At 40.0% G+C, this 72089-nt stretch overlaps 2 protein-coding genes across 5 annotated transcripts; one reads left to right on the top strand and one right to left on the bottom strand.

Moving 5' to 3' along the window:
* The first annotated feature begins 13706 nt into the window (after positions 1-13706).
* LOC109215024 (serine/threonine-protein phosphatase BSL3) lies at positions 13707-30978 on the top strand. 2 transcript variants are annotated; one of them, XM_019379024.1, is made up of 22 exons: positions 13707-14806; positions 15037-15097; positions 15191-15269; positions 15362-15441; positions 15556-15650; positions 15731-15830; positions 20538-20607; positions 22840-22941; positions 23023-23104; positions 23202-23381; positions 24596-24842; positions 24941-25163; positions 25243-25413; positions 27440-27678; positions 28551-28635; positions 28751-28849; positions 28923-29122; positions 29201-29276; positions 29798-29933; positions 30034-30170; positions 30253-30316; positions 30395-30978. In XM_019379024.1, the coding sequence occupies exons 1-22, from the start codon at positions 14407-14409 to the stop codon at positions 30406-30408; spliced, it is 2940 nt and encodes a 979-aa protein (XP_019234569.1). In that variant the 5' UTR covers positions 13707-14406; the 3' UTR covers positions 30409-30978. The 2 variants fall into 2 exon arrangements, with proteins under 2 accessions (XP_019234569.1, XP_019234568.1); XM_019379023.1 differs by lacking the exon at positions 30395-30978 and having other exon boundaries at positions 30253-30379.
* A 13166-nt stretch (positions 30979-44144) lies between these two features.
* Positions 44145-53120, bottom strand: LOC109215025 (J domain-containing protein spf31). 3 transcript variants are annotated; one of them, XM_019379025.1, is made up of 9 exons: positions 52854-53119; positions 52632-52722; positions 52468-52528; positions 48685-48762; positions 47999-48072; positions 47467-47580; positions 47284-47391; positions 44506-44544; positions 44145-44387 (listed from the first exon to the last, which is right to left on the bottom strand). In XM_019379025.1, exons 1-9 carry the CDS (start codon positions 52982-52984, stop codon positions 44301-44303), a joined length of 783 nt encoding a protein of 260 aa, XP_019234570.1. In that variant the 5' UTR covers positions 52985-53119; the 3' UTR covers positions 44145-44300. The 3 variants fall into 3 exon arrangements, with proteins under 3 accessions (XP_019234570.1, XP_019234571.1, XP_019234573.1); XM_019379026.1 differs by having other exon boundaries at positions 44296-44387; positions 44506-44590; positions 52854-53120; XM_019379028.1 differs by lacking the exons at positions 44145-44387; positions 44506-44544 and adding an exon at positions 46376-46397.
* Between the last annotated feature and the right edge of the window lie 18969 nt (positions 53121-72089).

Consider the following 72089-nt stretch of genomic DNA (forward strand, 5'->3'; position numbering starts at 1 on the left):
TTTCCAGCCTTTGGTACTTCATAAGTTTATATATCATGTATGAAAATTAAAGGAATAAAAAACAGAATAAAGGATGAAAAAGAAGAAAACAACAGAATCTATACTATATTAAAAGCACGAAGACTTTTAGCAAAATGTCGTTCGTTTTTTTTACCCTTTAAAACTAGCTTTCACGTTAAACAAAATAGTAATTTAAGTTATCTTCCTAAATTGTAGGAAATGTCATTTAATTATTTTTCTAATATTTAGAAATAATCACTTAATTATATTCCAACCACTTAGGACTTTGATCTAAAAAACTACGTTATTTAATTGGAGGCCTCATATAAACTCTATTTAGATAGAGGGTATTGAATTCTAAGCACTTCACGAGTACTTTTTTATATTAGGTTTACGAGTATTTTTTTGTTATATTTAGGTTTAGTAGTCCTTTTTGCCTTTTCTTGGTTTAGGAGTCCTTATTTTTTTCTTCCTTTTTCCCCCCAAATTTTGGAGTACTTTCTCAAGGTTTACAAGTATTTCTTTTAAATAATAAAATAGTCATTTAATTACTATTTTTTATTTAGAATTTTAATATCAACTAATTTTCCATATTAAATTATGATTGGGAGTAAGAACAAATATCTAGCAATCACAAACATAGTGATCTCAAAAGCTCGTCATTTTTTTTTAAATCAAGTATCAAGCTTAACTAAGAAAATATTTTAATTTTAAGAATATAAAAGGTGTTGGTAAGATTCAATAACACTAATGGTTGTATAACATAAAAATTCAAAAGTGATATGTCATAGCGAATTTTTTATTACTCTTAATGTAGAATTTTTATTGGATAAACATTATTATTACAGTTAAATATTTAAAAATTTGGGATGAGCAATATTAAGATTTGAATCAACCAAAAAAAAATGTCTTTAACGAAGAGCAAATAATTAAGCTCTTAAATTAATTAGCCGAAAAAGTCTTTAATTTAACTAATTTGCGAAAAATCCAAATCATTCTTTTCGAAATTCATCGTATAATTTGATTATAGTATAGTATTATTAAGGGTAAATTTTCATAAAAATGCACACGTTAAGCAATAAGGACGAAATGTTAGAAGACAAAATTTATTCTAAGTGAGTTATCATTAATTATTTTTCTTTCTTTTAGCATTCATTTAAACAAATGACGACTCCCTGTAGACATATAAAATTTATTGGGTCTAATTCATAAAAAATTTGAATTAAATTCAATTGGGTTAAATAATTAATTTGGACTTTACAAATTAAAGCCCGATTTATCAATTTCAAGCCCAATGTCTATTTCATCTTAAGGCCCAAGCTCATGCCATGTGTCAAGTGACATGGCATGTCCAGTCAACTCAAAGCCAACAAGATGATGCCACGTGTGAAATGATGTGGCAATCCCAGTCTAAAACAATGACCAATCAAGAGTTGCCAAGTGTCTAAAATGACATGTCTTGGCCAATCACAAGCAAGCTTATCACATAGCTTATATGATAAGTTTGATAACTCACATGAACCAATCAGAATCAAGCAAGAGAGTACATATGTAGCTGGACTGTCCATCCTCTACCATTATAAATAGAGGGGTTACATAACACTCAAAGAAAAACATTCAGAGTTAGAGGAGAGCATTCCGCAATTGGTGAAGGCATCCACAAACAGAGAGATCAATCATCAAGTGCTTAGTTCTTCAACAAAGGAGTGATTAACGGAGTTCTTCCCGGAGATCAACCCGTAACAACAAAGTGTTGCTCGACGTTCTTGGCGATTAAATACATCACAAGGAGGTCTGCATCATCCTACATTCGAGAAAGACGATTCTCAAGCCCTCGAATCACGGAGAATTTTAGAGAGGAGAATCAAGGGATACATAGAATTGTACTCACGAATATTTATCAATAAAATCACTTTTTTTCTTCATATTATTTTTGTTGCAGTTTATTTTTCATATTACGAAAATTTGTTGCGAACAAATTTTGGCACGCCCAGTGGGACCTATTCTGCCCTTCATCTCTCCTTGTTGCAAGTTGAAAACTACAAACTCCAGATCTACTGCTACAATGGCCTTCCGCAAGTTTGATGTTTCATGCAAAGATGCTATTGTTGTCGCATCCGCTGAGCTGAGTCATGTTGGCCCAATCACTCGAAGCAAGTTCAAGGCTAGTGGCTTGGATGGATCCGAATACTTCGCCTCCTTGGAGATGACAAAGAAAAACAGATCTCATATGACGTTCGCAACCACAATCTCTGGGGGCAACACCCCATTCTCGATGTTTGACGAACTTTCTCAAACAGCCTCAAACCTTGGCGGATTTGAGGATTTGGTGGATTCTTCAGTTTCAACAAAAGTCAAAGCCTTGATGAGTGACGCAACTAACGTGGACGAAAAGTTTGCCATGATGGAACAAACTATAGAGGTCTTGAAGAAATCCGTTGAAGACAAAGACCTTCAAATCGCTCAACTCAGGAACAAATTGGAGGCCTATGCACCTGGAGAGTCGAGCCATGTCCCTCCTTGTTCGCCTGTCTTCACCTCCCAGAAAACAGTTGTCAAGGAATCATTTGCAAAGTTGAACATTCAAAAGGAAAAGCAATCTACTTCAGTTGCGGTGTTATCTGTCCAACAATTGCAAGACATGATAACGAACACCATCAGAGCTCAGTATGGCAGACCATCGCAAAATTCGTTGTACTACTCTAAGCCCTATACTAAGAGGATTGGTTGTTTAACCATGCCCACCAATTATCAACCACCAAAGCTGCATCAATTTGATGGCAAAGGGAACCCAAGGCAACATATTGCCCACTTTGTCGAGACTTGTAGCAATGCTGGAATGCATGGTGACCTTTTGGTAAAACAATTTGTTCGTTCTCTGAAAGGGAATGCATTTGACTGGTATATTGACTTGGAGCCCGAGTCCATTGATAGCTGGGAGCAACTTGAGAAGGAATTCCTCAATCATTTTTACAGTACCCGAAGAACTGTAAGCATGATAGAGTTGACATGCACCAAGCAAAGAAAAGACGAGCCCGTGGTGGATTACATTAATCATTGGAGGGCGTTAAGTTTGGACTGCAAAGATCGCCTTTCAGAAATATATGCTGTGGAGATGTGCATTCAAGGAATGCACTGGGGCCTTTTGTACATTCTACAAGGGATCAAACCGCGAACTTTTGAAGAACTTGCAACACGAGCGCACGACATGGAGTTAAGCATCGCAAGTCATGAAAAGGCATCTCCATTTGCTGATCAGAAGGAGTTCAAGAAAAATGTTGCATCAAAGCACCAAACCAAAGAATCTATGGCGGTGAAAGCAACTTCCATGAAATTCACAACCAAGCAAAAGGTGAAGGAGGATAAGACCCCAAGTCAATATCCCAAAGAGGAAAAACGTCGTCCCACCTTGAAGGAATTAGAGGCGAAGGTTTATCCATTTCCAGATTTAGATGTACCCACAATCCTTGATGAATTGCTCGCTAAGAAAGTCATCGATCTCCCTGAATCAAAAAGGCCAGAGGAAATTGGTAAAGTTGGCGATCCGAAATACTGCAAGTTTCATCGCGTCATTAGCCACCCTACAGAGAAATGCTTCGTCTTGAAGGAGAAAATCATGACTCTTGTAAGTGAAGGAAAAATCATCATAGACATGGATGAGACTGCAGAAGCAAATCATGCAAGAATCGCGCTCAAAGAAAAGGAGTGTTCAAGGTTGCAGAACGCGTCAAGCACTGCCTACTTACAATTTGGAAATTTCGAGCCCGTTGAAGTTGATCTTCCAAGGAAAACTCTTGAAGGTTCACTAGAGCTGGACACTCAGTCCAAAGACAAAGACGATGAGGGTTGGACTCTAGTCACTCACAAGAAACAAAGACATCAAGAAGTTCTAAGGCTACCACTTCCTAAGCCAAGAGCAAAAATAAATGATGTGGATAGGCTACAACCACCAAGAATTATCAAATCTTCATTAGTAAGAAGATTAATGGTGCCTTATCGCCGAAGTTCTGAAAGCCCATCACATTGCGTGAATTCTTTCCTGGAAAATTCCTTCATAGAGGTCATGTTAGTGCAACTCATGTAGTTTCTAGTAGTGACGAAACAAAGGAAAGCGACGATGAGCCTACTCCAATGAAAACACAAGAACATCATGATAACGGAAAAGTTGTCACATGTTGTGCAACCATTTCATTCGCAGATGATGACTTGCTGCTGGGGTCTAAGATACATAACAGAACTATGTTTGTTGTAGGGTCCATTCGGGAACAACATCTCAATCGCATACTTGTTGATGATGGTTCGGCTGTCAACATCATGCCAAAGATGGTGCTAAAAAAGCTTGGGATCTCTATCGATGAGCTATCCAAAAGTAACCTAACAATCCAAGGTTTCAACCAAGGAGGACAACGAGCCATATGTATGATCCGCGTAGGATTATCCATCAGTGAGATGAATTCAAACACCATTATCCACGTCATAGATGCTAAAACATCATACAACTTGTTGCTTGGACGTCCTTGGATTCATGAGAATGGGGTGGTATCATCTGCTTTGCATCAATGTCTGAAGTACAGAAGAGATGGTGAGATAGTCAAAACTGATGCAGACATCAAGCCTTTCACTGAGACAGAGTCATACTTTGCAGACGCAAAATTCTACCTAGATTCTTGTGAACCGAAAGTGGAGAAACCATCATCAGATGACGAAGCTGATGTCAAGTCATAAGAGGAAAATGAGGCTCAATGGATTGCCACCAAGCTACCTAAGAAGGGAACGGAAGAAGTCTCCATTAAGCTATCATCATTTGAAGGTGGCATACAGACAAAGACTAAGGAGCATCTGGTTTTTCGCTATGTTCCACGTGAGCATCGAAAGAAAGGCAACCTTTGCTATAGGAATGTACTCCAAAGAAGCAAATGAGTCACAAAGATATCCAACATTTGAAGGAGCATATGACTGTCCCAGTTGCACAAATCCCATCCGTGACTTGTGAGTCTGCTAAAGTCAATCTCCAAGCTGATAAAATAAAAGGGCACTATGATCCTAAGGCCTTCATACTGCTTGAAAAGTCTGGTTATGACTTCTCCAATCCATCACAACTAGGAGAACTCAAAGACGAAGTCACTGGTGAAAAGATACATGGGCTCAATTAGTCCCAAATGAAGTTGAGAAAACAAGGGCACTACGTCGCCACTCCAAAGTTTGGGTTGGGGTTCAGTCTGGCAAAGCCTCTTCGAATTTCATCAAAGAGAACAAAGAGATAGCTTCATCACAATACACCTCGGTAGAGGAGATGAAGGAAGTTAAGGGCAAGAAAATAAAACAACGGGCTTCAGTATAGATCGCATTGGAGGCTTAACCCCTTCGGTCTCGGTGTTTGAAAGGCTAAGTCACAAAGGTGAACGTGTATCTTCCAAACATCTAAAAGAAGTTTCCACTACCTCAAAGACCTCTGTCTTTTGTCGCCTAGGGACCACAAGGAAGTCGCCATCTAGAAAGATACTGTCAAAACATAAGGAGCAAGTCCATGAGGAGCGGGATCATTTTGAAGTTGTTGCTGACAAAGAAATCTGTAGTGCTTTCCCATCACGTATGAAGAGGAAGTCTATTTTGTCAATATCCACAGATGGTCCGCTGAAGGTGCAAAGGAAAACCATTGTTTACACTCGCCAGCCTCGTAAAGAAGCAGAGAAAGAGAAAGAAGTCGTGCAGACTATCCAAGGAAGTCAAACAGAAAAGTCAGACTTTGTGGAAACATCCTATCACATAACTGTGGAAGATAGCCCATGCCTTGACGTTGATGATGAAGTACACGAGGCTCCCCCTCAACTAGAAGATGGCGGACAATCGACTGTGGATAAGCTTACGGAACTCAATTTAGGCACTCCGAAAGATCCACGCCCCACCTTCATTAGTACGCTTCTTACGCCTCAGGAGGAGGAGGAATAATCCAAGTTATTGACTGAGTACAAAGATGTCTTCGCTTGGTCATATAAAGAAATGCCTGGTCTTAGTCCTAAGGTAGCCGTTCATCATTTGGGGATCAAAAGTGGAACACGCCCTGTGAAGCAGTCACAACGCATGTTCCGACCTGAGCTAGTACCACAAATTGAAGTCGAAGTCAACAAGCTTATCGAGGCAGGATTTATTCGAGAGGTGAAGTACTCATCATGGATATCGAATATTGTACATGTCAAGAAGAAGAATGATCAAATACGTGTTTGTGTTGACTTTCGAGACCTAAACAAGGCATGTGCGAAAGATGACTTTCCGCTGCCAATTCTTGAACTCATGGTTGATGCTACAACAGGGCATGAAGCTATGTCATTCATGGATGGGTCCTCCGGATACAATCAAATCAGAATGTCTCCAAAGGATGAAGAGTGTACTGCTTTCCGAACTCCAAAAGGGATATATTGCTACAAAGTGATGCCCTTCGGTCTGAAGAATGCTGGTGCCACCTACTAACGCGCGATGCAAAACATCTTTGATGACATGCTTCATAAGAAGGTTGAATGCTACGTCGATGACTTGGTGGTAAAGACGAAGAATAGGCGTTATCACCTTGAAGACCTTCGAATTGTTTTTGAAAGGTTAAGAAAATTCGACCTGAAGATGAATCCACTCAAGTGTGCATTTGGAGTTACCTCAGGAAAGTTTCTTGGCTTCATTGTGCGTCATCGTAGAATTGAAGTTGATCCTGCAAAGATTGATGCCATTCAGAAAATGCCCAAGCCAAAGAACTTGAGAGAGCTTCTAAGTCTCCAAGGAAACTTAGCATTCATCCGGAGGTTCATCTCTAATCTAGCCGGACAGTGTCAACCCTTCAATCATCTATTGAGGAAGGGCATCCCTTTTCATTGGGATCAATCATGTCAAAATGCTTTTGAAAGTATCAAAAAATACTTGCTAAATCCACCTGTGTTAGGGGCGCCAATGCTTAGGAAGCCATTGATACTTTACATCGCGGCACAGGAACGTTCACTTGGAGCACTGCTTGCTCAAAAGAATGAGGAAGGAAAAGAACAAGCCTTGTACTACCTTAGCCGAACTCTAATAGGAGCTGAGATGAACTATACGCCTGTTGAGAAAATATGCTTAGCATTACTTTATGCGATAAAGAAGCTAAGGCATTATTTTGAAGCATACACCATCAAACTCATCTCTCGAACAGATCCCGTGAAGTTCGTGATGACTCGACCTGTTCTTTCTGGACGCCTAGCAAGATGGTCCATATTGTTTAACCAATATGAGATCACATACACACCTCAAAAAGCTGTGAAAGGACAAGCACTAGCCAATTTTCTGGCTGATCACCCTCTTCCAGCGGAATGGGAGCTTTCGGATGAGTTTCCAGATGAAGACGTTTTGTTCATCGAAGAGTTTCCACCGTGGACAATGTTCTTTGATGGATCTGCACGTCGTAACGGTGCGGGGGCAGGTGTGGTGTTGATCTCTCCAAAAAGACAAGTCTTGCCATTCTCCTTTGTTTTAGGTGAAACATGCTCCAATAATGCCGCGGAGTACCAAGCTTTGATCGTCGGGCTCAAAATGGCATTAGAAATGAAGATTCTACAGTTGGAGATTTACGGCGACTCTAAGCTGATCATCAACCAACTTTTGGGAAGTTACGAGGTAAAGAAAGAAGATCTATTGCCATTCCATGAATACGCTTCTGGTTTACTTGAAAAATTCGACCGAGTGTTCTTAAACCACGTCCCAAGAGAAGAAAATCGCAAGGCTGATGCTTTGGCTAACTTGGCCACGGCGATGGCACTTGGAGAGAATGAGTCAACAAAGGTATATGTGTGTCATCGATGGGTTATTCCTAGACTTTTGGATCTTCAAATCAACTAAAGTCATCATACGTCTATTCGAGTGATTGAAGAAGAAGATTGGAGGCAACCACTGATAGAGTACCTTGAACATGGAAAGTTACCTGAAGATCCGCGACAAAGAACAAACATCAAACGAAGAGCACCGCGATTCATCTTTTATAAGGGGACATTGTTTCGCCGCTCTTTTGAAGGACTATTCTTGCGATGTATTGACAAAGAAGAAGCCCGCCAAACGATGGAGGAAAAACATTATGGCTCATGTGGAGCACACCAATCGGGTCTAAAGCTCCATTTTCGCATCAAAAGGATGGGTTAATACTGGACGACAATGGTGAAGGATTGCATGGATCATGCCAAAAGATGCCAAGCGTGTCAATTTCATGCTAACTACATCCACCAACCTCCAGAGCCTCTTCATCCAACTGTAGCTTCATGGCCTTTTGATGCATGGGGACTTGACGTTGTTGGACCGCTTACGAAGTCATCAAAGGGACATATTTACATATTGGCCGCTACAGACTACTTCTCTAGGTGGGCCGAAGTTGCTCCACTCAAGGAGGTGAAAAAGGAGACTGTTGTCGATTTTATCAAGTCATATATAATTTTTAGGTATGGCATACCAATATACATAATCACCGATAATGGAACGCCATTTGACAACAAGCTTATGAAGAGTCTGTGCGAGAAGTTCGGCTTCAAGCAACATAAGTCTTCAATGTATAATGCACCCGCCAACGGTCTTGCTGAAGCTTTTAACAAGACGGTTGGTAACCTTTTGAAGAAAGTTGTTGCAAAGAACAAGAGAGACTGGCATGAGAAAATTGGTGAAGCTTTGTGGGCATACTGGACAACCTTCGGAACTGCTACACAAGCAACTCCGTACTCTTTGGTGTATGGCGTAGAAGCAATCCTTCCGTTGGAGCAACAAATTCCATCATTACGGATCGCAATCCAAGAAGGGCTCACATTCGAAGAGAATGCTCAACTTCGCCTAGCAGAGTTAGAGGCCTTGGTTGAGAAAAGATTAGAAGCGCAACAAAAATTGGAGTGCTATCAAGCTCGACTAGCTAGAGCCTTCAACAAGAAAGTGCGGCCACGATCATTCCAAGTGGGATACTTAGCCCTAGCGTTCGACGACCTATAATCCTCAACAAACGCATAGGCGACAAGTTTACCTCAAAATGGGATGGGCCATATGTTGTGAAGGAAGCCTATTCAAGCGGCGCATACAAAATTGTCGATAAGGATGGTCTCAGAGTTGGTCCGATCAACAGAAAATTTTTGAAGCAGTACTTCCCATGAAAGTCGCCTACGCTCCTCGACGTACGAGCCTAAACTGCAAGTCATGACGCTCCTTGATGCATGAGCCTAAACTGCACGTTGCTACACTCCTGGCCCGCATGAGTCTAAACTGTGTACGACCAAAAAAAAAGAAAAAAAAAGAGTCTGCTAGGTTGAAAATCTCGAAAGAGGCGGCCTAGGCAAAAGTCAAGACCAAAAAAAAAACTCATCCCTCTGAACTACGTTATGACTTGATTCTCTTCACCGAGGTACGTAGGCAGCTTAGAGTTTCATTCTAAGTTCAGTCGCATGAGTTATAAAAAAAAAAAATTGGCGCATCGAATCATTACATTAATTCTTCCAAGTGTAGAGGCACATATTTATGAGGAAAAGAAGACTTTGCGTTGAAATATAAAAGATGTTTTATTGCTTCAATAGTACAAAAGTTGATACATTCAAAAATGTATATACAAAAGGAACTAGACATTTTTCTATACAAAAGCCTAAATCATGAAGATGATCGTAAACTAGGCTTTGTTGCTGACGCGTTTTAAATGCTTTTCCGTATGACGTCTCCACATTTGATATCATTCCCGATATATGTTTCTCGCATTCCGTAGTTGTAATGATCTCTTGACCACATATCTTGTTGCTAAGCCTCGAGCATGATAGTTTGCTTCTCTTGTGCAAGTGTTGGTTGAAGGTCCCATATATGAGAAGTCGTCTCTCTTGAAAAAACCTTTAATTAGCATGGGAGCCGCCATTGATGAACTTAAAGACTATCAACAAATCAAGTGCAGCAGTTGTTGAAGGGTTGACTCCGCATCTTGTATGACACCTCAGTCTGACATCTGGACCTTTTGAGCTCCTTCGCGACTCTGCAAAAGGAATAAACAAGAGATAAGATTTGTGAAGCATGGTACTTGAAGATACTATATGCAAGAATGTAGAGTCAATCTCAAAATAGGACAACTCATAGAGAATGGAGCCTTGATCTTCAGCATGGTTATATTTCTTCACGTCTAAAAGTAGAATCAAGCCGTTTATGGTCCAGACACCCGTAGCCCAAGCTAGGAATTTTTCCGCAGGAGTGCGCAAAGTTGGAAAGCGAGCTCAACGGACGTCTCGATCAAATTCGAAAAGCCACTGCAGTCCATCTAAAATCTGTTCTACCTCTAACTTTTCACATGTTATAGTTGTGTATACCTAGTGTCAAACAACACAAACCATTTGTGATTTGGAGGCTCCTATCTCAAGATAGGATTTTTTTCGCTGGAACTACACGAATCTGAAAGTTACTGCAGCTAGATGGACTTTGAGAATTTTGTGTTTCCAGCTCGAAAGGATTTCTGCCACGAAATTCATATGTATCGAAGCTCTGTGAGTGTACTTTCTAACAGCATAAACGGATTGCAATTTGGAGTCTCCTAGCTCGAGATATGAATTTTTCGACAGGAGTGCGCAAAGCTGAAAAGCAGCAAGGCAGACATCAGGAGCGACTTCAAAGTAATATCGCGACCAATCTAAAAGGATTTCTACCGCGATATTATCAGGTGTTGTAGGTATCGAACTTATCTTTCCGATGGTGTAGACGCTCGGGATTCCGAAACACTTAGCTTGAGATATGAAGTTTTCTACAAAAGTGCGCAAAGCTGGATTGCAAGTGCGGCAGACGTTAGGAGCAATTTCAAACTACTGTTGTGGGCAATCCGAAAGGAGTTCGTCCATGATATCTTCAAGAGTTGCAGAAATTGTAGGTTCCTTTCCAATGGAACAGATGGCTTGCTATTCCGACACTCGTAGATCGAGATAAGAATTTTTCCACGAGTGCGCACGAAGCTGAATAGCGAGTTCGGCAGACAGATGGGTCAATTTCAAAATATTGCTGTAGATAATCTGCAAGGAATCCTTCCACGATATCTTGAGGATTTTTTTATCTTTGAGTGTTCTTTCCAGTGGCGCAGACGTCTTGCGATTTGGATGTTTCTAGCTCGAGATATGAATTTTTCAATCATAATATGCAATGCTGTAAAGCCAAAACGGCAGACATATGCATCACCTTCAAAAATTTCTTTCCGGCTTGTGCTGAGAAAATTTGGCCCTAAATTTTGGATATATTGAAATGGCGCAAATTCTGATTCTTTAGGAAGAAGTGGCTTACTCCAGTTGTTCCTCGTCAACCTGCAATGAGGTACATGTTGGCTCGCCAATGATGAAATACGGTCTGTCCAAGCCTCCAAGAGTAGGGATTTTGTTGCCGAGGTTGATAGGATACTTCATGTGCCTCTCTCACCTATCCGCAACAAAGAGATGAGTGGTTTGCCACCATCTTGTGCATCTTCTTAGGAATATCAAGATCGCTGGAACTTTCTTGGAAACCTGCAAAGGAAATAATTATTTTAGAGCCCTCGGTGCCATAGCACGACGTTCTTGCTTCTGCGGATATGGTGCCAGTGACGTAAAGTTCAGAGGCCTCTCCAATTTGGATGGTGAACACAGGTTCTCAGCAGTACAAGACGAACAATTTTACACCACTAAATCAAGCATCTTCCATTAGAGCGAGTGAGCACAGTTTGTGAAGGCATCTAAAGCCTTTGCCATCACGTCCTTGTAAACCTGGAAAAAAGAGGGAGAGATATGTGGGAGCCCACGATGCTAAGTGCCCGAAGCTTCTTGGTGTTCTAGTTGATCTCTATTGAGTTTAAGGGTTGTTCTAGCAGCGTACATCCCTACTGGGGTGTTATCTATGAATGCTTCATCGTCATTGAAAGATTGAGTTAGCAACAATATCAAGCTTATCATGATCGAGCATGTGTTCGTGATGTCTACTAATCTAAAGCTCATGGCTCCTCTATTTGATCAATGCGGTTGCGGCATGGCTCCTCTGTTAATCAATGCGATTATGGATAGCTCATCCATGACTGAGTAATCTGCTGTTATTTTCAGGTGAAATCTACAAGAAAAAATAATACGGAGTAGTACATTACGGACGGTAAGGCAATTAAGAAGAGAGCGTAGAAAAAAAAGCAAGAAAGAGACCAAATTGAAAAACACATAGCTAGCATTTTCGAGAATTGCGAGTTTCTTCCGCAATCTCTTGGGGATCCTTTTCCTGTCATGTGCATTGAGGGTCCAAAGTCTTATCTATTTATAGAGTTAAAAGGGCGATGGAAGTAATTGGATCTTAGATGGACTCAAATTACCATCTTGCTAAGTTTACTACTGTCACAATTCTAAGTGCAAGAGGAAGCAGTAATCAATTTCTACGTGGACTTTGTATCTAGAGATTATATTCTTCTTATTCAAAGGGTTGTTTTATTTAAGCAAAATTTTGTTCAAGTTAACTGTGTTTTTTTTCTCCAACGTGGATTTGGAATTCTTAGCTTAGGTCGTGTAACGTATTTTCACAAAAAAAGGTTACTGCGTATCTAAGTGCTCAAATACTTCATTTGATGAAAAGATGTGGAGTAATTATTGTCACAGGTACTTCAAGCCTCGTCTAAGGTTCAACAAGTTGACGCCTTGACAATTTTGAAGTAGGGGGCACTGTAGACATATAAAATTTATTGGGTCTAATTCATACAAAATTTGAATTAAATTCAATTGGTTTAAATAATTAATTTGGACTTTACAAATTAAAGCCCGTTTTATCAATTTCAAGCCCAAGGTCTATTTCATCTTAAGGTCCAAGCTCATGCCATGTGTCAAGTGACATGGCATGTCCAGTCAACTCAAAGCCAACAAGATGACGCCACGTGTAAATGATGTGGCAATCCCAGTCTAAAACAATGACCAATCAAGAGTTGCCAAGTGTTTAAAATGACATGTCTTGGCCAATCACGAGCAAACTTATCACATAGCTTATATGATAAGTTTGATGACTTACATGAACCAATCAGAATCAAGCAAGAGAGTTCATATGTAGCTGGACTGTCCATCCTCTACCATTATAAATAGAGGGGGTTACATAACACTCTAAAAAAAACATTCAGAGTTGGAGGAGAGCATTCCGCAATTGGTGAAGGCATCCACAAACAGAGAGATCAATCATCAAGTGCTTAGTTCTTCAACAAAGGAGTGATCAACGGAGTTCTTCCCGGAGATCAACCCGTAACAACAAAGTGCTGCTCGACGTTCTTGGCGATTAAATACATCACAAGGAGGTCTGCATCATCCTACATTCGAGAAAGACGCTTCTCAAGCCCTCGAATCACGGAGAATTCTAGAGAGGAGAATCAAGTGATACATAGAATTGTACTCACGGATATTTATCAATAAAATTACTTTTTTTCTTCATATTATTTTTGTTGCAGTTTATTTTTCGTATTACGAAAATTTGTTGCGAACACTCCCTATAAAAAGTTACTTATTGAAAAGTATTAACTTAGTAGACATTTTAAAATTTAGCATTCCATAACTTGATTTGCATGTTCTTCTTGTACACCTATTTTATTGATTGCCATTAAGTGCACGTGTATTGCACGTACTCTTAAGCTAGTAATAATAAGAAAATAAAACTTAATAATTTAATAATGACTCTTAACCAATCATGAATATTATCTTTAGCCAAAGCCAGCTCTCATCCCATATGCATTTGTCAGGTTGAATCACTTTCAATCATCTCCACACGCGCCGGTCCTGCGCGTCTCATTAAATCCTTCTTTTTCACCCAATTAACGAGGGAACCCCTCCCGTTGAAATCGGAACCGGTTATCACCGTTAAAGCTGCTGTACGACATGCTGTAATCTTGTACGATCTGCATAAAAACAGTGTAAATCTCGCTTCAGGACTTGTACCCTGAGAGGTAAAACTAAAGTCCACTGTAGTCAGATTTCATCATAGCCATTAGACAGATGTGAGAGACAGAGATACTTTATGTGCAGAAAAATACGTATGAATCTATAGATACAGAAAGATATATCTAAATGTGCGCCTATACACACATTTAAATATTTGCGGGGAGAGAGAGAGAGAGAGGACGAGTGATCGAGGATTGGACAAAGAAGAGAGAGTTTTAGAGAGAGAAACTGTTCGGATTGGTATTCGTCGCCCGCCTTAAAGCTTCTTTAGAAGTAGAAGAGAGAGAAGAAAAACCTACGTAGAATTTTCTCTCTTTTGGTCTGTAATTTTCTCGTAAAATTTGGATGTGTTTGAATCAGAGGATTTGAAAATGTGATTTTCGACATTTAGGGTTTGAATTGGATTGGAAATGTTGATCCGAAATGCGCATGGTTGAGAATTGGAGCTCCGATAAGCTTAAGAATCTAGGGTTTGGAGGTGGGGGATATGGACGTGGATTCAGCGATGTCATCGGAATCCGATCACGATCAGAATAACGGCGCGTCGTCGGAGCAGCTAAACGGCCAGTCATCGGCTGGAGGATCTCCGCCGGAGACTCCTCAGGATCAGCAGCATCCGGCAACTTCTCAGCAGCAGCAGGGCAGTACTCCGGTGACGGGGCCGAGGTGTGCTCCGACGTACTCGGTGGTGCACGCTGTTCTAGAGAAGAAGGAGGATGGTCCAGGGCCGAGGTGTGGGCATACCTTAACGGCTGTACCGGCGGTTGGAGAGGAGGGTAGCCCCAATTACATTGGTCCCAGGCTTATTCTCTTTGGTGGTGCAACTGCGCTTGAAGGGAATTCTGCTGCTTCGGGGACTCCTTCTTCTGCTGGAAGTGCAGGAATTCGTATGTTTCCTTGAAATCTCCTAATTATCCAACTTTTACCCTTTTTTCTGGGCAATTTTTGGACTTGATTAGGATATGGTATACTTTCCAGTTGTGTAGACTAAATGCAACGAGTGAAGTGATTTTTACTGGTCTCAGAAAACCTCTGAATACAATGTTTATGCATAAAAAAAGAAACAGAATTTAATTTTTGTAGAATAATCAATTGATAGAAGAGATCTTAATTGCAGGTTTAGCAGGTGCTACAGCTGATGTGCACTGCTATGATGTTTTGACAAATAAATGGTCTAGGTAAGTGGCTATTGGTGTCACTGATAAGCTACTTTCTATTTTGTGGTTTACTGAGAATGGATAAAATATGTCTCTGCTTCTTAATGATCACAGGATGACTCCTATAGGAGAGCCACCCACGCCAAGGGCTGCTCATGTTGCTACGGCTGTTGGAACCATGGTTGTTATTCAGGTTGGTTTAAACTTATAGGAGTAGTATTTTGTCTAAGTCGTGCATGATCATCTACTTCAGCTAATTAAGATGCTCTATATTATCCATCCCAGGGTGGAATTGGTCCAGCTGGTTTGTCAGCTGAGGATCTTCATGTTCTGGACCTTACACAACAACGCCCACGATGGCACAGGTTAGCATTTAGCAGTTCAAGTAATGACTTAGTTTCAATGAACGTGGTGTATGCTGGTGAAGTGTGAAATCTGGAAGTGCTGATCAACTACTGAAACAATTCTGATCTTTTCAGGGTTGTGGTCCAAGGACCTGGTCCAGGGCCACGTTATGGCCACGTCATGGCTTTGGTAGGGCAAAGATATCTCATGGCTATTGGTGGAAATGATGGTCAGTCCCGTGAAAAGGCCCTCCCCATTTTTTAATTTTATAAAGTTTAAGAAATAAAAAGTTGATCCATTGTTTTTCAGGAAAACGGCCTCTAGCGGATGTTTGGGCTTTGGACACAGCTGCCAAGCCATATGAATGGCGCAAATTAGAACCTGAGGGTGAAGGTCCACCTCCTTGCATGTAAATTTCATGATCTCTTTCTTGAAGATGTGTATTTTAGTTCCTCATTGTACATGACTTTCATATTCTCTTGTTACTTTTGACTGTATTCAATTTGCTTTTTTGAACTTTATGTTTTTTATTACATGGTGAAGAACCTGAAGATTTGTTTGTACATATCAATCGAAGAAGTAGCATGTGGTAAACAGTGGCAGTCTTCAGTGACTGTTTGGTTATGATTTATTCCTTAGAAGAATACTTGACAAGGGATCCAACACACTATTGATGAGTGTAATTCTACCACCCAGAGAAAGATATTGCATTTTCCAAGAAGCCAACATTTTTTCAAAGTTTTCAATTACTCCATTCCAGATACCTAGAGCTTTGTTTCTAGCTCCCAGAGGAAGACCCAGATATGTTGTAGGGAAAGAGCCCACCTTACAACACATTACTTCGGCAAGCTCTTCCAAGTTTGGAACTGAATTGATTGGATAGATGATGCTCTTCAACATGTTCATGTGTAGGCCTGAGATAGCTTCAAAGATCATAAGTGTGAGATTGAGGTAAAAGACCTATGATTTTTCAGCTCCACAAAAAATCAAAGTATCATCTGCATAGAGCAGATGGGAGACTGTAACAGAGTTACCATCTGCACTTCCCACCTTGAAACCCTCTAGCCAGTGAAGCTGATTTGCTTTATCTAACATTTTGCTAAGCCCTTCCATAGCAAGGATGAATAAGAAAGGAGATAGAGGATCTCCTTGTCTGACGCCTTTTTGGGGGAGAAAAGAATCCAACTGGTCCACCATTGATCAGGATTGAATACTTCACTGTAGTGATACAAAATCTGATACATCTAATCCAACATTCACCAAATCCCATCCTTCTTAGTGCATTTATCAAATAAGTCCAATTAAGCTGATCAAATGCCTTTTCTATGTCAAGTTTGAAAAGTAGACCAGGCTGCCCAGACTTCATCTTCCAATCCAATATCTCATTAGCTATAAGAGCTGTATCTGTGATCTGCCTATTTTTTATAAAAGCATTTTGATGACTAGACACCAATTTTCCTATCACCCCTTTTAACCTTTCTGCTAAGAGTTTGGAGGCAATTTTGTAAACACTACCATCGAACTGATTGACCTGTAATCTCTTAGCTCAGTGGCTCATTTCTTTCGGGATTAGTGCTATAAAAGTGGCATTGCATGATCTAACAAGGTTGCCATTCTGGTGAAAGTGTTGAAGGGCTCCCATGATATCATCCTTGATCACCTCCCATGTTTTCTGATAAAATGCCATAGTGTATCCGTCCGGATCTGGAGCTTTATCAGGTGCACAATTCTTAAGTACAGCCAAAACCTCTGCCTCTTCAAATGGCCTTTCCATCCATACTTTCTCTTCCCCATTTAATGTTGCTATATCTTCCAGTCTTGTAGTAGGTCTCCAGCTTTCATTCTCAGTGCAGAGTTGTTAATAAAATTCTAAAATCTCACCCCTGATTACATCTTTATCTTCAATGATGTCATCCCCAACTTTGAGTCTATCAATACAATTAGTTCTTCTGTTGGAATTGGCCTGGCCATCTTCTGAAAGAATTTGGTGTTTTTATCCCCTTTTTTGAGCCACAAGCATCGAGATTTTTGTCTCCAAGATACTTCTTCTGCTTTAGCCTGAATTTCCACTTGGAGTTTCATAATATTGGCTTTTTTCTTCTTGGGATTGAGCTCTTCCTTCCGTTTGTTGTTGCAAAAGAGAAAGCTCCTCTAATGCTCTTCCCCTTTTCACTGCAATGTTGCCAAATTCTTCTCTATTCCAGATAGTAAGGTCTTTCTTCAGGAGCTTCAATTTTTGCACCAAAATAAAGTCGGGAGTGCCATTAACATCATAACTTTGCCACCATATCTTGATCTTTTCCGGGAAACCTTCTGTATTCAGCCACATGTTTTCAAATTTAAAGTAGGATGGGTTAGAGTCCCAATCCCCACTCTCCAGCATGATAGGGTTGTGATCTATTTCTTGTCCCTGTTTCCAATCCCAGCTAAGGTCCAGAGGAGACTTGATCAATTAAGGAGAGATTTTCTATGGGAAGGAAATAGTGAAACTCACAAATTCTATTTGGTTAAATGGCCAAGAGTTATTCTCCCCAAAGTGCATGGAGGGCTAGGAATAAAAGATCTCACTTTACACAACAAGAGCTTGTTAATGAAATGGCACTGGCGGTACAACATGGAGAACCCTGAGCTGTGGAAAGTTGTAATATAAGCAAAATATGGGGTGGCAAACAACTGCTGTACTAGACAGAGTAGACTGCCACATGGTTCTGGCCATGGAAACACATTTCAAAGTTATGGGGTGACTTTCAACTCAAGCCATCACTCAAGCTTGGGAATGGAACTCATATTTCTTTTTGGAAAGATAGATGGTTAGGGTCAGAGACCCTGAAAGACGAACACCCAAGTCTATTTCTATTGGCCAGCAACAAGGATTCCACTATTGGGCACTATTGGCAAGATAACTCATGGGCACTGCAGTTCAGAAGAGATATCCAAGACTGGAACTAACTGACGTGCTGAGATTGCTTTTAAAATTATCAAATTTTAAGGTCAACCCTCAGGCGAAGGACAAGCTGGAATGGGGAGATTCTAAAGATAGAACCTATACTGTCAAAAGAGGATATGACAATCTGTGCTCCAATAAAGAGCTGATTGACAAATGGCCATGGAAGCTTATATGGAGAACCAAACTCCCTATAAAAGTAATTGGTGGTTTTATCCGGACAAGCCTGTATGAAGCCTGCCTTACCCAAGACAACCTCAGTATAAGAAGCATTCCGACAGTGAACAGATGTTTTATGTGCCAAGAGGAATCTTAGAGTGTGAGACATTCGTTTCTTCATTGCACAGTAGCAACTGACTTGGAGTGGCCCCCGTGGAGGGCAAGATGCGGGAGTCGAGGCTGTGGTGGTTCGGGCATGTGATGAGGAGAAGTACAGATGCTCTTGTTAGGAGGTGTGAGAGGTTGGTCATGGCAGGTATGAAAAGAGGTAGATGTAGGCCTCAGAAGTACTGGGAGAGGTGATTAGGCAGAACATGGCGCTGCTTCAGTAAGCTGAGGACATGACCCTTGATAGGAGGATGTGGAGGTCGAGAATTAGGATAGATAGGTAGTCGGAGAGTTTCCCCTATCTTTACTAGTAGTATTAGTAGTACTCTTGTATTTTCATATTCTTAGATCCCTATTACGTCCTGTGATCTCGTGCGCTTCAGTTATCTTATTTTCGTGTTGTTACTGTTTGGTGCTACTTCTTCTTTTTCTTCTTCTTCTTCCTTCTCCTCTTTTTTCTTTTTTCTTTTTTCTTCTTCTTCTTCCTTTCTCTTCCTTTTTCACCTTTTATTGAGCCGATGATGTATCGGAAACAACTTCTCTACCTTCACCTGGTGGGGATAAGGTCAGCGTACACACTACCCTCCCCAACCCCCACTTGTGGGATTATATTAGGTTTGTTGTTGTTGTGCAGGAAAAATCAATAAATTGTTGACTTCATAAATCACACTAAAAAAAAATATGATGTTTTCGGAAGTGGTGGTGGTTGTTATTGTGCTTAAGCCTTGTTTAGAAACCATACTGTATATACTATTTCAGTAAAGATATATATATATATATATATATATATATATATATATATATATATATATATATATATATATATATATATATATATACGGCATTGACTTCAAAAAAGAGAAATTTGCTGAATTATTGGTAACAGCATTGCCGTGGATAAGTCCTTATTTTGAAGAGGTAGATATGATGGAAATGTTGCCCTGATATGATTTTAGGAAACTAAAACTTGAAATTCCACAAACTATTGCTACTATTTGATGGTTGAGTGGCTCAATTATGCACCTCGCTGGCATGTTCTTGGTTTCAAGTCAGTTTCAGTTGCGACTGATGGAGTTGCCATCTCTCTAGAATAGCATATTTTCTTGCACCTACTCTGTTTTCATAAATGATGAGCGGAGCTCCTTTTCTGAGGTTTTAATAGTGAAGTAAAGGTACGAGTTCTCGATATTAAGAAAACAAGTTAATCCTTGTGGTGATGTTTCTTATAAGTTTTTGGCTGACCTAGAAGAAACTAAAGAATTCAATAAAACAAAGAAGATATACCTTGACTTGTCTTCTAGGGAGTTTGGTTGAGGCATAGGAATTAGGATAACAATATGGTCATTCCAGGTTCAAAATCCGCTACTACACTTACTGAGAGCCATCTCCTGTAGTCATTATTGGCAGGTTTTCGTTACGTGTGCTTATATTGCAGGTTGTCTGGTTGATTAGTTTAGGTGCATGCTCGATGGCCCGGACACACCAATTTTGAAACATAAACATGACATACAAAGACTCAAGCAGTGGAACGTACATTCTTTTCTTATCTGAAGATGGTTATTTGACGAACAGTTGTGACAGTTTGAGCATATGTTGGTCTCTTATTTTTTCAGAACTTCTACATTTTGTTGAGCAAAGTCTTTTTAGACTGTACTGTTTGTGGAACTGAAGCTGTCAGAGTGCATTTTACACATTTCCATCTTCATTAATTTCTGAAGTTTCTTTGTGTATTCTCATTAATTTCCTCTGGTGATGTCCAACTGAAGATAAATTCTTGTGAATCTAAGCTGGTCCAAGTGTCCAGTAAAGTAATGAAATCCTAATCTGCTCTTGTTGCTTGGCTAGGTACGCAACTGCAAGTGCGCGATCTGATGGTCTTCTTCTGCTTTGTGGAGGGAGGGATGCCAATAGTGTGGTGAGTGAAGCATGCTTTCTGATGCAATAAGAAAAAATGATGGAATTTATACTGATTTACTTGTTCCCTTGGTTTTTATCATTAGCATTTTTACTTGCACTTAGAAGTTAGAAGGATATCTCGCTAGAAAGATTGTTCTCTTTCTAGAACAGATGATGCTCTCTTTGTCTCAGCCCTATCTCCTTCTCTCTCCTTCTCTGACTCCTCTTCTATTTCCATTTCCTCACATAGAATCATTCTCTTATTTATTATGTGAATCACCTCTTCTATAAAGTTTTACTGCTAGAGGAGGGAGTCTTTTATTCATTTACTTCTCTTTTCTGCAGCCTCATATGTGAGATAAACTACCTCATCGGCCAAGTGCATGCAAACTTCTTTTCTAATGATTTGTTACATTGAGAGTCGAATTTGAAAAAAATGCTTAGACAAGGACACCTTTGTTTACCTAATTATGTCTGTAACCATTTTATGTGAACATCCTCTGTTTCTCTGCCCCAAATTGATTAGCCCATCTGTTTGGAGGTGCTTCACTTTTCCCATTTCATGTACCTACTTAGTGGTTGATCGCTTTAATGGATAAACTTGGGCGGAGCTCTTTATCTTTCCCTTTTTGTTAAATATACTCCTTTATTATTTCTATGGAGAACGGTGCGTTTCTTATTACCTCACTTTTTTGTCATGTCCTCTCACCTTTCTAGCTGTGCCTCACTTCTCATGATTGCACTCTGCAGATCTCTTTAATCTCTAGCCTTCTTGATCCCTACCTTGGTTGTACTCCATTGCGTTGCCACCTTGCTCTCCCTGATCTACCCATCTGCCCAATCTCTGCTGAGAAACCGTTTTCCCAGTGCCAGCATTCCCCTCCCCCTTCCCTTCTCTGGTACCTTACACAATCCTCCATGATCCCTGCAACCTTCTGCTTGGTGATACCCTATTAGTCTGCAGCCCCTCTACTTTGCCGCTTTGACTTATGCGTGGTAGAACCTAGCCTTACATTTGGGGAAAAGTTCATCGCCAAAAAAATGATGTGACTTCTTCTCATACTTTAGAAATATCCATTGGTGGATTTGTTTATTTAAGAGAAAGCTGATTTTCATCTAGAGCATTCTGTTTTATTGGTTGTAAGTACTTTTGTTGTCTCTTTCTGGTTTATAAAAGGCATATGAGTGCAAAGCTAGTTAAGAAAGGGGAGAGAGGACCAAAAAGAGGGTTATGTGGTCCATAAAATAAGGGGAAGTGTGCTAGTAACTAGTGGAGTGTAAAGTCCTACCTTAGTCCCTAGATGCTTTGCCAACTAACTTATGATCGAAATCTAATATCATTTTGACCTTTTGTATTATTTGTTTTTCAGTAGGTTATGACGTTTGCCGCCTCAAACTACATTTCTAAAGACATTTCCTCTAACTTAAGCTTAATATTACAAAGCCTTTTTTTCGCTATAAATTAAGGACATAAGAGTGAAAAGAGAGATTTCCATGATTTGTATTTTCTGAAGTTTGCGTTGAGCATTGTAATTTGATGTGATATCTTGTTAACATATCATCTTTTAGATGCTTCCAACTATTGTTTTTGTACTCTTTCGCTAACTCACTTAAAAATAACAGACTTAGCAACTATCTTTTCCGGATTTCTGTGCCCAAGAAACTGTCAGTGAACGATGATGCTGTGTTGAGCTTCATCCACTTAAACATAGCAATAACAATTTGAGTGGTGGAGCGGATTAGTGATTTGAGATTAATGAACAATGGATGTCTGGGGCTTGTGGTTAAGGAAGTATATGCAGCATGGTTTGATGGTACTTCAGGAAACTGTGTTTTCAACTTCCACCATGTGATTGGTTTAGTTGGATATTTAAAAGGTTATGGGGATTATAGTGCAATGATGCAGGGCAGAATTTTTGTACCGACTATATGAGTACGTATATGGGGTTGCGTAAGTGTCCAGTGCAGTGTTTGGTATTTGGTATTCTTAGTGTATTCTTTAGAGCCAAAAGTATCCACACCTATACTACACCTGTTTGACATGGGTTCATCAAAACAGATTTGAAGATCCATGTAACGTAAGTGATGGACTCAAGAGTTCTGTTTTTTGTTTGCTCTTTCATCTTCTTTTGGTATAATTGTTAATTGGATGGGGCCCTGAGCTTTTAAATTGTTACTTCCTCGTATGCTCTTGCGCTCATTGGTTGATTGTACTTGTACTTACTTTTCCCACTGCTTTGTTCATCCACAGCCACTGGCCAGCGCATATGGACTTGCCAAGCATAGAGATGGGCGCTGGGAATGGGCCATTGCTCCTGGTGTGTCACCATCCTCTAGATATCAACATGCTGCTGTACGTGTTTGTTTCATTCCTTTTATTAACTGCATACTTTCACATGGATACGGTATTATCAATTAGATTCTGATATTATAGGTTTTTGTTAATGCTCGGCTCCATGTATCTGGAGGGGCACTTGGTGGTGGACGCATGGTGGAGGATTCATCTAGTATAGCAGGTATTTTTTGCTTTTGGTCGATACATAGTGGAGATAACACTTTTTACACTGTTATGTTTATCCCTCACTATCATGGTTCTTTACCCCCTTTTGGCAGTTCTTGATACTGCCGCAGGAGTGTGGTGTGACACGAAGTCTGTTGTCACTAGTCCTAGAACTGGCAGATACAGTGCAGACGCAGCTGGGGGAGATGCTGCAGTTGAATTGACCAGACGTTGTAGACACGCGGCTGCTGCTGTTGGTGACTTGATATTTATTTATGGTGGTCTGCGTGGTGGTAAGACTATAAGATGTTCTTATATTTGCTTTCAAGTTTGATTTCAGATGACAATCATTCTTACTTTTTCTTGGAATAGTAAAGTAACTAGCTGGCCAGAACTGTGAAAAAAGAAATTGTAAAGTAACTAAAAGTATCTTCTTTCTTCGGCTCCAGGGCTGGTTCAGGATGTGCTATGGTTTAGGCATTCATAGCTAAATCCCGTTCTTTAGTGTGCATATAGCCTGTTAGAATAATGGTTTTCATGACGCACACTCATGCTGGTTCCTGTGTCTTTCATCAGTGTAACGCTTATCCTTCCACTGGTGCATAACAAATTATCTGACTCAGTAATTAGATATGACTGAAAAATAAACTCACATTGTCACTTTTTAAGTACTGTATTATTATTATACCTTTCTTGGCCTTTTGGCTACTGAGTTATTAATAGAGGGCATATTTCCAGTCGGGTGTAAAAGGATTTCATTCAAGAGTTTTAGAACTGGTCCACTTTAGCTGTAATGATGTGGTGCAACTCATACTGATAAGTCATGTTTGCACGTAGATGAACAACTGTCTCCGTTCAAAACAATTTAATAACTGCACTGAGGCCAGACAAGAGAGGGTAGCTCGATTGGCAAAGGTTGAGGGACTTGTGTCTTAGGTCATAGGTTCGAGCCTTGCGCCAAGCAAACTAACTCCGGTATTTAAGTGGAGAAGGTTAGAGGGGCATGCCCATCATCCCCGAGTCTCAAAGGCTGCAGTTGGCCTAGAGGGTCGGCTCAAAATGGATTTTTCGATCATAAAAAAAAGAGAGGTTGCTCAAGTGGAAAGCACCCTCCACTTCCAACATTTACAGTTGTGGGTTTGAGTCACCATGTTACTCTGTCAGAAGGGACGAAGCCACACTTTGGTTAGGGTGGTCAATTGACCACCCTTTGTCGGAAATTTACATTGCGTATATAGATAAAATATTAGGTTTTAGAGCTACATAACATATATTGAACGCCCTTTGTCGGAATTTTTTTTATTTATTTCAAGTTTGAACACCCTTGAGAAAATTCATGGCTTCGCCACTGCTGTCAGATGTGAAAATCATACTTAACCTCAAATATATCTGTTGCACGTTTCCAACTGTAAGAAAAAAAAAAGTGTAATGAAAATGCCTTGGAGAAGTTATTCAGACCACTTCCTGGTTTCTGCAACAAGTTTAGTGCTGCTGTGTTTTGTCGCAGGGGTATTGCTAGACGACTTGCTTGTCGCTGAAGACTTGGCCGCTGCTGAAACAACTAGTGCAGCTTCACATGCAGCTGCTGGGAGGATAGCAGGAAGGTATGGGTTTGGTGATGAAAGAACAAGGCAAACAGACCCTGAGGTAGTTAATGATGGCTCAGTTGTACTGGGAACTCCTGTTGCACCCCCTATAAATGGTGATATGTATTCTGATATAAGCACTGAAAATGCGACGCTTCAAGGATCTCGGTGAGTTTGCAGTTGCATAGGAACAACAGCATCTGCTATCTGTTTTATGTTAATTGTATGAATGTTTCTAAAGATCTATCTTGTGGTTTGTTTTGCAGGAGACTCATCAAAGGTGTTGAATATCTAGTGGAGGCTTCTGCCGCAGAAGCTGAGGCTATTACTGCCACCCTAGCAGCTGCAAAAGCTCGACAACAAGGTAATGGAGAAGTTGAACTTCCAGACAGGGATCGTGGAGCAGAGGCAACGCCAAGTGGAAAACAGGCGCCTTCTTTGATCAAGCCCGATTCTGTCCCAGCTGGAGTCCGGCTACATCACCGTGCTGTCAGTGTTCAAATCCTTAATGCTATGTTAGTTTTGGTGCTCATAAGGTTGACTAATGATGTGCCTTAATGCATTGAAGGTGGTTGTAGCTGCAGAGACTGGTGGAGCTCTTGGTGGCATGGTACGACAGCTTTCGATTGATCAGTTCGAAAATGAAGGCAGGCGAGTCAGTTATGGAACCCCAGAAAATGCAACAGCAGCAAGAAAACTATTGGATCGTCAAATGTCCATCAACAGTGTTCCCAAAAAGGTAAATTGATTTGTCTCTAGACGCATAGCCTGATTACATGTCACAATGTGGCTTACCATTATTCGTCTGATGTGTTATTCATGCAAGTAAAAAGGGTAAACTGCTTGCAGTTAGTGCATAAATTTTTCTACATAAGTTGCTGCGTTGTTCAGATCCAGTATATTTGGCTCTTGCCTCTTTTTCTTTGGGTGTAGTTGTCTGAAGGACCATGTGTAACAACTAACAGCTAAATATCGAAATGGCCCATTTGGTAGCACAAAAGTAAACACCCCCCCCCCCCCCCCCCCCAAAACAACACACACACACACAGCATAGCCAGGAGGAAGAGGTGACTGTCGTAATGCACAAATTTGGAGGAATGGCTGTTTTATCATTTATTTATTAGTTTTTTTCCCCTGGAGAAATGCAGCTACCAAGTAGAGGTCAGAGTTAAAAATGAAAATGCATATGGTGGAAGGGTTTGTGTGGTTCTTTAAAGCAAAATCTGAAACTAATGTCAGACTGCTCATGTCTTACTCCCTATGTCGCGCGGACTCTCCAAAATACTGCCCCACCCGTGTCGGATTCTCCAAAAATACACTGCTTTTGGAGAATCCGACACGCAGCCGGCGATATTTTCGGAGAGTCCGAGCAACATAACTTAGTCCAATGATTTTAATTTCTTCTTAAAGAATTTAACTGTATTTTGCCTCTAGTGAAAAGTAGTGTCCTACCAATTCCCCGTCTCAAGTTAACAATTACTTTAGTGTCTAGTAGGTTTGGATTTTGAAAATATGATAGATCATATTGTACGCGTCTTATCTTTGAGTCGGAGAGCGGAAAAAAGGAGAGGAGTGTCTTGAAGATACCACAGTTACTTTTCTTTCATCTTTCAAGACCGTCAAACGCAAACCTTCAAAAGAATTGGAACACATCAGAATTGGTACCTTCCAGACTTAATGATAGAAGGATCGGGCAAAAATATGCTAGGTTAGCTAGGTCTTTAACGATATGCTTTTCATAGAATGTGAGACCACTCACCATCACTAATCGTATTGTCAGCTCTTTTCATTGATTGAAGGTTTCATTTTTTCATTAGATCTCCCAGCCAACAACCTAACCCTAGGTTTGCAATGACCTTGGTTGCATCTAAATTCCTATTTAATGTTCCATTTGGGCTGGAAAGAAAAAGATTTGCTGATCTCTAAGTGAGGATGCTTCCTTCAGCATGAGCTGACCCTTTCAGAACAGGTTAGAATGGGCGCAACTATTAGATCCAGAATTCATCCAGGTTCGATTAATCATGAAGTGAGGAAAGAAGAAAAATCCAAAAGGAATTTTTAGAAGCAGCAAATTGAAACTTTTGTTGCTTCATCTAGGGAATTTGGTTCCAACCATAGAAGTGAGTAGAACTCTAGGTCTCTAAGAAGTTGAATGAAGAACTGGAGAGTAAAAGTGTGTAACAGTAAACCCTCAGGGGTTGGCCTGGTGGCAATAGACTTGAGCCTTGGGGTTTGCTCCCTTTCAAGGTCTCAAGTTCGAAATCCACTGGGTGCAAACAATTTCTGAGGGCCATCGGACTGGGTAAAACCTGAATTAACTGTGGTGCACTTGCAGGAAACTCCTTGCCGAGGGCCTGTGCACCCCCGGGATTAATCGGGGCTCTTAGAGACTCGGACACCCGGTGCAAATCAAAAAAAAAAATAAAAAAATGTGTGTAACAGTACTTTGAAGGGAAGAAAGAGAGGGAGAATAATATTTTTGTTTCCTTGTTTGTGTCTTGTGGCCTTGTAGGGTGAGTTCAGAGGGGTTTTTTTTTTTTGGGGGGGGGGGGGGGGGGACAAGAGGTGGGGTTGCGAATACAATTGGACTGCATTGATTCAATCAGGGTAACTAGTCCATAACCATTCTGAATCTCAAGCAGAGACTTACCTGTTCTGTACTAAATGTAACTGCCATCATCTTTATAACTTAAGCGGTTATTTTCGTATGAAGATGAATTACTGCATTTTGTTAGGTATATCATTTCTTTTCCTTACTATTTCAGGTGATTGCCCATCTTTTGAAGCCTCGTGGCTGGAAGCCGCCTGTTCGGCGGCAATTTTTCTTGGACTGCAATGAGATGGCTGATCTTTGTGACAGTGCCGAAAGGATATTTGCGAGTGAACCTAGTGTTTTACAGCTTAGGGCTCCTATTAAGATATTTGGTGACTTGCATGGGCAATTTGGGGATCTTATGCGTCTTTTCGATGAGTATGGTTCCCCATCGACTGCTGGGGATATATCGTAAGTGCATTGACTCTATCTTGCTTCTACCTGTTTTATTTTCTGTCCAAGCCCTTTGACAGCATAAATTCCTTGGGTTGCAGTATTTTTTCGATTTACCCTCTTTTTGTTTTGAATGGATATTTTGATTGAAAATTGCGGGGGTTGCAGTTTGCTTTTTGTTTTTAACTGTCTGGTGTCTCGGTACGGCTATTAGAATTCTGATATTGATTATATGGAAAACGGTCATATTTACCCCTCTGATTTTGAGAGTTTTTCATATCTACCCTCCATTTGAGTATTCGACTGTGTATAGCCCTACCGTTACACATTTGAACACAAATACCACTCAGCCGTTAAGGGACCCGGACCCATCAAGCGGAGGGCCAATACACATTTTAAAACACCGGGTTCATTTGCCCAAATCCATTATCCGACCCATCTGAAAACCTGTTTTAATTCATATTGTTTACAAGGTCTGAATTATGCCCAATTGCTCAAATTAGGAATAATAATTGTATCCCTCATCTTGGCTGTGTTTCTCCGCCATATACTATGCTTTTGTGCTATGGAACCATTTGATTGTAAAATCCTGTTAATTGGAAAAGATGAGACCAATAAACCTCTTGGTAAAAGTTATGTAGCATAACCAAATATCCCATGTAGCAGATTATGTAGCCTTTATACATCAAAACTTATTTTCTCAGCGATGCTTTACTTGGTCTCAGGTGAGGCTGTCACAATATTCTCTTGGTGTCTATTTGCTGTCTCTCATGTCATTCTGACTCCTGCAGACTTGTACCATTTTTTGGATTGATCTATCACTTGGATCAGTTTGATGTGTCAAGATTTGTTCTTCTAGTTTGATACTAATTTTGGTAAGTGAATACCAGGTATATTGACTACCTCTTCTTAGGAGATTATGTTGACAGGGGCCAGCACAGTTTGGAAACCATAACTCTTCTTCTTGCTTTAAAGGTACCTCTTGTGTCTAATTCTTCTTGCTTTAGAGGTACTCTTATATCTGGATGTTTGTATGCTTTCAACTTCTTAGTTACTCTGTGATTTTGATGATCATAAATTGATGCTTTAGGTTGAGTATCCCCTCAATGTACATCTAATTCGTGGGAACCATGAAGCTGCAGATATTAATGCGCTTTTCGGCTTTCGAATTGAGTGCATCGAACGGATGGTAAGTTATGATTTACTAGGTGAAGCTTGTGCTTGCTGTCCAAGCCAGATACTGATGTCCATTTATGCAACAGGGTGAGCGAGATGGAATTTGGGCATGGCATCGATTTAATAGATTGTTCAACTGGCTTCCTCTGGCAGCATTAATCGAGAAAAAGATAATCTGTATGCATGGTGGTATTGGAAGGTCAATTAATCATGTTGAACAAATAGAAAATATCCAGCGTCCTATCACTATGGATGCTGGCTCAATTGTTCTTATGGATTTATTGTGGTTAGTCTCTGTCTTCTCTTATGCTTCCTTCATTGACTTTAAATACTCATATTTTCTCACATCAGTATGTGTTTCTAGGTCTGACCCAACAGAAAATGATAGCGTTGAAGGATTAAGACCAAATGCAAGAGGTCCAGGGTTGGTCACTTTTGGGGTGAGTAATTTTCATTCCGTATCAATTTCAGGGAGTTAATTTTCTCTTGATATCTTGTTTCGGGGTAGTGGAATTTTTTGTTTTCTTCCACCTATTGTCTCTTATTTTTGGGAAGCTGCAACATTCTTATCAGTTAACTGGAGTTACTTAAAAGGGCCCAGTGCAGAAAGATATGATATTTCAAACATAAAGTTAAGATTGCTCCATCTGCCCTCTTTTTCCACTTTGACGTTCTATGGGCTGTCATTTTCTTGAGTTTGTTTTGTGCAATTGCAGCCCCTTCCATCTTTGTAACTTGGACGCTTTTAATTTCTATGTCCAAGCTCTTTTCGTTCAAGACAATTGAACTCATAAGTCCTTGAAGTCACTTATCTGTTTGCTGAACTGGAGTTTTGGTACTTAAGTTAATGTGGTGCTTGAATATGAGATATCACTGCTATCCTGTCTCTGGGATGTTTGGTGTGATGTATTTTCTCTATCATTTCCTGTCACACTAATGTAAGCCCTTGTTATACGTGCAGCCTGATCGTGTGATGGAATTCTGCAACAACAATGATCTTCAACTGATAGTCCGAGCGCATGAATGTGTGATGGATGGCTTTGAACGATTTGCTCAGGGACATTTAATTACACTTTTCTCAGCCACTAATTACTGTGGTATGATGTTACAAATTTTGGATGTTTGGAGGTTTTCTACTTTATATATATGATTTATCTTTATGCAAAATATTTGTGTTCTTTTTTTCCCTTTCTACAGGTACTGCTAATAATGCTGGTGCTATCTTGGTATTGGGTAGAGATCTTGTTGTGGTTCCAAAACTTATTCACCCGCTGCCGCCAGCAACATCTCCTGAAACATCACCTGAGCGGCATATAGAGGACACTTGGATGCAGGTTTGTTATTTCCAGATCTTCTTCGACCTGCATATTCTCTGCTTTGATGTGTGTGTAATCAGTCTTCCAATTGTTGGGATAGGAGCTAAATGCTAACAGACCACCTACACCAACTAGAGGACGTCCTCAAGTTGCCAATGATCAAGGTTCTCTTGCTTGGATTTAGATTATAGTTCGATTATTTTGCTATACTTCCAGGCTCATGCTAACATTAGGATTTCCAGTGATATGTACATAGCACGACACCATTCAGAGAGTTCCATGGAGATACTTATCCTCTTGAAAAGTTCAAGGCTTGAGGCAACTTGGGGATTCTTCCCACAGAAAAGATGCTTCCAGAGAATCAGATTTTGAGATTGGAGGTTGCAGGCGCATGGTCTATTCATCGTGATGCAGAGCAGTTCGGAGTTTCCAATACTTGCCCTTTGTACATTGAGCCACAAGCAGGTAGAAGGATTTTATCATGATGCAGAGCCAGTTCCGGGTGGGTTTTTATTGTATTTTATTCCTGGTTAAGGGCCAGTTCCGAGTGGGTAGTGCTGGGTATTTATTGTATTCTGTTCCTTGTTAATCCTACATAATTTTTTCCTCGTTTAGGGTGTATCATTTTTGTCTACGGTAGAAAAGGACTTGAGTCGTCCGTCACATATGATTGCTGAGATATATAATCCTGAAGATCGCTGTCGTAATTCATATAGAGGTGGTTGCTTTGTGTAATTGTATTGCTGCCTTGTAAAATGTTACTTCCCGGTGAACAAGAAAAAGATGCGGAAAAAAATAGCTGGTCATCTACTATTTATCCTGTTTATTTTTGTTTTCCCTTGTAGTTGTTTAGTATTCTCTCAATGCATCAAAAGAGGCAGCGAATTGCAATGAGCTTTCGACATTGGCTACGTGGTTGGATTTCTTCGGTAAAATGTTAGACTATTCACCATTCTACAGCTTGACAAACTATCGTCAGTAACAGTATCTTGTTGAGTTGTGGAGATTGTGCTGTAATGGGTTATTTAAATACTTACAAGGTGCAGTACACATTTACCTTTCATTTGGGTGTGGACGTCTTGAGGTGTGTAGGCGACCTTTTTAGAGCGAACAAGATTTCGATTGGATTTAACAATTTTTCTCCTCATACTTCTTTCATATGCACAAGCAAGCACCAATTTTTCTTGACCAACGGCCATTTGAAGTCTTATTTACCTCCAATATATTCTTGCAAACTTCAATTGTACTGACGAGAGATTAACATGACGATAGAGATGTAATTTAGGTAAAACCCGAATATTGCTTCTTCAGTACATGCACATAACACTAACAAATGAATACTAGTTTTAGATTTTGCATACGCAGAGTCATTGCGCAATTGGAGCTAGAGAATACTGAAAGTACATCAGATCTGATTCTCTCTCTCTCTCTCTGCTTTCTAGATGTCACATTAGGAAGTCTGATGATCTAATAAGGTAACTGTAACATCCCGTACATTTGGACTAGGTGTGGACATATTAAATGGGTATTAATTTGATATTTTAGACATATGAAGTCCTAGCGGGACGAGTATGGGTAAAAATAGTTGTTTTGGAATCAAGACGGAGAGTGAGGTGCATAAGATTTGACAAAATCGACTAAGTTTGCAGAAGGTCCGTCTTCTAGCAAAGGTTAGTGAAAATGTGAAAGGAATTTGGGAAAACTCAAAGCATGAAAGCTGTAGGCCTTTGAAATAGCTTTCCAACAATATATTACGGAGCCCGAACGGATCTCTGTGCAAAAAGTTATGCGCGTTTTACAGAACAGATGCGATATGCGCGCCCGGTAGCGCGCCCATAGCGCGACCGCGCTTCGTTTGAGGCAGTGTTATTGCCGTTTTGCACGGTCAATAGCGCGGTCAGGTCTACAGGAGCGCGGGCGCGCTCGTGGGGGGTCGTTTTAAAGCCATATTTCGTCCCCCACAGCCCCAAAACATAAAAACTTGCTCTAGAAAGGGGAACTCTCAAAACCTAACTCCTTAAGGGTCCTTCCACCACCCAAGGTAAGTTTTAATGGTAATTCTAAGTTAATTTCAATTTCCCAACATCTTATTAACATGGGTAAACCCTCCATATCATTAGATATTCGATTGGGGCATCATTGTTGAGAGAAGGAAGCCTAGAACTCGAATTCAAAGGGTTTGAACTTCAAAAAGGTAATGTCTTCACCCTCTAATTGATTCTAGCATTGGTTTAATGATTATAAACCCTAGTTCATGAGATATGAGTTGATAGGTTTGATAGAAAAACATGAATGATTATAGGTTTGGGGTGTTGATTGTTGATTATTGGTTAAGGGTGTTGTTTACCTTATGGGTGATAAAGAATAATGTTGATTATAACCATTTGAGACTTTAGAATTTATCTAGGAACAAGAGAATGGGTTATTGGGTGTAGAGACACCATTAATAAGGACTATGAAGCTTTATTCTCACCAAGTGTTTGATAAGATACTTAAGTGACCAAAACATGATCATCATAGTTAATATGGAATCCCTTTGACTTGTATTGCTATAGATTAAAGTTGAAAGGGTTGACAAACGTTGTATTACGCTCAAGAGCAGGAAGTTAAGGTATGTGAGGCTAACTCTCTATGTTTGGGAATTTTATTGATTCTCCCTACACTACGTTTCTTTTACGACGTTACTAATTGCCTCAGAAAAATAGTTTAGCCTAGTTCCTTGAATAGTTGCAGAACTTCTATTCTCTAGCTTCATAACTCGTTCACCACTTTCATTCTGAACGTTGTGAGCTTAGTGTGTATTCAATATAGACTTGGGTTTGATGCCCCCGAGTCTTAGTATAGATTACTCAGTATGCCATAAACAGTTGAAGTTTCAGTGTTCATAATCAGTTCAAGAATACATGTCTCAGTCAAGTCCTATTCAGTATTCCAGTATCATGTAACTCAGTGTGATCCAGTATTCAGTATCATGTAACTCAGTATGATTCAGCATTTCACTATCATGTATTGCGGTTTGATTCTTAGTTCCTGAATGTTGAACACCTGTATTTGGGCCTGAGGCCGCAGTTTATGCTTTATGCATCTTTGGGCCTGAGGCCGCAGTTATGTATACGTATACTTAGGCTCGAGGCCGCAGTTGTGCACATATATATATTGGGCCTGAGCCCGCAGTTTAATATTCAGATAAACAAGTTGTTCAACATTCAGAAGAGGGAGTATTCATATCCTTACTTCCTTTCAGTTCAATTATTAGTTACCATTTCAGTTATCAGTTATCATATCAGTTACCAGTTATCAGTTCAATTATCAGTTATCAGTTATCAGTTATCAGTTATCATTTCAGTCACCAGTTATCAGTTAAGTTATCAGTTACCAGTTATCATTTCAATTTCAGTTTCAATTGTTATCATTTCAGTTATCAATTATCAATTCTCAGTTATCAGCTTAGTTTCAGTTTCAGCATTTATAATTCTTTCTTTCAGTTGCTTTATATACCCGTGCAATTCGAATGTACTGACGTCCCTTTTGCCCGGGGCCTGCATCTCACGATGTAGGTAATGATTTACAGGTTGATGATTCAGAGCGCTAGGATTCTCGTACCAGCCGTTTGGTGATCCCCAATTCTTTCGGGGCATTATCATTACTTTACGGTCTCCAGTATTCTCAGACAGTCAGTGGTTTCAGTATTCCATTATTGGCTACATAGACTAGAGTAACAGTTAGACAGAGTCGCAGGCTTTTCATATTAAGCTATGTTGGCTACAAATATGTTTTAGAATTGTATTAGTATTTCCGCACTTTGATTTATACCATCCAGGCTTTCAGTATATCAGCATGTGTTAGTTTATCTTCCGCATTCAGTATGTTATGATACCACATGTTTGATTCAGCCAGCCAGTTGGTTCGCTCGGTCAGATGTAGTCAGGCACCGAGTGCCGTGTTACGTCCAGGCCCAGGTTCGGGGCGTGACAAAACTTGGTATCAGAGCCCTAGGTTCAAGTGTCCTAGGGAGTCTATGAAGCTGTGTCTAGTGGAGTTCCTTTATATGTGTGTGCCGGCCACTCATATAAACGGTTAACTACCAAGACATCCAGGATTGTCTCATTTCTTTCTACTCTAGATTGTGCCACGAAGCTTAGAGCAATAGTTAACCTTCTCCTCCTATCGAATTCCAAACATATTGGATGCCCAAGCGACGCGCAGGAGAAACCTAAGGTCCTAGAGAGGATAATTCCCCATTGGGGTATAATTATGGAGTACATGTTGGTAAATTTGAGACTTGAGAGGATGTTAAAAGTGGGATGCAATGGATAGTAGTACATATTAGAGCATAACCTTATCTGAAAGTACAAAAGCAGTTATCATGTCTTATGGTTATCAGTTTACCTCAGTTACCAGCTATACAATCTTTCAGTTAGCAAGTTTATGGTTATTCAGGATGCCAGTTATCAGTTATCAGTTATTCAGTTACCAGATCTCCAATTTTCAGTGTATCAAAATTTCTGGTGACTTGTGAGTATACAGTGATGCATATGGATTCGCAAAGAAAATGTAAGTAACAGTGATCATAGCGAAATCTTCGCATATTTTAGGTCCGGATTAAGACCAAGACTCACCGGAGGGCGCTGGAAGTGATTTATCAGATGATGGTATACTTTGAAGGATAAGTTTGTACATGGTAGTGTACTCGTATGTGTTTTACCTCCTAGAACAACTTCATTTAATTTTTGGAAATGGAGCCACAAGTTGGATGATGATAGTTCAGATGTCAGACCCTAACATTGATCACTACAGTTTTGGACATAAAAGAGCCTAAGGGTAAAATACCTAGGAGTCAGAAACGTTTGTTATTACCAAAGATGTGATTTCGTACAACTCATGCAAATGACTAGAAGATGTGATGTATGAAAGGAGAACCAAGAGCAGCCAATAGTGAATTTCAGGGTACGATTTTAAATTGTTCATATTTATTCAAATCAGAACTAGAAGTACCACGTTAGTAAGCTACTATAAGAAGCAGCTATTGATATAAAATAAAAGATATGTCAGTTCCCCCTTAGGTTATGTGACTAAGTGATTACCGCAGATGTTTATAGTATGATATGATTTTGTATTATATAGAAAGTTTGGGGCTAGATATTCCACTTTCGTGTAAGACAGATGAACTTTCTCTAAGTGTGTGATCCATGCACATAGTTTAGAAAAAAAAACGGTAAGTATGCGACCATAGAACGGGGTCGGATGGTGAGGGAAGTTAGAAATAACCTTATTCCTCACTTTAGTTATCCAAAGTAGAACAAGAAAACGTGATTCTAGCAGGTGTTTAGTAAAAGAATAAAAAGTAAATTTTGAGTTGATACAGTGAATTAGCAATTTCAACAAGGCTAGTAGAGGTACAATTTGATTCACTTAGCCAGGTTAACTCTAGTGAGTGGATGATAGTTTGAAATACCGAACGTGTGTTAGAACCCAAAGAGTTTAAGTTAAACTCGAAGTACAGTGGCAGTGGGGAAAAAAAATTAGCTAGCAGTAAGAGAGCAAACTACAGAAGAATAGCCTTTAAGAGTTATTGAAAAGGGATTTCTCCAAGATTGACAGTGTAAGCAGAGTTAAATTATTAAGATTGTGTATGACAGTTGTGAATACATTAGCTTTCCGTTAAGTGAATAATTTAGTTTTTCCTAGTAAGAAGGATTTCTCAGAAGTTAGTAGGAAGATGAGTCGTCATGGACGTAGAGTGCAAAGAAGTACAGAAAATAAGGAAAGTTATTTGGATCCCAACAAAAAGAGAAGGATCCACAAGTATAAGACCTTTGATCTAAGGGGTAATGTGAAAATTTTCAGTAAGTCCAGTTAGAGATTTGAAACTCGAATAGTTAGCATGGGATATGAAAAAGAAAATCAGTTCGGTAATGAGGAAAAATTGTATAATTACAACAAGGATTATGTCTAGCATGTGTAAGAAACACAAAGTGATTAGAATGATCACCGAGCTTAGTTATTGATGATAAAGTGATCACAGAAAAGTTATAAAATCATGCCTATTTATGTGTTATGAGGGTAGTGCCATTGCACGGAACTCTAAAATTTAGAGTACATGTCAAAGACTTAGGTCACAATAATGCTATAAGTGTTTTCAGGAAGTGCTTAAGAAGATAAAGTGTGAGAAGTATAACTCATCATTGAGGTAGATAAGAGAACTCTGGTGAAAGAAGTTCACCAACCAAGATAGGAGTTCGACTTCGGACTCCGAAGATAGTAGAGTTGTTGTCTAGAATATGACTTGTCCCCCCTTAGTAGCCGAAGAGAAGGAGAAACAATGTGATGATCCCTACGTGTTGAAGTTGAAGAGGAGATTCACAAGTATAAAACGATGGCTTTTGAATAAGGGGGAGATGATGGTACTTTGAGGTAGCAAGACAGATTGTGTGTTCCAGACATAGATGGACTTAAAGAGGGAGATCATGTTAGAAGCCCATAATTCCAGGTATTCTTTTCATCCAGGTTCCACAAAGATGTATCATGGTCTTAAGGATATTTATTGGTGGAATGGCATGAAAAAGAACGTTGCAGACTTTGTGGCCAAGTGTCCGAATTGTCAGCAAGTGAAAGTCGAGCAGCAGAAAGCCTAGTGTTTTATCACAGAATATACATATTTTGAGTGGAGATGGTAAATATGAAATTTATAACAGGATTATCTTGCTCATTTTAAAAGCATAATTTGATTGGACGATTGTAAATCGACTTACCAAGTCAGCACATTCTTGCCAGTAAAGACTACAGATTCAGCAGAAGATTATACCAAGTTATACATTCAGGAAATCGTCTGATTGCATGGGACTCTGTGGTCCGTCATTTCGAACTGTGGTGCTAAGTTTACAATGAACTTTTAGAAGTTCTTTCAGAAAGGATTAGGCACAAGTTTTTCATCCTCAGAAAAATGGCCAGGCAGAACGCATTGTTCAACCAGTTGAGAATATGTCCTTGATGTTAAAAGTAATTGGGATGATCACATACCTCTCATTGACCTTGCTAATAATAACCTACCATTCTAGTATCAAGATGGCACGTGCGAGACTCTGTATGGACGAAGGTGTAGATAACCAATTGGTTGGTTCAAAGTTGGTGAAGAAGAGTTGCTGGGACCAAATTTGGTCTATCAGACTATAGAGAAAGTTAAGTTGATTCAAGAGCGTTTGAAGACGACTCTGAGCCGCCAAAAGTCCTATTCGAACTTGCGGCATAGAGACCTAGAGTTTCAATTTGATGATTGGGTGTTTCTAAAAGTTTCGCCTATGAAAGGCGTTATGAGATTTGGGAAGAAGGGGAAGCGTAGTACCTGCTATATTGGGCCATATAGAATCTTGCGAATGATCGATCAATTAGCTTATGAGTTGGAGTTGCCACCTGAATTAGCGGTGGTATAGCCAGTATTTCACGTGTCATGTTATAATATCCAAGTTTCCAGTACTCAGATACTCATGTCAGTTCAGTACTCAGCTACTCATGTCAGTCCAATACTTAGATATTCATGCCAGTTTAGTACTCAGATATTGATATTAGTTCAATACTCAATTATTCGTGCCAGTTCAATATTATGTCCATGTTAGTTCAGTATTCACGTATCCATGGCAGACCAATATTCAGTCAATGCAGTAGTCATTCAGTTCAGTATCTCAACAGTTCAGTAATCATGTATTCATTATGTTTAGTATGCAAGTGTTAATGGAAGTTCATGTTTCCACTAGACCCGTTTAAGGTTCGGAGTTAGTAGAAGTTACAGTCAGGACAATCATTCGAGGACGAATGATCCCAAGGGGGAGATATAACATCCTGTACATTTGGACTAGGTGTGGACATATTAAATGGGTATTAATTTGATATTTTAGACATATGACGTCCTAGCGGGATGAGTATGGGTAAAAATAGTTGTTTTGGAATCAAGACGGAGAGTGAGGTGCATAAGATTTGACAAAATCAACTAAGTTTGCAGAAGGTCCGCCTTCCAGCAGAGGTTAGTGAAAATGTGTAAGGAATTTGGGAAAACTCAAAGCATGAAAGTTGTAGGCCTTTGAAATAGCTTTCCCATGATATATTATGGAGCCTGAACGGATCTCTGTGCAAAAAGTTATGCGCGTCTTACAGAACAGTATGCGACATGCGCGCCCGGTAGCGCGCCCATAGCGCGACCGCTCTTCTTTCGAGGCAGTGTTTCTGCCGTTTTGCGCGGTCAGTAGAGCGGGCGCGCTCGTGGGGGGTCGTTTTAAAGCCATATTTCGTCCCCCACAGCCCCAAAACATAAAATCTTGCTCTAGAAAGGGGAACTCTCAAAAACCTAACTCCTTAAGGGTCCTTCCACCACCCAAGGTAAGTTTTAATGGTGATTCTAAGTTTAATTTCAATTTCCCAACATCTTATTAACATGGGTAAACCCTCCATATAATTATATATTTGATTGGGGCATCATTGTTGAGAGAAGGAAGCCTAGAACTCGAATTCAAAGGGTTTGAACTTCAAAAAGGTAATGTCTTCACCCTCTAATTGATTCTAACATTGGTTTAATGATTATAAACCCTAGTTCATGAGATATGAGTTGATGGGTTTGATAGAAAAGCATGAATGATTAAAGGTTTGGGGTGTTGATTGTTGATTATTGGTTAAGGGTGTTGTTTACCTTATGGGTGATAAAGAATAATGTTGATTATAACCATTTGAGACTTTAGAATTTATCTAGGAACAAGAGAATGGGTTATTGGGTGTAGAGACACCATTAATAAGGACTATGAAGCTTTATTTTTACCAAGTGTTTGATAAGATGCTTAAGTGACCAAAACATGAGCATCATAGCTAATATGGAATCCGTTTGACTTGTATTGCTATAGATTAAAGTTGAAAGGGTTGACAAACGTTGTATTACGCCCAAGAGCAGGAAGTTAAGGTATGTGAGGCTAACTCTCTATGTTTGGGAATTTTATTGATTCTCCCTACACTAAGTTTCTTTTACGACGTTACTAATTGCCTCAGAAATATAGTTTAGCCTAGTTCCTTGAATAGTTGCAGAACTTCTATTCTCTAGCTTCATAACTCGTTCACCACTTTCATTCTGAACGTTGTGAGCTTAGTGCGTATTCAATATAGACTTGGGTTTGATGCCCCCGAGTCTTAGTATAGATTACTCAGTATGCCATAAACAGTTGAAGTTTCAGTGTTCATAATCAGTTCAAGAATACATGTCTCAGTCAAGTCCTATTCAGTATTCCAGTATCATGTAACTCAGTGTGATCCAGTATTCAAGTATCATGTAACTCAGTATGATGCAGCATTTCACTATCATGTATTACAGTTTGATTCTCAGTTCCTGAATGTTGAACACCTGTATTTGGGCCTGAGGCCGCAGTTTATGCTTTATGCATCTTTGGGCCTGAGGCCGCAGTTTATGCTTTATGTATATTTGGGCCTAAGGCCACAGTTTATGCTTTATGCATTTTGGACCTGAGGTCGCAGTTATGTATACGTATACTTGGGCCCGAGGCCGCAGTTGTGCACATATATATATTAGGCCTGAGGCCGCAATTTAATATTCAGTTAAACAGGTTGTTCATCATTCAGAAGAGGGAGTATTCATATCCTTACTTCCTTTCAGTTCAATTATTAGTTACCATTTCAGTTATCAGTTATCATATCAATTACCAGTTATCAGTTCAGTTATCAGTTATCAGTCCAGTTATCAGTTATCATTTCAGTCACCAATTATCAATTCAGTAATCAGTTACTAGTTATCATTTCAGTTTCAATTTCAATAGTTATCATTTCAGTTATCAATTATCAATTCTCAGTTATCAGCTTAGTTTCAGTTTCAGCATTTATAATTCTTTCTTTCAGTTGCTTTACCCTTTCGCAGATGCGCCACCGCTTCTGCGGTATTCCTTCTGCATCTGCAGAACCTGAAGGAAAGGCAAAAATCCGCTTCTGCGGTCTCCTTAGCCGCTTCTGTGGCGCCGCATCTGCGGTCCCCAAACCGCAGATGCGAAAATACCAAAAGCAGCAAAAAAAAATACAACAGCTGCTACATTTCCTCAACTCCCCGTTAACCATCCGAAATCACCCCGAGGCTCCCGGGACCTCAACCAAAAGCACAAACATCACCTAATACCTTATTCAAACTTGTACCAATCTTCAAAACACTCCAAACAACATCAAAATAACCAAAACACATCGGGTTCGAGCCTAAGTTTCTAAAATCCTCCGAATTCCGCTTTTGATCAAAAACCCAACCAAACCACGTCCGAATGACCTGAAATTTTGTACACACATCCCAAATGACATGACGGAACTACTGTAACTCTCGGAATTCCATTCCGACCCTCGGATCAAAATCTCACTATCGAACCGGAAACTTTAAAATTCGACCTTTCGGCGTTTCAAGCCTAAATTAGCTACGGACCTCCAAAACACAATCCGACCACACCCCTAAACCCGAAATCACTTAACAGAGCTAACGTAACCATCGAATTTCCATTCCGAGGCCGTCTTCACATTGTTCTGACTACGGTCAACTTTCCAACACTTAAGCTCTCATTTAGGGACTAAGTGTCCCAAAACTCTCCGAAACTCAAAACTGAACATCCCGGCAAATCGAAATAGCAGAAATAAACTTGGGGGAAGCAGTTAATAGGGGATCGGGACGTAAATTCCAAAAATGACCAGCCGGGTTGTTACACACAACTAGACCAAAATAGTCTGAAATATCCAAAATATACTAGAAGAAAGATAAAGAAGGAGGAAGGCGGGACTGTGAACGTCAGGAAGCTACCTCGCTATCTCCGGTGAAATCCGCATCTGGAATAGTCAACAGCCGCTATCGCAGCCTGAGATACCTGGATCTGCACACAAGGTGCAGGGGGTAACGTGAGTACACCAACTCAGTAAGTAACAAGTCCAAACTATGGACTGACAGGTAGTGACGAACTAAACCTCAACAGGTAACACAATTAAATTGTACAGTAAAGTAGGCATGCTTGCATTTCAAGTATTCAGCTCAACAGTAAGTAAATACAAATCTGAACAGATACCCATCACTTGGCATTTGCGTCACCTCAATATTTAATCATAGAACACATTGCTCGGGGTTTCAAACCCTCAGAACCAAGTTTGAAAGTGTTACTTACCTCAAACCAAGCTAAAGCTCTAACCCGCGATGCCCTTGCCTCTCGATCCAGCCTTCAAATACTCCGAATCTAACCAAAATCAGTATATTATCATCAATATACGCTAAAGGAATGAATTCCACACAAAAATAACCAAATAACACCAAAAATCCCGAATTGGACTCAAAATCGCAATCCCCCTGGCCCACGTCTCGGAATCCAACAAAATCGCAAAACTAGAAACGCCTTTCACTCCCGAGTCTAAACATGCCAAAATCATCAAAATCGGACCTCAAATGGTCCCTCAAATCCCCAATCAAAGCTCTCCAAAACTCAAGCCCTAACCCCTTCACTTCTCTCCAAATTCCCACTAAATTCCATGATTAGGTAGTGGAAGAATCATCATAAACACAAAATACAAAGCCCAAGTAGCTTACCTCACTGAAACCCCCCGATTCCCTCTTGAAATCACTGCTTGGAGCTCCAAAATCGTCCAAAAGTGGTGGAAGATGGACTGAAATTCGCGAAGGAGAACTTATATACTTTTCTGCCCGGCACTTCCGCTTCTGCGGTCCATAAGTCTCTTCTGCGACGCCGCTTCTGCGGTCAAACCAACCGCATCTGCGGTTTTCACTTATTCTCCCCTAACCGCATATGCGTCCTCATACCCGCACCTGTGGTCACACAGGTGCATTCCTCCTTCCACACCTGCGGCTCCTAGCCTTCCCACCTATGGCCGCATCTGCGGCTGCTCCCTCGCTTCTGCTGACCTCGCACCTGCGGTCCCCACTCCGCAGGTGCGGTTATGACAGCTAAAGGAAATTCTTCAGCACTTCCTCAAATCCCATCCTTGATCCGTCAACCTCCAGAAATCAACCCGAGGCCCTCGGGACCTCAGCCAAACATAAAAACGAGTCACATATCACCATTCAAACTTATTCCAACCTTCGGAACACTCAAAACAACATCAAAACACCAAATCACCCTCGGATTCAAGCATAAGGATTTACAAACTTCCGAATTCCGCAAACGATGACAAAACCTATCAAACTTCATCCGAATGACTTGAAATTTTGCACACACGTCACAAATGACACAACGGACCTGCTCCAATTTCCGGAATTCCATTTCGACCCCGATATCAAGATTTCCACTGTTGATCGGAAAACGCTAAATTTCCAATTTCGCCAATTCAAGCCTAAATCTACCACGGACCTCCAACTTACATTTCGAACACGCTCCTAAGTCCAAAATCACCTAACGGAGCTATCCAAACCATCAGAATTCACATCCGAGACCTTCTATACATAAGTCAACATCCGGTTGACTTTTCCAACTTAAGCTCCTATATTAGAGACTAAGTGTCTCATTCCACTCCAAGACCACTCCGAACACAGAACAACCAACATGGTATGATGAAATACAGCTGAACAACACATAAAGAAGCAAAAATGGGGAAAACGGGGTTGTAACTCATGAAACGACCGGCCGGGTCGTTACAGAATCAATACCACTAATAAGTTTGCAAACATAAAGATCTAAAAGTTGAATGTCATATCGATATTTTTACTCTTTGAAAATAAAATCTATGATGGATAAAACTATAATTACGGTTAATTCAAACATGAGATGAACTAATACTAAGAATCTAAATCAACAGAAAATAAATTATTTTTTATGTTAAAACAAAATAATCACATCTTTCAATTAATTATTTAGCAAGATAATCCAATTAAATATTTTTAAAATTCATCATATGAGTAATATTATCTTTTAAGTAAAAGAAATCTTATGGTACATAACTTTATTCCATAAAATAAGTGTTAGAGATTAAAAAAATTAGATCATAAAGTAAAAAAGATTAGTATAATATTAAGAAAGTCATACAAGTGTTTGAGAAAGCACAATCAAAGCTAAATTCTGAACAAGAATAAGCTTTCAAGATTATATTATAAAACGTCGACTATGGTATAGCGAGATTATCCTTGTAGATACCTCCGGCAGAATCGAAATAATATTCATATGTCATGCATTACTTGCAAATTTTTAGATCAAGAGGCATGATATTGTCAGCAACAAGAACTAGTGGTGTACCAACAACGATTTTATTATGAGGCCGTATAACTCACTTTAGATTTGATATACCTCTTCAAATAATTGAAATGAACATCACAAATATATCAAAGCGGAGCAATAGTGCTAAATTTATAAGAAAAGCAAAAGTGATAATATGGGATGAATCGCTTTTAGCTAAGCGTTAAACGATCGAAACAATCGCCCAGAGTTTTAGAGATATATTGGATATCAATGAACCGTTTGGTGAAAAATTAATAGTTCATCCCTTTTGCCCGGGGCCTGCATTTCACGATGCAGGTAATGATTTACAGGTTGATGATTCAGAACGCTAGGATTCTCGTACCAGCTGTTTGGTGATCCCCAATTCTTTCAGGGCATTATCATTACTTTACAGTCTTCAGTATTCTCATATAGTCAGTGTTTTCAGTATTTCATTAGAGGCTTCATAGACTAGAGTAACAGTTAGACAGAGTCGCAGGCTTTTCATATTAAGCTATGTTGGCTACAAATATGTTTCAGAATTGTATTAGTATTTCCGCACTTTGGTTTATACCATCCAGACTTTCAGTATATCAGCATGTGTTAGTTTATCTTCCGCATTCAGTATGTTATGATACCACATGTTGATTCAGCCAGCCAGTTGGTTCGCTCGGTCAGATATAGTCAGGCACCGAGTGCCGTGTTACGTCCAGGCCCAGGTTCGGGGCGTGACAGTAACCAGTGCAGAAGAGAATACCAAAAGCTGCCATCTTCCCGGACAGGTCCACACTCGAATGCTAATTGTAATTTGCTGCTCAATAATTAGTTTCCCAAAGTATACAACTTTATACAAGCGTGAAGTTTACCCTCAAGAAGCCAGTTCTTAAGCTTGGATGAGATTCACGCAACTACGAAAGGAATAAAAAACTATCAAGTACATGTGTTAACCTCGTTTAACTGGTCTTTGAACATAAGATTTGTTGGGATCTTCTGTCTTAAGCTTTGGAGGCCGAATCTCTCCTTTCTTAACCTGCAAAAAAGCATGTTGAAAATTCAATTATAAAATGCTCGCCGCCCACACCCTATTCTTTACCATATTAGAGTAAAGTGGTGGAGCATGTGTTGATTGCAATCTAAGCCAAACATACCTTCTCCCCGCCCTTCATGAAATCCCTCCAGCTGGACACCTGATGACACGAAGAAGTGGAACTCAGCTATCAGAGAGAAATCTTCCTGTAGATTATATTTCAGACAACATTTAACTATACTGCTGCTGTTCCTACACGTCAAGTATAACCAAGGATACACCACTAGTTTATTCTTAAAAATCTTATAAACCTGAAGATTTTGTGACAAGAGGAATAAAGCGAATAGTCCTACTGACAAGCAACAAGCAAGATAGGTAAGTAGTAATTAAGAAGTTCGCCTGCAAGTTATATGAAAGAAAAACATACTCCAATCAACATAAAATAAGTATTCCAGCAAGCTAGTTAAAAAGAAAACTCCAGTTGCGTTGCAGCTATACACAACAGTTATGGACCTAAGCCTTCTCCTTGTCTTAAGCTAATGGTGTGAAAACAAGAAATGGTGACTTAGATGTTACAGAAGATTGGAGCAAACGGAAGGCAGCTTGAAGAAAAAACACAATTATGTCCTTTCGGATTATTTGCAAGGAAAGAACTAGGAGATTATTTCACAATAGTGAGATGAAGTTGACAAGTATAACAAGCTTATTTTTCGTTCATAAGAATCGCTTTTTTACATCATAGATTACAACTGAACCACAAACTTACATACTTTTGACACCGTCTTTTGTGCTAATAATGTAAGTTATTTAACTTGTTGAAAGAAAAACCAGATCTTATTCAAATGAGTGCCACAAATTGGAAAACCTTTGGCACTGCTTCTAAAAGCAAGATGAGGAGTGCAAAAATACTTCAAAAATTGGCAGAATATATCGAGACCTCCTTGAACTTGATACTTTTTATTCCGTGTCCACCTGAACTAGTTTTGGTCCTAATTACCCCCTTGAACTTAGCAATTTAATAGCCTCGGCCGCCCTGGACGTTGATGTGGTAAAAAACATGAATACACTATCTTTTAGGCATGTGGGGGAAGAAAAATCGAAAAATCGGGTTCCAAAGTGGGGTATTTTCGCAACTATTAATTGTCACATAATCAAATACAATGATTTATTTGTTCCAACTGCACTTCTCCTTGTTTCTTCTTAATATACATAGAATATTTTATCCAAATTGTATTTTGTTTCCTCTTTAGATACAATGGCTACTTGTTCCATCTATGTATGTCTTCTCCGTTTTCCGGGACCAAATTTGCAAAACTCAGTTGAAACTCCACTATTTTAGCCAATAAAAAAGATGCTTTAGCCAAAGTGATGGAGTTCAAACATGTATTTTCTAGACAGAGAAAAAAATGTGCGTCTCTTCTTTTCATGCAATGACTATTTATTTCAACGGTGTATTTATTGTTTTGGGGGTCAAATTTGTAAAATATTTGGTTGGAATTTCATTATTTTTAGCCAAAACATTTCTTTCACCAAACCAAAGGAGTTCCAACTGAGTATTTCTTTTTTATTTCTTCTTTAGATGCAATGATTTTTGTTCTAATTGTGTATTTCTTCTTTTCCTAAGCAAATATATAAAAATAACTTGATTAGAATATCATTATCTTTAGCCAAATAAAAAAATTGTAGCCAAAATGATGTTGTTCCAAGTTGTTTACAAATTTGGCCCAGTGTTTTGGAGAGCGAGAAGCGGAAAAAAGCGAGGAGGCCTCGCTTCACCGAAGCGAGAAGCGAAGCGCGCGCTTTTTTCATGTGAAGCGCATTTTAATACATAAATAAAAAATATTAAATAGGCATAGATAAATGACCAAGAACTCAATAAAAATAACATATTAAGCAAATGTTTCAATTCTTAAAATAACATTGGACTTTTGTGCTACTGCTAATTGCAACTCCATACGCCCAAGCTGGATCTTTTTTTGGCTTGATGTCATTGAATAATAAGATAGAATTTTACTACAATCACCAACAAAAAAAAAAAGGTAAACCAGGGAACAACAGTTCTAAAAAAAACAGGGCAGTAGGATAACATAGAAAACAGGGCAGAACGGAGAAAAGAACTGAAAAAAATTAGAGAAGAAGAAGAGAAAGAGAAGACGAGAAAAGAGGAGAGGAGTCGAGAGGAAGCAGGTAAACCAGAAAAAAGCAGAAGAGAAGAAAGAGAAGAAGAGAAGAGAAACTTACCTTGAGAGAATAAGAGAAGAACTTAAGAAGAGATGTCGCAGGATGTTTTGGCTTTCAGCAGTAGCGAGAAATGTTTTGGAAGAAAGGTGCATAAGTGTATTTGCAAATTTTTTTAGAAAAAACCCTAGGCAACCGCTAGACCTCGCTTAAGCGAGCTTTTCTAGCTTTTTTTACTCGCCTCGCTTCTCGCTTTTTTGCCTGAAGCGTTCGCTTTTTTTCAAATGCCTCGCTTTAGGTCAGAAAAGCGCAGACCTTGCGCCTCGCCTCGCTTCAGCGCTTCAAGCGAGAAGCGCTCGATTTTAATAACCCTGATTTGGCCCGAAAAAAATGATCCAAATAGTGGGTGGATTTACAAAGCTCAAAATATATATTTTATTCTAAAAAATGTCACGCGGACAAAAAAATCCATGTGGCGGCGTGTATGCCATACTTCCATGGGTTGAGATCATCTAGGGGGGCCGAGGATAATGAAATGTCTCGTTCAGGGGAGTAACTAGGAAAACGTAAAGTTCAGGTGTGCACAGAATAAAAGTCATCAAGTTCAGGGGAGTTCCAATCTATTCTACCTCACTCTGATGGAGTATAATAGTGATCTCGTGCAGTAAATTTAAAAATAAATCATGAAACAGTAAGGTACATAATGCAATTGAAAACTAACCCTCTTTTCTCTAGTTCCTTCCCACTGCTCCTCATGCTCACGTTTTCTTTTCCACATCTCCTTTGTTTCTTCCTCATCTTTCTTCAAGCGACCTTCCTCTTCAGATATCTGCAAAAAATCCACCAGGAAGCTTAGTAAAAATTTAGAAAGATGATAGATAGAGAAAAAAGCACGGAAGCATACTCTCATTGCCATTTTTCTTCTCCGCCATTCTTGTTCTGTCAATATTTCTCTAACCTTCAACTTCAGCTGCTGCTGAAATTCCTGTGACTGCTCGTGTTCTTGGTCATATTTTCCCTGTTTTCACAATCAGGAGGTAAAGAAATCAACCATTTGATACTCAAAAGTTACATAGAGCTACAAATTTTCTGAAATGCTCTACTGAAACGGGAAACCATGTAAGTTCCCTGCCCAAATCATTAAGGTGGAATAAGAGTCGGGAAAAACAAAACACAAGTTCACCAAGAAGTTACACCAGTAGAAAGGTAGAGAAAAGATTAAGTCCAAAACACAACAAGTTACAGAACCAAATCAAGGAGTCGGTGACCTGCATGGTTCAATGTGGTTTTGGTTGTGTATAGATGAACACGGTGTCATTGTAAGAAATAGTGTGTTTCAGCTTCAAAAGAAAATTCACCCTCCAAATATCCAGAAGCAATATTTCCAGCTAAATTCAGATGAAGTAGGATAAAATCTGAGACAATTGCAGAGTTACCTCAGTAACTAATGACTTCAATTTGCTAGCAGTGTCTTTCTTAAGCTGCTTCTTCCACTTTGATCTTAGTTCTTCTGTGCTCATACACAAAAAGGGGAAAACAAGTAACATCCAGCGTAAGGAGACAAAAAAATGACAGAGACATAGAAACCAGAAGAATAATTCATATACTAGTTCCACGATGGGAATGCAAAACAGTCTCCATTTATCCATGTTGAGCTACAGAAGAAGACTTCCAAAAGCAAAACCAACAATCCACTTGCCCCCTATTGATCATCATTATGCACATATAAGTACAGAAAATCTTACGTCTGAACATCATTTTGAACAAAAAGTTGTGCAAGCTGATTTCATTGGATAGTTGTAGTTTTTAGATAATTTATGTGTGTTTTCTGTGAGTGAAAGAAGATCTTTAAGGTGAATATCAGCTCCTCAGCACTTCTTTAATCTTTAGCCAAAATTTCAACTTTATGCAAAAATATTCAAAATTTTGAAACGAACCCTATTTCTCGAAAAATAACGACGTTTTTTTCCAAAAAGAAAACAGTCACGAACAAATGCTGACATAGTTTTGTTGAACTCAGACCTTCAGGACCTGTTCTAAAGCTCCATCAAAAATACAGTAAAATGTGAATGCCAGTCTATCCACGCAAAAAGGACACAAGAATAGCAAAGTGATGGTGCACCTTTTGCCGCATTAACTTGGTTCAGAATGTAATCCCTCTCTTGTGGATCAAGCAATAACTGTTGCGCTTTAGCTAAGGCTGCATAGAACATGAGATAGAATTGCATAAAAGAATTCACAAGCAGGAAGGGATAGATATAAAACAGCTACTTCATACTGAGCAGTAAAATGATAAATCAAACTAAATCATCCTACAATAAGACTATAGGTAAGCCTGTATTTTTTGAAATTCAAGAAAAGCTAAAACTCCTTTTGAGCTCTCGCCATTGCTTCTTCTGATTCTTTTGACTCAACATCTATGATATTTCTGAAAGTGCATTCTTTTGATAGTCCTTAAAGATTGTGAGTTTGTGACCGTAGAATATTGATTCCTTTTTTTCAGAAAAAGAAGGCAAGAAAACACACATAATAACTGATTCCAGCACTAAACCATTTCATTTTACCATGAAAAGTAACTAAGTTGACAATTCGGCGAAGGGTCTGGTACATTCAAACAATGAGAAATCGGCACGGTGCTATTTGAAAAACAAAGTGCTCCAAGTTGAATGATCAATTAAGCAGGGAAACATGATAAGAAACTCATTATTCTGCAATCTGAAAATGAAAATTCGATCAACCACTATTTCAAGCAATACACTAAATAATCAAAAGTTGAAGCTTAATTAAAAGAAAAGGCTTTATCCAGTTAGTTAAGAAGATGAGCCCAGTATAAACCAAAATTCTGAAGTAGCGAAATATGTCTTTGCTATAGTGACACACCCCAGCATAGACTATACTTCTGAAGTGATCTTCATGTGTATTTATAGAAACAAAAATAGTGTTATACATGATTAAATGAGAGTTATGGACATGAAAGTAATTACGAAAAATAAACACCAGAGAGATAAATGGGAAATTGAGAATTTCTGAAAGAATAAAATTGAATATTAGTATTAACTAGCACTTAATACTAACATATGGAAAAGAAATCATTGTCTGTTAGCATCACCGAAATGCTTTAGTATTTAACTAATGTCCAACTTGAAAATCCAAACATAACATTTTAATTGAAAAATCAAAACAGAGCACTCACCATTGCTTCATATCTCCTCTGAAATGGCTTCCCTAAATTTATCCAAAAACCAAAAGCTCAGGCAGAAAAAAGACCAAGAAAAAGCTGCAGCCTAATTATCCCCTCCAAGAAATCTGAAAAACACTGGACACCTCCTTCAACTGAGAGTATATCCTCAGAATCTCATTCCAACAAAAGAAAGAAACAGACAATGGAAAAGTCAGCAAAGGAAGGTGCTAGAGAGGATGCTAGAATTTTCAGAGGCAAGGAAGACGAGATAGCTATCCTCTGCATGCTCAAAAACATTAGTCGTTGTAGAAAGTTCCAGAGATTATGGAATATTATCGGTCCAGACATGCCTTTTTCGAGATCAGACATGAGAAACACACTATGTGTTTCCGTGGACAAAAGATTGTATTAATGGGAAAGAACAATTTAAATGGTGGTGATTCAGGACAATGATCGAGTTTGGTTTTATGTGAAGGGAAGTGCTTATGATCCGGAAGATTGGTTCAAAAGGAATCCTTGCAGAATTGGAAAGAAAGAGCATGCCTTCTCCATTGCCCATTTCTGAGTATGCTTTCGAGGATAGCTATCTCGTCTTCCATGCTCCATAATCCATGAAAACTCATCCTTCGCTTTGCTGACTTTTCCATTGTCCGTTTCTTTCTAGTGTTGGAATGTGATTACGAGGATATACTCTCATTTGAAAGAGGTATTCACTATTTGTCGAATTCTTGAAGGGGGATCATTAGTTGTATGTTTTTCTTGGCTTTTTTCTGCATGAGCTCTGGTTTTCAAATATATTTAGGGAAGTCATCTCAGAGGAGAGATGAAACACACACTGAGTGGTTTATTTTGAATTTTCAATTGCAATGTTTTGTTTTGATTTTCAAGTTGAATGCTAATTAAATACTAAAGCATTCGGTGATGCTAACCGCCAGTGATTTCTTTTCCATGTTAGTATTAAGTGCTAGTTAATACTAACACTCAATTATATTCTTTCAAAAATTCTGAATTTCCTATTGTTCATTCATTTCTCTCTCAATTTTATTTTTCATAATTACTTTCAGTTTCTCATTACTCTAATCCGATATTGTATAATGTACACAGACACATCGGTGCCACCATTCGAGGAAAATGGGACCCATCAACTTACTTGCATATTATATGTTTAGGTCCTTACAAGGAAAAATGTACTCCCTCTCCTTAAGAAAATTAACACTATTTTCTTATCAGTATGTTCTAAAAAATGTTACTTCTTGAAATTTGAAAACAATTTAACTTGTACTTCTCATTTACCCTTAATGACAAGTTTTTATAGCTCTACAATATTATGATATATTTAAGATCACAAATTTCAAAAAAATTATAATCATTTAATACTATGTCATGTTCAAAATCTCATGATTCAAAAGCTTTTTTTTTCCTCGAGACAATGGAAGATTTTATGGTTGAACAATTTTAAAGATTACTTAGTATGGAAAGGAAACAACAAGAAGCTTTTTTAATAAAAGTTGCATACCAGCTCTTCTCTTCTTCCGGACAACGGGTCACATATGGAAAGTGCAAAGCTCCATTTAAGGTGGTGTGTTTCTCATGGTTGCCAAAAAAAGGCATGTCTGACCCAAGAGAATCGCGTAATAGCAAAATATATATACATATATATATATATATATATATATATATATATATATATATATATATATATATATATATATAGACACACACACATAAAACCCAAAAATCTAACAAAATACTCAATTAATCTATACTTCTCGGTCATAGATGTATTCAAAGCACCCAAGATAAGTTGACCAAATCTAGTGTCGATCAAATACCCACACCTACACCCATGTTGTGTTGACACGTGTGGCATGGATATTGAAGAGTCCAAACAACATAGGTTTCACATTAATGGCCCAGGAACCGCGGTCTTCTGCACTCTTTAGTAGGTTACCCGTTTTCAACTATTACATTATGAAAAATCTTTCTCGAAGCAAAATGTTTTTAACTGATCATTTAACAGGCAGTCTATACATGAAAAAAGATCATTTAAGGGGCCGTCTCTACATGAAAGATACCAATTTATAAACATTAAACAACCTACTGAGCAGAACAGGGATAACAATTAAAACCAGGGGCAGATGCAGAGCACTGGTACTGGGTTCATCTGAAGCCAGTACTTTCGGCACGGAGTAGAAATTTATGAGTAAAAATCCACTAAAATTGCAACAAATAGTAAATATGAACCCATAACTTTTAAAAATAATGGGTTCAATACTAGGAGCCGTAAAGGTTGAACTCATAAAGCTTAGATACTGGATCCGCCTCTGATTAAAGAATAACCCAAATATTCAGTGAAAAGATCCATGTATAAGACTAAAGGACCAAAAAAAATTCTTTTAATAACCGTGAGACCCCCCGAGGGCGAGTGGTGCACTATTCGAAATTAAGTGGATAATACGCCTGCCTTCTATCCTTCTCCACTTAAATACCAGGTTGAGCCACGATTCAAACCCGTGACATGTGCCTAAGCCACACATCACAAGTTGCGCTTGTACCACTAAACCAAAGCCTTGGGGGCTTAAGGAACTAAGAAATATGAACCTTAGCATTCATCCAATACATAATGAATGTTTGTTTGAATAGAGAAGTCCCTCACCCAAGAAAGTACCTAAACTAAAAATACTCTCCTCTACACGAGGAACAACACAGAGTGGCTATTCTTACCACCAAATGCCTCCTTCGCTTGTGGATGCTTGCACTTATCAGGGTGAACAAGCAAAGACAACTGCATATACGTAATTTCTGTTAAAAATATTAGGGTGGAGTCACAAAATATGATATAAAAAATGGACTCATTTGAGTACAATGGGGATGTTTAAGACATATACCTTGCGATACTGCTTTTTGACATCGTCAATGGATGAATCAAACGACATGTTAAGGTGTTCAAATGGATTCAACTTGAAACATGAAAGTATCCTGCAGATTTTTTAAGTTTTAAACCAAACGAAGAAAATTAGAGTCAAACATATAAGAAGCAATATTGAGTTTGCACTTAATCTGCTATAAAAAGCTATATGTGTGTGAGAGAGGGGGGGGGGGGGCTTGACCTGTTAACTTCGTTATCGCGCTCAACCTCGCTGACCTCAGCGAAAAATTGCTTGAGAAGCGCGTCCTCCTCGGCGGAGGATTTTCCCCGTGGCGGTGGTGGTGCGGCGGTGACAGAGCTGTTTTCTCCCATCTAATCACGCGTCCGCTGCGAATCTCTTTCCAGTTACTCGTAACCACCACTCCACCACCGGAGATGAAAACTCCCAAAATGTTTACAGTCTAGTTCTGATGCTCGGGTTCTGGGCTCCTCTCTGAGTCCAACCCGCAATCATATAATTATGGAATTTTTACATTGCTATACCATATATGAAACCTTATTACCCTTGTTTAATATAATTACATTTAGTATACTAAATTATCAATTCTATACCATACTGTATTTTAAGGGTACAATTAATGCAGCGTATATCCCTCCTTAATTCAAGGTACCGTATATCCCACCCCTCCCACGTTTCTCTCTCCCAAACCCTCACCCTCACCCACGTTTATGTACTGTTATTAAACATAAAGTATTGAGCAACGGCGAAAAGTATGATGATTATGAGAATAAGTATCCGGATTTGACACATTCGTTGTTCGATGAAGAGGATGAATATTTAGGTGATCCAAATGCATCAGCTATAGATATGGTGAGGAATTTCAAAGAGGAAGAAGGATAGAATTTCGTACTAGAAGACGAGATCGATAATGTGGCTGATTTGTTTATCAGGAAATTCCATAAAAAGATGAGGTTGTAACATGGTCTGTTAATACTAGAATATCCAGAACGCAATTCTTTCGGGTTGGAGTTGAAGGATGTTTTAGTTAAATTCATTCAGATCTGCAAAATCTGTTGTTCCCAGGCTTCCACTAGCTGGACACTCTTCTTTTGTGTTGGAGATTTTTGCACATTATATGTACAAGTTGTCACAAGCTTTAACTTAGCTCCATGTGTTATTTCAATATTTATTCTTCTTAAATCATAAAGATTCGTCCAATCTCATAAATGGAATTTTCGACATAATTGCGTTTTTTGCAGAAGATTTGTAGAAGTTTTAGTCGTTTTTGATTTGTGAAAACAGAAAACAAAGCATCTACAATCAGAATACAAATAATCTACAATTTATCTACAAAATATCTACAAACTGGGTACATTGAATTTTAATATCTCAATTCCCATTCAATTGTAGCTTAATTGGTATTTTCGACATAATTGCATTTTTTTTGCAGAAGATTTTGTAGAAGTTTTAGTCGTTTTGGATTTGTGAAAACAGAAAACAATGCATCTACAATCAGAATACAAATAATCTACAATTCATCTACAAAATATCTACAAACTGGGTATATTGAATTTTAATATCCCAATTTCCATTCGATTGTAGTTTAATTAGGATTTTCGACATAATTGCATTTTTTGCAGAAGATTTGTAGAAGTTTTAGTCGTTTTTGATTTGTGAAAACAGAAAACAAAGCATCTACAATCAGAATACAAATAATCTACAATTTATCTACAAATTAGGTACATTGAATTTTTATATCCCAATTCCCATTCAATTGTAGCATAATTGGGATTTTTGACATAATTGTATTTTTTCAGTAGATTTGTAGAAGTTTTAGCCGTTTTTTATTTGTGAAAATAGAAAATAAAGCATCTACAATCAGAATACAAATAATCTACAATTTATCTACAATTTCTGCAATATGTCTTCTTCTTCTTCTTCGAGTTTCAATCTGAAATTCAGTCAAAACCAAGTCTAATCTTCACCAAAACCCCTCAAAATTGAGATATAAACTCCAAACCATATTTTCGATTATTTTCAACAACACCCAATCCAAACAAATAATGATTTTTCAAAACCCAAATTTGAATTCAAAGCTTTCAAGCTTTTTAATGGCTGTCAATGGATTTTAAATTGAAGATATAGGATCTGCGTTTCAAATTTGATCTGAAGGTCGCGAAATCAATTAGAATATTCTGTTCCTGATTTGTAGCGCGCCTAATTAGGAAGATTCAGCTACTAATAATTAGTATTTAATGAATGGTACAATAATTGTAGAAAAACTGTGAACATAGCGGGTAAATTAGAAACTATGCACATATTTGGTAATAAAGTTTTATATATGGTATAGGAAGGAAAAAAGCTCTATAATTATAGGAACCTGGTACAGTGGGCTTGTGTGTAGATCTTATCAAATTTCACTGATTTAATTGGACACCTTATTGATTTTTTTTTAGGAATAGTTAGCTCCTATAGCAAAGGTTTTACCTTATTTATTTTAAATAAATATCCTTTTAAAAAATTATATCTCATAGCTACCATTTATTTTTATAGCCAAATATCTATTATGGTCACCTCCTACTCTTAAGCCATAAAATATGCCTTGTATTATTTTTCTCTCTCATTATTTCAGATTTTTCTCCACCCTCTCTCTTTCAACTCCAGTCTTTCTCCATGAATACAACCACAATTCTCCCAAATACAGATCGAAACGGGCAGCTTTGACTCTCAATCTGAAATTTTTCAGCAAGAATGGAATGGAGAGAGGAGTGAAGTCAACAACTATGGACAAAAATAAAAAAACTTCAATATCTGATACGGCCAAGAACCAGAAAAGGATACCAAAATACCCTTACAACCGTAAACAGACTCATGTGGACTTTGAAAATGGCACATGTGTGATGATTTAATTTGTAGTTTATGATTTGTTACAGCCTATTAAGTTGAATTAACTCAATGTGCTATGTTGTGTCCTCTTCTCTTCGTCGTTCTAGGGTTCTGCCCAATCTGGGGTTTTCCGTCCGAATCCACAAGCGCCATTCAAATTCAATTGTAAAGAATAGGTTTTTTGAAGCGCACGTGAGGGTATTATGGTAACAGGAACAGTGGCATCGATGGAGACAGTCTATTATAGCGGCTTCTAAGTTTCTTCTTCTCCCCTTCATCACATGATGTCTTCAATCCGGTAATTACGTGCTAATCGTCGGCAACCAGAGGCAACATTGACGGCGAGCGAGGACTGGATACTGATGCTGCTTCAACGAGACGACATTAGGGTTGTTCTCGAACAAAGACGGCGGAGTTGGGGGCTGAGCAACTTGAATTTTCTATTAATATATTTCAATGCATTTCAATGTATCTGTATTTCATTGTATTCATTGTCTTTTTTTTCATTGTATTTCAATGTATCTCGCTGTATTCTATGTATTTCATTGTATTCATTGTCTTTTTTTCATTGTATTTCAATGTATCCCGCTGTATTCTATGTATTTCATTGTATTCACTGTCTCGCTATATTCCATGAATGTATTCATATGTTTTTTTTAATTAATATAGTGTATGTATTCAGATGTATTATATAATTTCTCTGAAGATTGCTATGTTTTTGGGGTGTTTTTCGGTTGAGAATCTTTTTTATAACTGGAAATACAAAATTTGTGTGTTATAATTGAGTTTGTTGAGTTATATTAGGAGTCTATTATGTTAATTGATTCAGTTTCCGTTTATAAACAGTGTAATCCCCTGTTCCACTACAGTCGAATACAATAATCTGTCCAGCTGTAATCCCATGTTTCACGCCATGAATACAGTCGAATACACTCGAATACAAAATCTGTCTAGCTGTAGTCCCCTGTTTCACGCCTAGAAATGCTACTGTATTCATGAATACAGTAGCTTAAATACATCGAATACACTCTAAAAAATCAGAACATAGATATAGGAAGTTGTGACGACCCAAAGGGTCATCACCTGTTTTCTTACCCATTCTGTACTTTCGAGGCCTTGAAAACCTCATTTAGGGTTGCCTCGATTTGCATGCGCAGTCCGGGCGCGTAGCCGGAAGGCTTAAATATGAATTTTGTGAGAAAAATGCTAAATTTTGATATTAAAATGAATAAATTTGACTTCGGTCAACATTTTGGGTAAACGGACCCGGACCCGTGATTTGACGGTCTCGGAGGGTCTGTAGGAAAATATGGGACTTGGGCGTATGCCCGGAATCGAATTCCGAGGTCCCAAGCCCGAGAAATGAATTTTTGTGTGAAATTATTTTTCTGGAATTAATTAAGGAAATTGGAAATAAAATTTGATTAGGAGACTATGGTATCGGGCCCGTATTTTGGTTCCGGCGCCCGATACAAGTCTTATATATGATTTAAGCACTTTCTGTAAAGTTTGGTTTAAAACGGACGTCGTTTGACGCGTTCCGGACTTGAAATGGATAATTTGATGTTTTATGAAATTTGGAAGAAATCATGGGTTTTGAGGCCTAATTTGATGTTCATGATATTATTTTGGCGATTTGATCGCACGGATAAGTCCGTAGGATGGTTTTGAGGTGGTGTGTATGTTTGATTTGGAGCCCCGAGGGCTCGGGTGAGTTTTGAGTAGGTTCCAGGATGCCTTAGACTTAAAATATCAGTTGTTGCAAGTTCAGGAAATATTGCAGGCCTCTGAACCCTCTAGCGCGGTCTGAGAGAAATCGCGTGCGGCCGTAGAGGGGCCAGCGCGGCCGCGGTCGCCTTTGCGCGGTCCGCGGTGGGTGCTGTGCGGTCGCGGTCGGCTTTGCGCGGTCCGCGCAGGGCTAAGATCCGCAGGTCTTTAGGTAGGCCAGGCCAGCGGCCGCGGTCCCTTTTTGCGCGGTCCGCGCTGGGACTTCAGAGGGGTATATATAGACGGGAATTTCAGTTATTTTTCACTTTTCAAAAACCCAAAACATAAGAGCAATTTCCAAACAATTCTTTTTCTTCAAAACGATTGGTATCTGATTTCTAACTCATTTTCTTCACTCCTTAACATCTTTTTAACATGTTTTCAACTAAAATCAATGATTCTCATGGGTGAAATTGGGGGTTTGGGTAAAAACCTAGTTTTTTTCTAAAATTGGGATTTGACCTCAATTGAGGTCCGATTTAAAAACAAATCACATATTTGGGTTCGTGGGGGAATGGGTAACCGGGTTTTGGTTCGAACCTCTGGTTTTGATCACGTGGGCCCGGGGGCGATTTTGGAATTTTTGGGAAAAACTTTGGGAAATCATTTTTATGCATTCAAATTGATTCATTTAGTGTTTATTGAAGTAATTAAGTGACTTTGACTAGATTCGAGCAGATTGGAGGTGGAATCACGGGGTAAAGTATAGTTGAGGCTTGAGTTGAGTTCAAAGCACTGATGGTAAGTGTATTGGTCTAACCCTAGCTTAGGGATAGGAGTTGAGTCTTAATTGCTACTTGTTTTGTGTTGAGTACGACGTATGGGCAGTGACGGAGTTATCCATGCGTCAGTGTCGGCATGACCGTGAGTCTTAATTTGATAATTGTGTACCCTTGTTTGATCCTATGAAAGTTGTGACTGAATATTGGTATTAGTTGTGCCAAGAAGAGTTGAATAGGATTGGTTATAGCTGACTCTCCCTTGTCGGGATGTTTGACTTGTATTTTATGGTTCCCTTGCCAATTGTATTGTGTATTGCATTGAAAGTAAAGAAATGGGAGCGGGTGGTACGCCTACCACAAGTGATATTAAAATGGGTGCCGGTGGTACGCCTACCACAAGTGATATGAAATGGGAGCGGATGGTACGCCTACCACAAATGTTATTGAAATGGGAGCGGGTGGTACGCCTACCCACAAAGTGACATTGAAATGGAGCGGGTGTACGCCTACCACGAGGATATTGATATGAGGAGCGGTGGGTACGTCCTACCAGAGAGCATTATCTGAAAAATGGGATCGGGTTGCACGCCTGCAACAAGATGAGTGGAATATGAAAGTTGCCTTATTTCTTCATTTATTGCTAGAAGTTAAACTGTAGATGTACGCTCCATTATTCCTGATATTTTAATTCTATCTGTTGCCCCTGAAGCATGCTCCCTTCCCCAGCTTAAATTGTTATTTTCTTGCTATTTCTCTGTGGTACTTGTATATATATCTGCACAGGTTATCTAGAGTCTTGTCCTAGCCTCGTCACTACCTCGCAGGGGTTAGGCCAGACACTTACCAACACATGGGGTCGGTTGTGCTGATACTACACTCTGTGCTCTTTTGCACAGATCCAGGTGTCGGAGCAGCTTACAGTGCGCAGCAGTAGTCAGGGAGCCGACCTTCAGTCCACGAGACACCGAGGTAGCCTTGCAGGTGTCCGCAGGCCCGACGTCTCTTCTATCTTTTATTTCAGTCTGTTATCTCATGTATTTCGAGACAAACAGTTATATTTTCTTTCAAACGGTTGTATTTAGCACTCTTAGTAGTTCGTGAGTATATGACACCAGTTCTTGGGTAGAGACTTATGTTGAGTTTCCGCATTATTGTTCAGTTTCCTTAATCTAAAACTTCCGCTTATTTACTTTATTCCGTAGTTTTCATGATATTACTGATAATTGTTAAAGGTAGTAAATTGGTTAATGCTAAAGGTAGTTAAGGGTTGGTTTGCCTAGCTCTCATTAGTAGGCGCCATCACGACTCCCGAGGGTGGGAAGTCCGGGTCGTGACAGAAGTAATATAGTAAATGGTAGCTACAACTAGCTAATAATCACTAAAACATAGTGGTTTCTGAAAGTTTCTCTTTTTTTTAAGAAAGGTATATTTTTAGCCGCTCCTAAAAAATAATTAAGGTTATTTTTCACTTTTAGCCCGCACAAAAAATTATTAATTTATACACTTTTAGACTAGCAAATGTAATTAGTTTCAGCTGATCCATCAATATTGTATTTTGCCATTTTTTTTAATTAAAAAGAAGTAATGATAATAGCATAAAATTGGATGCACTTTTAATAAGTACGTGGAGTCTTATATCGTCCGTAAAGTTTAAGCATGTAATTGGAAGTTCGGGACAAGTTCATGGTTATCTCAATTTTAAAATGAGAATAAAAATAATCTACATGTACAAAATACAAAATATTTCTTCTATTAGTAGTTGATTTATATTTTATTAAGTAATTTCAGTTCATCTTTTGTTTGAGTGTTCTAAAAGAACCATATTTTATTTATTTTTTCTTTAACAGTTTTCATCATCTGTTAAAAGTCTTTATTGTCACGACCGGTCGTGATGGCGCATATGACAGTACTAGGCAAGCCGATTCAACACTAATAACATAAAGGTCGTTTTGTAAATTCATTTCCAAATCAGTTATGATCACAAGTCTTTCATTTTAATATAACAAAATACGCGAAAAAAACAAATACGCAAATACATCCACACTGCCCGATCCTGGTGTCACTAGTCATGTGCCACTAAGATACTGTCCAGTACTATCTACTCAAAGAATTTTATGGCGGTTCTTCCTTCTAATGACCGACATATCTATGATTCTTTTCTCCCAGATGAAGCAGCACGCATCGGTCCGTAGAACCTATAAAAAGGCTGAAATAAATAACACAAAGGATAGGAAGGAGAAAGGCAGGGCTGCAAACGCCGTGCAACTACCTTGCTATCTCCGGAAATACTCAGAAGCTGCTGAAAGCTCTCACTCTGATGCTCTGGCACTTGGATCTACACACAAGGTATAGGGAATAACATGAGTACACCAACTCAGTAAGTAACCAAAGTAAATAAAGGCCGAGTGCAGTGATGAGCATTTAAATCATATACATAATCTAACATAGAATCTCAATAGAAATATCAAAGTCAAATCCGTAGTTCAATTTCCGAACATCTCGTAAAAACTCCAGTTTCAATGAAAGTTAATTAAAACATTTGTTCAACATTTCTCCATAGAGGCTCAGCATAAACGAAGGGTGAAAACAGTAAGTTCATAAACAAGCCCCTCGGACAAAGTATCACTCATATATAAATAGCCTCTCGGGCAATCCTCTCAGTCACTCGTGACTCAACTCTCATCAATTAGCACTCACACTCAGCACTCCCGCTCAATAGATATCTCATAATAATAACCGCTGCGGCGTGCAGCCCGATCCGTAAATATATATAATCGACTGTGCTCACTGGGGGTGTGCAGACTCCGGAGGGGTTCCTACAGCCCAAGCGCTATATCGCTGCAGCGTGCAGCCCGATCCAACATATCACTGCGACGTGCAGCCTGATCCATATACATATAAATATCGCTGCGGCGTGCAGCCCAATTCATATATATATATATATATATATATATATATATATATATATATTCTTCAGTCATCAACCTCACAACCACTCGGGCATTTCGGTGAAAAATCAGGGAACTCACCCCAAACAACTTTCATGTAATTAAAACAGAGTAATGAAGATGAATCAACAGTAAACAGGTAAAAATCATGACTGAGGATATGCTTTCAAATCAAAACAGTGTGAGGAAAGTAGTAAAATACCCCTGAGGGTACAAACACTTCGGCACAAGGCCCCAAACATGGCATTCAGCCCAAATTAACAGATTCATTTCTAAAACACATAGATATCATATAGAGTTTATCAAAATAAGAACCTCTACAGTTGCCACGGGACGGACCAAGTCACAATCCCTATAGGTGCACGCCCACACGCCCTTCATCTAGCATGTGCGTCACCTCATTTACCCAAACGGTACGAAATTTCGGGGTTTCATACTCTCAGGTCTAGATTTAAAATCGTTACTTACCTCAAACCGGATGGAAATCTACTCCACGATGCCTTTGCCACTCGACTCGGCCTTAAATCACCCAGAATCTATCCAAAATCAGAATCATAACATCAATATATTCTAAAGGAACAAAGGCCACGCGAAAATAATCAAATTACATCAAAAATCCCGAAATTGACCAAACCCGACCCCCAGGCCCACGTCTCGAAATCCGATAAGAATCACACCGCTAGAATCCTTATCCTCCCACGAGTCTACCTATATCAAATTCACCAAAATCCGACGTCAGATGGCCATCCAAATCCCAAAAATCCACTCTCCAATTTTTCTTCCATTTCCCTCAATTTTCACCCCAAATTCCCAAATTAAATGATAAGAATCAAGACATAATCATAGAATTTAACCAAAAACAAGTGAAGAACACTTATCCCAATCACTCATCTGAAAATCCCCTCTAAATTCGCCTTCTCCCGAGCTCTCTAATGAGTTTTGAAATTACGGACTAAAACCCTCGTTTTTGAACTTAAACATTCTGCCCAGATGCGACCTTCATCGCGAACGCGACGTCCTCCTCGCGTTCGCGTAGAACAAAACTCCACTGCTCACTCTTTCCTCTTTTGCGAACGCGAGCTCCTTCCTGCGAACGCGAAGCTTCAGTTTCCAGAGCCTTCGCGAATGTGGTCCTTCCTACGCGAACGCAATGAACAAACTCCTAGGGTCTCAGCTGCTCCAACTTCCCTACGCGAACGCGACGACACCCACGCGTCCGCGATTCACTGAGACCCAAACCTATGCGAACGTGTCCCCTTACTCGCGAACGCGAAGAGCACCTTCACCCCCTGACCAAGCTCTTCTTCGCGAACGCGGGACAATTTTCGCGAACGCGAAGAACAAATCTTCTGCAACAAAATACCAGCAAAATCCGCCATCTCTCAAAACCACGAATTGGTCCGTTAACCACCCGAGACCCTCGGGACCTCAACCAAACATGCCAACAAGTCACATATCACCATTCAAACTTGTTCCAACCTTCCAAACACTCAAACCAACACCAAAACATCAAATCACCATCGGATTCAAGCCTAAGGATCCCAAAACTTCCGAATTCCGCAAATGAAGTAAAAACCTATCAAACCTCATCCGAATGACCTGAAATTTTACACACACGTCAAAATGATACAACGGATCTACTCCAATTTCCGAAATTCCAATCCGACCCCGATATCAAGATTTCCACTGCCGATCGGAAAACGCCAAAATTCCAATTTCGCCAATTCAAGCCTAAAGCTACCATAGACCTCCAAATTACATTCCGATCACGCTCCTAAGTCCCAAATCACCTAACGAAGCTATCCTAACCATAAAAACCCCATTCCGAGATCATTTACCCACAAGTCAACTTTCGGTTGACTTTTCCAACTAAATGGCCAACTTAAGAGACTAAGTGTCTCATTCCACTCTAAGACCGCTCCGAACACAACGCAACCAACACAATATGATCAAATATAACTGAACAACACATAAGGGAGCAGAAATGGGGGAAACGGGGTTGTAACTCATGAAACGACCAGCCGGGTCGTTACATCCTCCCCCTTTTAAACAAACGTTCGTCCTCGAACGAGTCAAGAAACATACCTGAAGCCTCAAATAGGTGAGGATATCTGCTCCGCATCTCCCGCTCGGTCTCCCAGGTAGCCTCCTCCACGGGCCGACCTCTCCACTGCACTTTCACCGAAGCTATATCCTTGGATCTCAACTTTCGGACCTGCCGCTCCAAAATAGCCACTGGCTCCACATCATAAGTCAAATCACTGTCTAACTGAACCGTGCTGAAATCCAAAACATGAGACGGATCACCAATATACTTCCGGAGCATAGAAACATGAAATACCGGATGCACACTCGACAAGCTAGGTGGCAAAGCCAGCTCATAAGCCACCTCCCCAATCCTCCGAAGCACCTCAAAAGGCCCAATAAACGGAGGACTCAATTTACCCTTCTTTCCAAATCTCATAACACCCTTCATGGGTGAAACCTTCAGTAGAACCTTCTCCCCCAACCATGTAAGACACATCACAGACCTTCCTGTCAGCATAACTCTTCTGTCTCGATTGCGCTGTACGAAGCCGCTCCTGAATCACCTTCACCTTGTCCAAGGCATCCTAAACCAAGTCTGTACCCAAAAGCCTAGCCTCGCCGGGCTCAAACCAACCAACTGGAGATCTACACCGTCTCCCATATAAAGCCTAATATGGAGCCATCTGAATACTCGACTGATAGCTGTTTTTATATGGAAACTCCGCGAGCGGTAGAAACTGATCCCATGAACCCCCAAAATCAATAACACAAGCGCACAACATGTCATCCAATATCTGAATAGTGCGCTCAGACTGCCCATCCGTCTGAGGGTGAAAGGCTGTGCTCAACTCAACCTAAGTACTCAACTCTCGCTATATGACTCTCCAAAACTGCGAAGTAAACTGAGTACCTCTGTCTGAAATGATGGAAACTAGAATACCATGCAGGCGAACAATCTCTCGGATGTAAATCTCTGCTAACCTCTCTGAAGAATAGGTAGTACACACAGCAATGAAGTGCGCGGACTTGGTCAGCCGATCCACAATCACCCAAATAGCATTGAACTTCCTCAAAGTCCGTGGGAGTCCAACTACAAAGTCCATGGTGATCCGCTCCCACTTCCACTTTGGAATATCTAACCGCTGAAGCAAGCCACCCGGTCTCTGATGCTCATATTTCACCTGCTGACAATTGAGACACCGAGCTACAAATCCCACAATATCCCTTTTCATTCTCCTCCACCAGTAATGCTGTCTCAAATCCTGATACATCTTCGCGGCACCTGGATGGATGGAATACCGCGAGCTGTGGGCCTCCTCCAGAATCAACTCGTGTAGCCCATCTAAATTGGGCACACATATTCGGCCCTGCATCATCAATACTCCATCATCACCAATAGTCACATCTCTGGCATCGTCGTGCTAAACTCTGTCCTTGAGGACAAACAAATGAGGATCATCATACTGGCGCTCTCTGATGCGATCAAACAAGGAAGACCGAGAAATCACACAAGCTAAGACCCGACTGGGCTCCGAAATATCCAACCTCACGAACTGATTAGCTAAGGCCTGAACATCAACTCCAAGAGGTCTCTCCCCAACAGAAATGTATGCCAAACTGCCCATACTCACTGCCTTTCTACTCAAAGCATCGGCCACTACATTGGCCTTCCCCGGATGGTACAAGATAGTGATATCATAGTCCTTTAGCAGCTCCAACCATCTACGCTGCCTAAAATTGAGATCCTTCTGCTTGAACAAGTGCTGGAGCTATGATGATCAATGAACGCCTCAGAAGACACACCATACAGATAATGCCTCCAAATCTTCAACGCGTGAACAATGGCGACCAACTATAGATCATGAACGGGGTAGTTCTTCTCATGGGGCTTCAATTGACGAGAAGCATAAGCAATCACTCTACCCTCCTGCATCAACACACACCCAATACCAACTCTCGAAGCATCACAATACACTGTATATGAACCTGAAGCTGAAGGCAAAACTAACACTGGAGCTGTGGTCAAGGCCGTCTTGAGCTTCTGAAAGCTAGCCTCACATTCATCCGACCACCTGAATAGAGCACCCTTTTGAGTCAGTTTGGTCAGGGGTGATGCAATAGATGAAAATCCCTGAACGAACCGACGGTAATAACCCGCCAAACCAAGAAAGCTGCGAATCTCTATGGCTGAGGACGGTCTGGGCCAACTCTGAACCGCCTCTATCTTCTTCGGATCAACCTGAATACCCTCACTGGACACCACGTACCCCAAGAAAGCCACTAAGCTGAGCCAAAACTCACACTTGGAGAACTTTGCATAAAACTTCTCCTTCCTCAACCGTTGCAATACCACTCTCAAATGCTCCGCGTGCTCCTCCTGACTACGTGAGTACACCAGAATATCATCAATGAATACAATGACAAACGAGTCGAGATAAGGCCGAACCACGTTGTTCATCAAATGCATGAACGCTGCTGGGGCATTGGTCAGCCCAAAAGGCATCACAATTAACTCATAATGACCATATCAGGTCCTGAAAGCCGTCTTAAGAATATATGAGTCCCTGATCTTCAACTGGTGATACCCTGACCGGAGATCAATCTTGGAGAACACCCTCGCTCCTTGAAGCCGGTAAAATAAATCATCAATACGAGGCAAAGGATACTTGTTCTTGATTGTAACTTTGTTCAACTGACTGTAATCAATGCACATCCTCATCGTGCCATCCTTCTTCTTTACAAATAGAACAGGCGCATCCCAAGGCGACACACTAGGCCGAATAAACCCCTTATCAAGGAGTTCCTGAAGCTACTCCTTCAACTCCTTCAACTCCGCCGGTGCCATACGATACGGTGGAATAGAAATGGGCTGAGTGCCCGGCACCAGATCAATACCAAAGTCAATATCCCCGTCCGGGGGCATGCCCGGCAGGTCTGCAGGAAACACATCGGGAAAGTCCCTCACTACTGGAACGGAAGCGATACTAGGAGTCTCTGCATTGACATCCCTCACAAAAGCTAAGTATGAAAGACAACCTTTCCCAACCATTCGCTGGGGCCTTCAAAAATGAAATCACCCTACTGGGGACAAAATCAGTCGAACCTCGCCACTCAATCCGTGGCACACCCGGCATAGCCAATGTCACTGTCTTAGCATGACAGTCTAATATAGCCCGACACGGAGATAGCCAATCCATGCCTAATATCACATCAAAGTCCACCATACACAGCAACAAAAGGTCCACTCGGGTCTCCAAACCCCCAATAGTCACCACACACGACCGATATACACGGTCCACAACAACAGTATCGCCCACCGGAGTAGATACACGAACAGATAAAACAAGAGACTCACGAGGCATATCCAAATAACGGGCAAAATATGATGACACATATGAAAAAATGGATCCGGGATCAAACAACACAGAGGCATCTCTATGGAAAACTGAGACAATACCTGTAATCACCGCATCTGAAGCAATTGCATCGAGCCTGGCCGGAAGTGCATAGAAACGGGCCTGACCGCCACCTGATCGGCCTCCCCCTCTAGGGCGACCCCTAGCTGACTGACCCCTACTCCTAGCTGTCTGGGCGGGTGGTGAAGTAATTAGAGCTGAAGTCGAGGGCTGGCCCCTCTGCTGAGATGAACCCCCAAGAAGACGAGGACATTGTCTCCTCATATGTCCAAACTCTCCACACTCATAACAACTCCCTAGTGTGGGGAACGGGGACTGAAGGAAACCCCTAGCACTGGGATGGCTAGTAGAAGGACCTAGCATAGAAGAGCCTTGAACTGATGGAGCACGGGATGAACTCTGGGCTGGTAGGGCACTAAGTGATGAATGGCCCTGATGAGAACCGTGAGAACCATGGCCCGATGATGCCCCACGATGAACTGGGCGGGCTGACTGAGCATGTCTGAATGGGCGGCCTGTACCGTGCTGAAACCGACCTCTCGAAGGAACCCCACCGAAACTACCAGATCCCCGAAGCTTCTTGGCCTCCCCCTCATCTCGCTCCTGGCGACGAACTAACTCAATCTCGCGGGCAATATCAACAACCTTCTCAAAAGTAGCACCTGATACCCTCTCTCTGGTCATGAGAATCCGAAGCTGATATGTGAGGCCATCAACGAACCTCCTGATTCTCTCTCTATCCGTAGGAACCAACCAAACAGTATGACGAGCTAACTCTGAGAACCTCATCTCATACTGCGTCACAGTCATATCATCCTGACGCAACTGCTCGAACTGCCTGCGCAGCTCCTCCCTGCGAGACTGTGGCACATACCTCTCCAGAAAGAGAGCGGAGAACTGCTGCCAGGTAAAGGACGCTGCACCAACAGGCCTGCGCCTCTCATAACCTCCCACCAAGTGAAGGCAGCTCCAGAAAACTAAAAAGTAGTAAATGCGACCCCACTGGTCTCCAGAATACCCGTTGTACGAAGAATCATCTGACACTTGTCCAAGAAACCCTGGGCATCCTCGCCCTCTGCACTACTGAAAGTCGGAGGCTGAAGTCTACCAAACCTCTCCAGTCGACGCTGCTCGTCCTCAGGCATAACCGGTACTACAAAATCCTGAGCAGGTGCAACTGGCTGGGCTGGTGGTGCCTCCGGTGTCTGCAATCCCTGAACAACCTGCTCGGGTGTGCGGGCGGCGGGAGTCTGAGTGCCTTCCCGGCCTGAGAAGTGGCTGCTGTAGTAGAAACTACGACCGCTTGAACAAGACTAGTGCATACGGTCAAGATCTGAGCCAAGGTCTCCTGAAGACCCGGAATAACAATAGGCACAGCGGGTGCCTGAACTGGTCCCACTAGAGCATCCCCACTGGAATCAAATCATGAACTGGGGTGGCTGGTGGATCTGCAGGTGCTGCCCCATCTGCTGTACGAGCTACACCCCTGCCCCTACCATGGCCTCGACCGCGACCTCGGCCTCTACTGGCCCCAATTGGTGGTCGTCCGTCCTAACTGGTAGCACGTGTCCTCGCCATCTGTGAGAGAATAGAACAACAAAAATTTAGTACTAGAATCAACATATTCGCACGACAGGAATTTCAAGAATGTGAAGTTTTTCCTAAAGGTTCTACAGCCTCCCGAGGATAAGTACAGACGTCTCCGTACCGATCCGCGAGACTCTACTAAACCGGCTCATGACCCGTGAGACCTATGTAACCTAGGCTCTGATACCAACTTGTCACGACCCCAAACCACCCCAGTCGTGATGGCGCCTATCACAGTAGTAGGCAAGCCGATTCAACACTAATAACATAAAGGTCGTTTTGTAAATTCATTTCCAAATCAGTTATGATCACAAGTCTTTCATTTTAATATAACAAAATACGCGAAAAAAATAAATACGCAAATACATCCACACTGCCTGATCCTGGTGTCACTAGTCATGAGCCACTAAGATACTGTCCCGTACTATCTACTCAATACAAGAAAAAAAAAGACTGAAATAAATAACACTAAGGATAGGAAAGAGAAAGGCAGGGCTGCGAACGCCGTGCAGCTACCTTGCTATCTCCGAAAATACTCAGAAGCTGCTGAAAGCTCTCACTCTGATGCTCTGGCACTTGGATCTACACACAAGGTGTAGGGAGTAATGTGAGTACGCCAACTCAGTAAGTAACCAAAGTAAATAAAGGGTGAGTGCAGTGACAAGCATTTAAATCATATACATAATCTAACATAGAATCTCAATAGAAATATCAAAGTCAAATCCGTAGTTCAATTTCCGAACATCTCATAAAAACTCCAGTTTCAATGAAAGTTAATTAAAATATTTGTTCAACATTTCTCCATAGAGGCTCAGGATAAAAGAAGGGTGAAAACAGTAAGTTCATAAACAAGCCTCTCGGACAAAGTATCACTCATATATATATATATAGCCTCTCGGGCAAGCCTCTCAGTCGCTCGTTACTCAAGTCTCATCAATCAGCACTCACACTCAGCACTCCCGCTCAATAGATATCTCATAATAATAACCGCTGCGGCATGTAGCCCGATCTGTAAATATATATAGTCGACTGCGCTCACTAGGGGTGTGCAGACTCTGGAGGGGCTCCTACAGCCCAAGCGCTATATCGTTGCGGCGTGCAGCCTGATCCAACATATCACTGCGGCATGCAGCCCGATCCATATACATATAAATATTGCTGCGGCGTGCAGCCCAATCCCTATATATATATATATATATATATATATATATATATATATATATAATCCTCACCATCATGTCCTCGACCTCTCTCAGTCATCAACCTCACAGCCACTCGGGCATTTCGGTGAAAAATCGGGGAACTCAGCCCAAACAACTTTCATGTAATTAAAACAGAGTAATGAAGATGAATCAACAGTAAACAGGTAAAAATCATGACTGAGGATATGCTTTCAAATCAAAACAGTGTGAGGAAAGTAGTAAAATACCCCTGAGGGTCCAAACAGTTCAGCACAAGGCCCCAAACATGGCATTCAACCCAAATTAACAGATTCATTTCTGAAACACATAGATATCATATAGAGTTTATCAAAATAAGCAACTCTACAGTTGCCACGGGACGGACCAAGTCACAATCCCTATAGGTGCATGCCCACACGCCCGTCACCTAGCATGTGCGTCACCTCATTTATCCAAACGGTACAAAATTTCGGGGTTTCATACCCTTAGGTCTAGATTTACAGTCGTTACTTACCTCAAACCGGATGAAAATCTACTCTGCGATGCCTTTGCCACTCGACTCGGCCTCAAATTGCCCCGAATCTATTCAAAATCAGAATCATAACATCAATATATGCTAAAGGAACAAAGCCCACGCGAAAATAATCAAATTACATCAAAAATCCTAAAATTGGCCAAACCCGACCCCCGGGCCCACGTCTCGAAATCAGATAAAAGTTACACCACTAGAATCCTTATCCTCCCACGAGTCTACCCATATCAAATTCACCAAAATTCGACGTCAAATGGCTATCCAAATCCTAAAAATCCACTCTCCAAAATTTCTTCCATTTTCCCCAATTTTCACCCCAAATTCCCAAATTAAATGATAAGAATCAAGACATAATCATAGAATTTAACCAAAAACAAGTGAAGAACACTTACCACAATCACTCCTCTGAAAATCCCCTCTAATTTTGCCTTCTTCCGAGCTCTCTAATGAGTTTTGAAAATATGGACTAAAACCCTCGTTTTTGAACTTAAACATTCTGCCCAGATGCGACCTTCATCACGAACGCGACGTCCTCCTCGCGTTCGCGTAGAACAAAACTCCACTGCTCACTCTTTCCTCTTTCGCGAATGCGAGATCCTTCCCGCGAACGCGAAGCTTCAGCTGCTAGAGCCTTCACGAATGCGGTCCTTCCTACGCGAACACGATGAAAAAACTCCTAGGGTCCCAGCTGCTCCAACTTCCCTACGCGAACGCGACGCCATCCACGCTTCCGCGATTCACTGGAGACCCAAACCTATGCGAACGGGTCCCCTTACTCGCGAACACGAAGAGCCAAGATCTTCTTCGCGAACGCGGGACAATCTTCGCGAACGCGAAGAACAAATCTTCTGCAACAAAATACCAGCAAAATCTGCCATCTCTCAAAACCACGAATTGGTCCGTTAACCACCCGAAACTCACCTGAGGCCCTCAGGACCTCAACCAAACATTCCAACAAGTCATATATCACCATTCAAACTTGTTCCAACCTTCGGAACACTCAAAACAACACCAATACATCAAATCACCATCGGATTCAAGCCTAAGGATCCCAAAACTTCCGAATTCTGCAAATGATGTAAAAACCTATCTAACCTCATCCGAATGACATAAAATTTTGCACACACTTCAAAAATGACACAACAGACCTACTCTAATTTCTGGAATTCCAATACGACCCCGATATCACGATTTTCACTGCCGATCGGAAAACGCCAAAATTCCAATTTCGCCAATTCAAGCCTAAAGCTACCAACGGACATCCAAATTACATTCTGATCATTCTCCTAAGTCCCAAATCACCTAACAAAGCTATCTGAACCATAAAAAACCCATTCCGAGATCGTTTACCCACAAGTCAACTTTCGGTTGAATTTTCCAACTAAATGGCCAACTTAAGAGACCAAGTGTCTCATTCCACTCTAAGACCGCTTCGAACACAACGCAATCAACACGATATGATCAAATACAACTGAACAACACATAAGGGAGCAGAAATGGGGGAAACAAGGTTGTAACTCATGAAACGACCGGCCGGGTCGTTACACTTATTCAAATGATTTTAAACCTTATTAGAGCTTAGGGGTGTTCATAAAAATCCAAAAAATCGAACCAAACCGAAAATCAAATCAAACCGACCAAAAAAACCCATACTTTTTGGATTGGTTTGGTTTTGATTTTGAATTTTAAAAACTGATCAAATTTGGTTTGGTTTTGGTTTTAATCAGAAAAAAAACTGAAAAAACCCGAACCAAACCGACTATAGGAGTAGCTATTTCAAATTTATTATTACACTTATATATATGTATAATTTTATACAAAGTTTCAAAAATTTGGTTAAATGTTAATAGTTTGCACTTTTAGTATAGTTCTTTACCTTTACATTCTAGTTTGATTGGTAGTTTTCTTTTGTTAAGTGTAAGAATCCATTTCGGGTTAAAAATAATATATTTTTAATTGAGTCCTCAAATTATTCATCACTATTTGATTCAATTATCATCAATATATCTTGGTAAATAATAGATTTCTCAAAGGGCAATTGATTTGATAGTGTTACGTTGAGAATTTGGTTGCCAGAATATGTGTTTGGTAGTGTATGTCTTATATTTAAGAAAAAAGCAACAAATAACCGAAAGAACCGAAAGACCGACAAAACCCGACATAAACCGAATCGAGAAAAAACTGACTTAATTGGTTTGGTTTGGTTCTAATATTTGAAAATCGAATTACTTGGTTTGGTTTCTTTTTAGGAAAAAACCGATCCGAAACGAACCATGAACACCGAGCTTATTGGGGCTATTGCCGGGAAAAAGGTCATTGATCTAAGAGGAGTTTTCACAAAGGGATTTTTTCATTCCTATACACTATTTGAAACTTTATTATCCTTAATGTCCATGTTTAGCTAATTAC

This window comes from Nicotiana attenuata, unplaced genomic scaffold, assembly GCF_001879085.1.
Source record: "Nicotiana attenuata strain UT unplaced genomic scaffold, NIATTr2, whole genome shotgun sequence".
NCBI lineage: Eukaryota > Viridiplantae > Streptophyta > Magnoliopsida > Solanales > Solanaceae > Nicotiana > Nicotiana attenuata.

Bases quoted from the DNA above. Each gene is read 5' to 3' on its own strand.
- LOC109215024 (XM_019379023.1), top strand. From the start codon at position 14,407: ATGGACGTGGATTCAGCGATGTCATCGGAATCCGATCACGATCAGAAT. The intron at 15,651-15,730 runs GTCAGTCCCGTG...ATTGTTTTTCAG, and splicing joins GGCTATTGGTGGAAATGATG to GAAAACGGCCTCTAGCGGAT. The intron at 25,414-27,439 runs GTAAATTGATTT...TTACTATTTCAG, and splicing joins TCAACAGTGTTCCCAAAAAG to GTGATTGCCCATCTTTTGAA.
- LOC109215025 (XM_019379025.1), bottom strand. From the start codon at position 52,984: ATGGGAGAAAACAGCTCTGTCACCGCCGCACCACCACCGCCACGGGGA. The intron at 52,529-52,631 runs GTATATGTCTTA...ACGTATATGCAG, and splicing joins TCAAAAAGCAGTATCGCAAG to TTGTCTTTGCTTGTTCACCC. The intron at 47,392-47,466 runs GTATGCTTCCGT...GATTTTTTGCAG, and splicing joins GAAGAAAAATGGCAATGAGA to ATATCTGAAGAGGAAGGTCG.